The sequence below is a fragment of the Bidens hawaiensis genome, unplaced genomic scaffold (genome assembly GCF_021521415.1).
Source record: "Bidens hawaiensis isolate Kalapana, Puna unplaced genomic scaffold, B.hawaiensis_p1.1 tig00040077_1, whole genome shotgun sequence".
Taxonomy (NCBI): domain Eukaryota; kingdom Viridiplantae; phylum Streptophyta; class Magnoliopsida; order Asterales; family Asteraceae; genus Bidens; species Bidens hawaiensis.
In genome coordinates, this window is record NW_027505646.1 from 1 (window position 1) to 52,046 (window position 52,046).

Sequence of the window (52,046 nt, forward strand, 5' to 3'; positions counted from 1 at the left end):
AGTATGTATGAGTTCTATTAAATTAGAGATCCTATTGGTGCCTTTCTTATTGGCTTATGTCGTTTTGCCTTTAAGGCATTTGACATGCATTCCAAAATCGGTAAAATCGAGATGTGGTAAGATATAATTTTTCATGAGTCGGGTTAACCGGTTTCGCGAGATGTGTCCTAAACGTTGATGCCATAACATAGATGGAGTCTCTAAGTCTCATTTATCTTTAATATTTGTGAGTGGGTCCTTAAGATTATATGACAACAAAAATTTATAAAAATTATCATCTAGTTCCGATCTATAAAGACCACCATCCAAAAAACCATAACCGAACACTTGAGACTTAAAAAAATAGTAAGTTTTCCATGACCATGAGAAATATCAAAACCGTCCATGTCTAAATTTGGTCCTAATACAAGATTTCGAGTAATCTCAGGAATATATAAGGTGTCGTAAAGTTTAATGCAAAAACCAGTTTTCATTATTAATTGTAAAGTTCCCACAACCTTAGCTTCAAGTTCTTTATAATTCCCAGTTTTAGTGTTCTCTGGTTTCTTTCTAGCTTCCGGATTGAAAGAAATCCCTGAGTAGAATTGGTCACATAAACCACAGAACTAGAACAAAACCACCATGTATTAGCTAGAATAGTTAAACTATAGGACTCAAGTATCATAAAGAGATCATTACATTTCTTAGCCAAACACTCCTTAAAGTCTGGGCAACCTTTCTGTTTATGAATGTACTTCTTACAGAACTTGCAAAAAAGCTTTCTAGTGGAGTTCTGAGAGCTAGATGAAGCACTGTATTAGTCTTCTGAACTTTAGCAACCTCCATTCTTGGAATTGGTGGAAATGTAAGTAACTTCAGGTTTCTCCAACTTCATACACTCTTCCTCTTGCATGCACATAGCAATTAGCTCACTCATAGTCCATTTCTCTTTCTGAGTGTTGTAATTAATCTTGAAAGCTTTATATGCAACTGGAAGAGAAGTCATGATGACGTGCACCAGAAATCCATCACTGATCTCCATGTCTAATCCCTTCAGCTTATGGGCCATGTCGTTCATCATCATAGTGTTCCCACGAATGCGAATTCTTCCATCATACTAAGTGTTCACCAAATTAGGAATAAGAGTACTAGCATGTGCCTTAGACAATCTTTTGCAATGATATACCATAGAAACCATATAGGTTTTAGCATTTTCACAGTCTGGAATGGATCCTCTTATTGGCATGCTAATGGATTTTTTTCATAGGCATTAGATACATACTGTTACACCTCTTCCATTTTTTGAACAATTAGTGCTGAGAATGAGTGCTTTCATCGGTCAGTGCTGGAGGCTCAGCCTCGGTTAGAGCATAGCCGAAATCCTGGAAGATGAGATTAAGCATAAGAGGTCCTTCCAAGTAGTAAAGTTATCTCCAGTTAATGGTGTGATACCTCCATTCGGAGCTATTAATGGAAATTAGATGAGAAAATTAAGATGGTAAACTAGAAGAAACTTAGAGTGGTCTAAGGACAAATTAAACTAAGGTAGGCATAGATAAGGACCATTTTATAATTATCAAGTTGTGATAATAAATGTATAGTATTGACATCAAACTAATAGGCTACATTAATTTAAAGTTCTACATAAAGAAAAAATAAATCACCTTTGGGCAGAATTAAAATTTATTTGAGTATATGTGCAAAACAATTGTAACACATCACCTTTATACAGATATGAGACAACCATTTTAACTATGCACGAGTTAGTTTTGATTGATATAAATGTAACACATAAAATTTGGGTAGAAGTGAGACATTTAAACTATGTTAGGATAAAATAACAAAATTTATTTTAGACTTAAATGATATGGTAGATGTAACACATCACCTTTAGGCAGAAGTGATACACTTAAATGATAAAGTTTATTTTTTATGTTGTGTAAGAGTTTATAAGTTGTAAGTGTTTACAAAACATTTAATTAGTTAATAGCAAACGAATTGTTAGCGTGGATCGAACTTGGTTTTTAGAAAATGTTACTTCTCGGTACTTTTAGTGTTTTCGGGAATTTTAAGTTCTCGGAAAAATATGATTTCTCGGGAACTTGTTCCCAAGACTTGTGCTCGAAAATAATGTTAGTTTCTAGGAATAAGGGTTTTGGGTTTTATGTTTTTTCGGGGACTTAGTATTTCAGGGAACTACGTGTTTTCAGGAACTTAGTGTTTCCGAAAACTCCTTGGAACTCGCAAACTGTTTTAACTTGTAAACACATAGACCCATAAATCTGTAAGCAGATACATGAAAAGGTTTGGTCCAAATTCTTAGGGATTATTTGTTTACCCAAGATGTGTTTACTTTTGATTAGTATTTCAGGGAACCAGGTGTTTCCAGGAACTTAGTGTTTCCGAAAACTCCTTGGAACTCGCAAACTGCTTTAACTTGTAAACACATAGACCCATAAATCTGTAAGCAAATACATGATAAGGTTTGGTCCAAATTCTTAGGGATTATTTGTTTACCCAAGATGTGTTTACTTTTGAAAATAAATACTCTTAAGTCCAATTCTTCCAAATTAGAACATGATTTTATGAAAAACGTAAAGAACTGATTAATCAACATCGCCCTGATACCACATGTGGATCAGTTATTCACATTAGTAACGGAAAAAACATGTATGATATAACTAACCTATTACTATATGTGTACCTGTTACAACATAGCGAGTAGTCACCACTGCGGAGTATGATCCAAACGACATGATTGTCAGCAAGGTCGAGTTCCCCTTTAGGATTTATGTTAATGATGAGGATTAGGGTTCTTGAGGGGACCGAATTTGGGATAGAAAAGAGGCACACGAATTTTGTATTTGTGGTTAGAGTTATGTTATGATGTTAATTATTCTCTCATATATTTATATACACCTAAGAGAAAACCCTTTTATTAGCAAGTAAAGGTAATATAGTTCATTAATAATTACAAACTAATATAATAATAAGGTATAATTTAATTATTTTGGTATATTCTAACAAAAATGATAATGATGGACATATATGAATATATATAATTATTCTTACACTAACCACCACCTACTTCCTTCGTTAACCATTATACTTCATTTTTATCCAACCCGACTTCATTTCTCTTCGTTAAACGTTGTACATGGTTGGTAGAAAGAAAAAAGTCACAAAAAAACATCTAGATCTGGTTCGATCATCTACATTGCATGCCAGATCTATGATTGGATTTGGACCTAACGCAGTTGATTCAGGTAAACATGTGGTTATTTATCAATCTGAAACAAAACCTATTACAACTAATTGTCAGTTGAACAAACCGGCAAAACGGCGCCAGTTATTTCTTCATTTGCGTCTGGTTCAATGAGTGGGAGGATTGCATATTGTATTTTATTGATTTCTAGCAATTTTGATGGTTCTCCTTATGTTCAATATTCCTACCTGAGATATTTTCCGACACCTTTTATGCTGATTCCAACACTACCTGGTCATGTTTCTTTTTCATATTCAAGAATGGGTAATAGCCTATGTTGTGGATGATGAACAAGGGTTTGGAGACAACCGGGTTTTCAGAGGTCAATTCACACTTGACGACTGGAGTTGGGGTTTTGTCTGATCAGCAAAATTTATTTGTTAGATCAAATCTTTGTCAGAACAATTTGGTGGTGGTGGTTGCAAGTGGTAGATTAGCAGTTGTGGTGGGTGATGGGCAATGCTGAATGATAATAGGTGATGATTAATGATGATTGATGATGATTAGATGGTGGTGTGGGATCCATTTTTCATTATTATTCATTGAAAAATGTCACGTCAGCAAGAGCAATATAACAGAGTTAGTGTTTCGTTACTTAGGCCATTCTTTGTGGGGTGGCATAAGGGCGGTAAGTGTGGTGTACACCGCCGAGGGGCGGTATAGGGACGGTTTCATGAAGATGGACAACATAGGGGAGGTGTGGTGGGCCATGTGCCTTTTTCTCTCTATCTCTCTCACACAAACACATACACATACAAATACATGCATGCACGCGCGCGCGTACACACACACCTATATATATAAAATGAGGTGGTAATGAGGCATTAAACCGAAGTGGGGCTTTATGAAAAGAGACTTCGAAGCCTGTTTTTCTACGTAGCGATGACGTGGAGGGGCTACGAATCCCCCCTCCACAAAGAATGGTCTTAGGGAGTGACAGAAAAAAAAATAAGGTGATAGTTGAAAGTGGTGGATAACATTTATTTAGTTGAAAGTGTTCCCAGCCAAAAAATGAAAGTTGAAAGTATTTAAATTTGTAATAGAGTGCATAAAAAATAAATCCATTCAACAATATCTTTGTAGATCGATATCATCCAAGTTGCCAGCCTCCTTCAAAGCCTTGCCTCCACTACAAAACAATCTATCTAAAGGCCTTCTCACTTTCTTCCCATGTGACGTACTATTCCTACTTTCATGCAGTATAATAAGGAGGCCAAGGGTTGTTTTTTTTTTTTTCCTGCAATGCGGTCTTTGAAAGTTAATGTTGGTGTGCTATGTTTATTAAAATTGGATAGCATCTCGTATCGCTTTTAGTTTAATTGTGACGTAGAGGTTTGTGAGTTGGGAGTATGTTTGCATTTTGCCCCTTTCCTTAGTTAATGATGTTTCTATATAACTTTGATCCTAATGCCATGAGATATACTCTAATTCATTCTAACTTCACATAAGCTTCACATCACTCATTTTTTCTTTTTCACTCCATGTCATCCAAAGGAAATGGTTTAACTCATTTAACTTCATCTCTCTTCTATTAATATTTAATTTAAAATCAAACATTTAGTTTAATTACCAAAATAAATAATAACAAAACAATTAGTAATTAATACATATTTAATGCATATTGTTCATTTTAACCCGTTAGAAGCATAATATATGGGTCATGTTAACACACTTAACACAAGTGGGGAGTGGTTTAATCCATCTTTAAAGTGTCATGTCATGTTAACCCATGTAGGGGTTAGAGTATACCCCATGGCCTAAGTGATCCTAGTTGCTGACCATCTCCATTGTTGATCCTAATTGAAGTTAATTCTCTCTGGTGAACCCAATTTATTTTTTATATGTAACCACGAGACAAATATTGACCCTACTGAAACTAACGCCATGGGGTATGCTGTATACATTCACGCTCTTTAACTCCACGTAGGCACAACATTATCTACTTTACCCCATTTCTCTTCACATAACCCTAAGGAAATTGTTTAACCCTCGTTGGCCTCTCTATATATAATGTAAAATTGATTCTTAAATCATTGTGTGTAGAGAATTTTAAGGCTTGTTAACATTTTAACTCACATTGCATTTAACGTCCCCTAACCTATGAAGGGAATGATATGTCACTCGTTAACCCTTGCCAACTCATCTTTAATGTCCTGAGCGTTAAAGTATACCCATAAACCTAAGTGGCCTTGATTTCCCCTAATTGACCAACATTGAATCTTACTAACCATCCTTGGCCAATATTGAAACCAACTGCTCGCTATCAATCCTAAAGGTGATTATCCATAATTGGCCAATATTAACCATCCATATAAGTATAAAACCAATATTAACACTAGTTGCCCTAAGTAATCCCAGTTGTTTATCTTGACTAATATTAATTACCGAAGTTTCCCCTATTTGATCAATACATATTAACCCTCACTTACCAATATTGACCTTAACACGCCTCTTATCGATCTTGTAAGATGACCGGCCACTAACTAATATTGACCCTAATAGAAACTAGATGACCCTAACTGAATACTTTTACTATTTCTCGATTGATTTACAACAATATTTTGCTTCTTGAATAATTAATTTTGTATCGTTTTTAATCTTTTTGTTTCCTGTTACCCTTTTAATGATATCCTTTGGTGGTTGATTTTACGACACATTTTATCTTTTATTGATTTTTGATTTTTTGTGACTAAGTGTTTTTGGACCGCTTTTGCGAAAGTCGAAAGACTTTACGACAGTTGTGTTAACTAAATCAAATTCAGTAGCTAGATTGTGACCATTTTATTGCAGTCACTAATGTGGTCGCCTTGTTTGTGACAAAATTTTGTTGCAACTAATTTTGTCTTGGTTGTTGATTTGTTGGTAATCTAGTGATTGTTTCCTGACGAATTTAGCTTTTATTTTTTAACCACTATCGACAGTATATGCTACTAAAATTATTCTGGTCGCTATGTTTACTAACCTTTCTTTTTTTGTTAATAATTTAAAGTGTATCTTGCTTTGTTAGTTTATTAAATGAATTAGCTTTAGAACCTGTATGATGCACAAGATATTTAAAAGAAATTTAATTAAGCTACATAAATTAAATGATTAAATTTAATAAAAAAATCTATATTTTATCAAACTAAATGGTTTTATAAGTTCAAATTAAATTTTCTAATGAATATGAATATGTGATGTATTTCCACACAATTTTCTTATAATCACGAAAAATATGCACATAGTGATATTATAAGTTGTATTTATATATATAATGGAATATTGAATAATAATAAAATATGATAAGATTTTTCATTATAAATAACATAAAAAAAGATGGATGAAAATTTTATGGATTCATAAAAGTTGAATTAATATATGAAAATAAAATTGTTATTCATTCATAAATTCTTCGTATTTACCATCTTAGAGCTATAAATATCATTCAATAAATTGATTTAATAAAAACAGTAGAATTGATTTCATTAAAGATATAAATATGTTGATTGTATTGACATAAATAGCCCCATATTTTTAATACTTATAATTTAGGTATTTATTTATTTGATTAAATGATATATTGATATGTTTTAATTACGCTAACATACATATGTTCATTAAAAATAGAAAATATTTTGAGCGAGAAATTTATGCTATGATATCTAAGTGACACATGTCTGAGTTATTTTTTTTTTATTAAAATAGGTAGATGATTGCATCTACAACCAGAACAATTTCAAAAATAATATTTATGACTGGTTTACGGCATGAAAAACTTAGTTACTAATTTTGTGACCGATTTTATTTTGTTCTCTAATTTTGCGACCGTTTTCGTCATCCCAAATTTCATTCATTTTTAACCGAATTTTGTAGTATTCACTAGTGGACTAGTGTATTGATCGTATTGTTGTATTTGCCAAGTACATTCGCTCACGCAAGTGATTACGTAATTTACAATAACCTTGATTTGAAAAGTTGAGTCACTTTTTTCTCTCTCTATATTCGTGTATTCCACACTAGTCCACAAATAAACACATGCAAGTCAAACACAACTCTATATTTGCATGCCTACATGCCTATATATATGACCTCAATTCCTACACTTTCTTCATTGTCTTGTGAGATAACTAAAAACATATACTTAGTTTCTTTGAAATAATTCTCCCACAAGAAACACTCAATATCTTCTAGATTTCACACACAGCCAGAAAACACAATGGTGTCCTTGAGAGAAAACAAAACCCTTTTGTCAAAGATTGCAACAAGTGAGCAACATGGTGAGAATTCACCTTACTTTGATGGATGGAAAGCTTATGATCAAGATCCATTTCATCTTACAGAAAACCCTAATGGTGTTATTCAAATGGGATTGGCAGAAAACCAGGTTTGTTTCCGTTCAAAGTTATAATATTATTATTCATGTATACCATGAAGAATTACATGTTACTTAATTAGTTTAATTATTCTTTCAGCTTTCACTCGATTTGATTGAAAAATGGGTTGCAAAGAATCCGAAATCATCGATTTGTACCAAGGATGGAGTTAGCCAATTTAAGGATATTGTAAATTTTCAAGATTATCATGGCTTATATGAATTCCGAAAGGTGAGTAATACGAAATGTGTATGAGATCGATAACAAGGTTCAGCAATAAAAATAATACAGTACATAAAACTATAAATATAATATACTTAAACATACACATATGAAGTTGATTGTTAATTATATACAAAACATTTTTGGGCTTGAAAGTCGTTTTCATTCATCTAAGATAGTGTTTACATCGAAATAGAAGGCAGGGCCTTTTTTAAATAGTAAAATTAAGTTGTTTAAAAATAACATTAACAGATCATGGGTTCATAACATTACTATACATAATTTGTTTGTGTTTCAGGCGGTTGCAAACTTTATGGCGAAAGCAAGAGGAAATAGAGTTACGTTTGATCCCGATCGCATTGTGATGGGCGGTGGTGCCACTGGAGCAAGTGAATCCTTAATGTTTTGCTTGGCAGACCCTGGTGATGGATTTCTTGTGCCGACTCCATATTATCCTGCGTAAGTATATACATATCTTAACTCCATTTATCTTTCTTTATTAGAGTTTGTTGTGTGTGTATATAATATGAACACTTGTAAACAAATTATTTGTATTAAGCATGCCGTTTTTAATCATGTCACCCATTAAAGAAAAAAATTTGAATAATTGTAAAAGATCAAGCACTATGTTTCTTTTTTATGAATAAACTTTTTTCTTTTGAACTAAAGCCAGAATTTTATATCTTTTTATATTTAAAAATATAGTCACTAAATGGTGGTTTGAGCATTTTTGCATATTTTTAAAATTTATGTGCTTTAAAAATGCCAATGCTTTTTGTAAAAATATACTATTGTATATGTATAATATATTTTAATACATATATGAGGAGATAAAAACATAATTCTTTTAAGAGTTTTAAGGCAATTACAGTTTTTAAGACACATGATACAATACTTTAAAGCTAAATCTTCTTAACATATGCAAATTCTCCTAATCCTTTTTAAACGTCAATAATTTTTTTATACGATTTTTTTTAGAAAAATTAATAATTACGTTTCATTTTTAATATATCTATGTTGTTGCTACATAGAAGTTTGAAAATAATTAAGTTTTAACTAGGTTTTAGTTAATCAGGTAGTGCCTTTTTTTCAAAGAAAATATTATCACCAATCTAAGTGTTATGTGTGTACGTGCACGTCATAAAACATCCAAGTCATGTCCCAAGATATGGATAAAACAATCCTACTCAAATCAAAATCGTATCAAAAAGGTAGTAATCAGTTTGGTTAACCATTTTGGATTAGACCATCTACACATGCTTAGCTAGCTGCCAGTTGGCTTGGTCAACTCAATTTATTGAATTCTAAATAGACTATTCAAATATTGATTTTGACATGATGAGTCAATTGCTAGTTTTATTAGGAAAGAGAAAAACTTTCCAAATGTTCCCATTGACCTACAATATCAAAGGAAGATAAACAACCCTCAAAAACCTGTATTCATAATCAATTCTGTTGATATATAGTTGGTGAGTCAAAGTCAAAACCATTTGATACTTTTTCATACACACACCTTAATAAAAGTTATGATATACAATCCGGATGTTTCAATTAAAATGGCACAATTAATGAAATAAATATACAATGTAAAAGTTTTGTTTAACATTAATAACACTACTCCAAAACTACTGTCGTTTTTTTTATCTAAACTACCGTCATACCTAAGGTTTGAACCGAAAACCACCCACCAGGCATAAGTCTCTTTTATACATTATTTTCATAAATATTGAACATTTTTTTCATTCTTTAGACTCAAACTCGATCTAAAACTAAAGTTTTCATATAGATGATACGTCTCTTCTTTTTTTCTTTCTTTATCTCTAATATTATGTTGCATGCCAACACCGGTTCATATTTGGTTCTCATGGTTGCATCAATTTATTGTGTTGATATTGGTTATTGAACTATTTAATTTCTTTTCCAGATTTGATAGAGACCTAAGATGGAGAACTGGAGTGCAACTAGTCCCAATAATCTGTGACAGTTCAAATGATTTCAAGATTACTGAAGAAGCACTTAAATCAGCTTATGAAAATGCAATTGCATCCAACATAAAAGTCAAAGGCTTGATCCTTGCAAATCCTTCAAATCCTCTAGGCACAACTATGGATAAAGATACCCTAAAAACCCTAATGAGATTCATCAATGACAAAAACATTCATCTTGTATGTGATGAAATTTATGCGGCTACTATCTTTAACACGCCTGAATTTGTCTCGATTTCTGAGGTCCTACAAGAAATGGAACAAGAACCAATGAACCAAGTAAACCGCAAGCTCGTACACATTATTTATAGCTTGTCGAAAGATATGGGGCTCCCGGGGTTTCGTGTTGGTATTTTGTATTCATACAATGACCATTTTGTGAATACCGCAAGAAAAATGTCGAGTTTTGGATTGATCTCTTCGCAAACTCAACTTTTTCTAGCTTCAATCCTTTCGGATGAAGAATTCGTTGAGGGTTTTCTAAGGGAAAGTTCGAAGAGGTTGGCCAAACGGCACAATTTTTTCACTCAAGGGCTTGAAAAAGATGGGATTACTTGCTTAGCAAGTAACGCGGGACTCTTTGTTTGGATGGATTTGCGTAGGCTTTTAAAGAAGCCTACGTTTGATGAGGAAATGGAGCTATGGAGATTGATTATCACCGATGTTAAACTCAATGTCTCCCCTGGTTCTTCGTTCCAGTGCTCTGAGCCCGGGTGGTTTAGGGTTTGCTTTGCGAATATGGATGATGAAACGGTCGAGATTGCATTGAAAAGGATACATGCTTTTGTTAAGAAGGGAAGAAAGAATGAGAGAACAACAATGAACAATAAGAGAAGCAAGCCATTTCAAAAGAATCTTCGACTTAGTTTTACTTCACGCTTATATGATGAAGGTACTATAATGTCACCTCGTATTATGTCTCCTCATTCACCCTTTGCTCGATCGCCACTAATTCAAGCAAGGACTTAATTGATATGCTAACAGCTTATTAACACGTACGAACAGAATAAACTGGAAGATTGATTTCTACTGGTCTTTGGTATAAGGAAATCTAGTGTGAATTATTGTTAGTAATCTTATGTAGTTGCGTGTATGAATTCTAAGTATGATATGATTGTTATTCAATTGTATGTAACAGTTGATGAAGTTTTTTCAGCATATATACTTTGTATGTTGATAATATTTGGCTATCATGTAACCGATCTGTTTTTTAATATGATAATATTTTTAAAGTTATATGTTTAATTGTCCATTTGCCTTTTGCTTCTATTAGACTATAACTTGTATAACAATACTTGACTTAATGGTTTAGTGATATAATGTCTACCTTTACAAAATGACATGGTGGTTTAAATCCTTGCAAATGCAAAGTTGGGAGTGTTTTGGTGGAAATAAATTTGTTGCTAAAAAAATACAAAATAATAATAATAATAATAATAATAATATATATCATGTATTAACAGCTAGCAGCATCATTTCAAGTTTTCAACTAACAAAACTAGCAAGTCATTTATATTGAAATCATTCATGTTTAAGGCTCATCTTACCCACATTATTAGAAGTTTGGGCAATTGTGGCCAAATGACAATTTGATACGGAAGACCATATCTTTCAAATGTTCTCAAAACATAAATCTTTAAGGCTTTCAAATCTAAGGGGCACTCAAAGTTAGGTGTTAACTAGGCGGTAATTCTTGACATGACACGAAAAAGGACCGAACACGACATGAGGAAAAAGGGTTTAGGTCGACTAACACGACGATCGGGTATGCGGGTATGCGTTAACTCGTTTAAGTAATTAATTAAAAAAGCTTTTATAATTATATTGTTATTTTTTTTATCGTTTTCAATTTTTCTAAAGATAAGTTTACAAATTTGAATCTATTTTCAAAATTTTAATATTTTTCAAAAAAAAAAAGAACTATTCATAATAATTACTCATTTACTGAACCGTCTCTAAATTATATCATTAGTGTTTTTAAAAAAATATTTTAATTTGTTCTAAACAAAGACCCTTGCTGATAACCCGCTTATAACTCTTCAACACATGACTCTAGGGCTGTAAACGAATCGGGCGCTCACGGATGTCCGTTCGGCGAGAAGTTTTTTATGCTCGTCCGTTTAGTAAACGAACCGGACATGAACAAAAATATTTCATTCGGTAATGTTAACGGACGAACACGGACATAGGCCACGGTCGTTCAATAGTGTTCGCTAACGTCTGGTAATGATTATACTTTTTGAAATCATTATGTAATCGGTTCATTTGTTCATTAGAGTTGTTTATGTATGCTTGTCCATTAATGTTCATTAGTGTGTATTAGTATTCGTTTGTCCATTAATATCTATTAGTCTTTGTGTGTTCATTTGTCCATTGGTGTTCTTTTGTCCATAAGAGTCCATTTACAATATTAACGAACGGACATGGACAAACTCAATTCCTTAACGGATTGACACGTAAATGAATTTTTGTCTGGTAGAGTTTTCGTGAACCATCTATTTGTCCGTAAAAAGCTTGACGGACGAACACGGACAAGGTCTCGTCCGGTTCGGTTCTGTTCGTTTACAACCCTACATAATTCATTTTAAAAACTGGTTAAATGGATTGTGTTCATCTTGACCCGAATTTATGTGTGTGTGGGTTACGATTAAAATTTTGACAAGAATAACAAAATGGGTCTGGATTGGATAGCACATCTTATTCCGCAGTCCAACACGATTAACACCTCTAATAAATACCTCCCATGACAGCCAGTGGACTTTATGGGCATGCCATATGAATTGTTCATTTGAGGATGGAGTCTTATAGTAAACTCATTATAATTAAGTTGATAGAGCCGATTTGAGATGCTAATCTCTCAATTGATAGAGGCTTTTTGAGCGGGTTAAACTATGAAGAAATATAGAAAACAAGACATAGTAATTTACTTCAATTCTTTGCGAGTATTAATGCAGGGGCGGTTCGGAGGGTGTGCGAGCCACACCATCGGCCGGGGCACAAACTTTTATATACATATTAAATATATATATTTTTTGGTGTGAAAAATAAGGTTATATGCAATGTTTTATAAGATAATTACATGTTTATAATGGTTTATGCTTATAATAAATCGGTCGATAAAAGTTTTATCCATGTACATTAGCGAATAAAAAATTTTTGTTAAGGCCTACGGGCCTTTTTATTTTGGTTCGGCCGATGTATTTAAATTCTCAGGAACAGGCCTGTATTGATGAATTTTCTTTGAGCGGGTTAATATAATGCGCATACCCACTAACATAATTAACTAACCACTAACATGATTAAAAACAAAACAAATAGAATAAATTGATTAAAAACAAACAATTAATGAAATCTCTCTCTTTCTACCCACATCTCCTTGTCATATTACTTGGCTATTAGGCTTGTTTTACAACACGTTATCAGCACGAGTTACTTTTGAAGACTGGTTGCATAATAATAAGGTTGATCGGAGTTTGTGAAACTAAAATTACTGTACAAGTAAGTTTTATTTCAATCATGATAATAATATAGCATAGTATATATCTCATACATGTGTGTATATGCTAGTATCTTGTTTGTTTTTGGCTTTACAATAGGAATCTGTAAACAAAACTGGATGCATAAGAACTGGTAATTTAATTCCCTATGTTATATTAATTTCTTAAGAAAAGAAAATAGGAACTTGATGGTTTTGTTACAGATTATAGTTACGAAGATACTTATTACTTCTAAAATTTAATTAATGTTTTATTTATAAATATCAAAATACTTATAGAACGAGATTTCTTTACAAATTAAATAGATTTATAGTGATTTTTTTCTATAAGCCCTTCTAATTCCTAAAAGGGAAATCAAATTTATTTTAAAATCTTCTAAACAAACTATTTCATAATAAACAAGGGCATTGATTAAATATGATTCTCTCTCGTCACTTAAATATTTCATAATAAACAAGGGCATTGATTAAATATGATTATCTCTCGTCACTTAAATTAAGGGCATTATGTTTTGAGTGAGGTTTTCAATTGGTTACAATTTGTTTGGATATATGTTTATTTGCATTTAAAGTGTGGTTAAAAATTTTTTATGCTTTGGCATATAATTTAACCATATTTATTAAAAGCTGACGAAATTTATTTGATTATTTTGATCATTCACCTGTAAATAAATGAATTATACGGTATATATGGTTATAACTTTTGAGTAATATTTTTTATAATAAATATATGAGATGTATAAAATTTAATAACATGATTGTCTGTATCATCATATCAAATAAGTACATTAGATTCTTATTCTGGTACAACTTAAATGAAACAAAAGTTCTAATATACATCTCTAAGTCAGTTATCCTTTTGTCTTTCAAACTGAATTATATTGAGATATATTTCAAAGTTATCTTTTAAGGTTTTATCACTCCATATTCTATTTGTTGCTTATTAACCCATATAATATGTTTTAAGTATTCTTTATATAAATATTTAAAGAACTATAGTTTGTGTTACTGTTGTCATGATTTGGATATATATATATATATTCGATCATAATTTTGTGTAGATAAATTATAATTTTAAGTTTATCTTCTTGATTCTTGAAAAGTAAATTTGAAAATGCCACTATAGTTTTACATGAATTTGATATATGCCTTTTGTAATGGCATTATATTAATTTGAGTAATCATATTCCTAGCTAGACGAGATACCATGAAGTTGTGGAATGTATAAATAAATCATTTATGGTTCAATGGCATTAACATATTTCGTATTGAACAAGTTTATGTTAATAAAAACATGATAACTATGGTTTTAATATTAATAATATAATGTTATCATTATTAGTTTGTACTTTTCTAATTTATAATCGGCAGTAGAGTGAATAGTTTTACATGAACTTGCTACTATATTTATCGTTTGAATAAGTTATTTTATAACTGGTTTGACTTTATTTGATAATTGGTTGACTTTATATGTACATTGAATTCTACACGCTATTATTTGTTTGTATAGATAGTATTGAAGTGAATACATGAGCAAAATTGTATTTTATTATCTCTCTAGTGATAAAGTATAAATATGCTTAGATATGACACCTGAAATGTCATATTCCATAAATCTCATTATTGTTTACAAAGGGTCGTAAGATTTAAGACCCACATGATTTACATGACTGGTCATGCCATTATTTCTCAATTCATATTATGTGAAGAGAAGATTATATAAAAGGAAAATCAGATAAAACATAGCTCCTGAAAGGTCAATACCAGTGAAAGAGTTTGAAGTGATTTATATCCGTATGTCTACTAATTTATTGGGAGACTATGAAAGTTGTATCTTTCAACTCCATTCCGTGAAGTGAATGTGACTAAATATTGATCGTTGCGATTATGGACATAATTAAAAAGTTGTAATGATGATTATATTAATAATGAGATGGACCATCAAAATTATAATTATAATAACGATGCTAATGCTAATATGAAATCGATCATCACAAGTGGCAAATGGATTGATCATATATGAGAACAAAATGTGAAATTGCAAAAGTGAAATCACATGATCACTTGAAACGATAATACAATGTTCTCTCATATTTATAGTCTTGCATTAAAGAAGCATAATACATATATGATCATAAAGCTGAAGTTTACAGATCATGATTATCTAATGGCATGACCGGTTAGACCACACCGAGTCAATGATGTGAAATTTATTGAGGAACCAAAAGATTCTTCATAATAATTATACATGTAATATCAAGGGAAACCGTTTATTTACCAACTGAAGGAGGGTGTGAATCCCTAGATGTTATGGAATTGAGAAAAGTATACACATATCCTAACATAATATCATTTAGTGTTTTCAAAATCGATGCATCGTCTAAATGATTATCAAGATCGTAACTTCATGTTTGCATGATCTATGGCTTAGCTAATAAGATAGCAAGCATATTATTCCAACTTGGTATACTTACATTTGGTTATAATAATGAATTTGATTCCCAAGTTAATAATGATCATTAGAATAAGTATTGAACTTTATAACTTAAAGACGATTACTCAACATTTGTAATTGGTTGCAAAGGCAATTATCACGAGAGCAAAGTTTCATGTTTGTATTTGAGTACATATGATTTTGCATGTCTTTAAACCAATTCACATCAAGCCAACAAGTTATGATACTTCCTTCCCATTGCAATTGGTCTTTTGTCAGTAACCAAATATTTCTCATCTAATACTTCGTATGTGTTATATATTTAAATTAATCCACCACAAGACACATAGATGAGATCACAAAGGAATTTGGGAATTTATGTCGGTATTAAATATCATATATGATTAAATACTTAAAGCCATTAATGAGATATTTGTTTATGGCTCATTGGTCTTCACTTTAGTGAATCGATGTTCCCAACATTATGGGGAGATATAAGGCAGTTGGAATGAATTATCATTGATCCTCAAACTAAATTATATGAACTAAAAGTTCAAAGGATAATTCATGTATTAAGATTAGCGAATCAATTACCGGACGATTCACTGACCAAAATAGAGTGTCTATCTAAGACACATATACCAACTGCTAATGCTCCAATTAAAGTTGTCTAGAAAGGACAAACACATATTGATAATGAGTCTAATACACGCGTGTAACATGGTACACCAATCGATTTCAAAGGTAAAATTTCCTCGAAAATTGGAGCAAGTAATAAAGATGGTCAAGTCGAGATATAATAAAAAGGTCTCTTGAAAGACGTTAGACATGATGGTTATTGAAGAACCTCAGGTACCTGAAAATAAAGAGCTCTCAGTAAATTATATTTTATCATGTCTACAAGATATATGGAATCGAAATAAAATCGACGTTATTATAATATTGTATATAATATAGCGCTTGAAAATGATGAGGATCAAGATATAAGATCTGCTTATGAAAATGATTGGCCAAAGAGGAGGAGACGCAAATAGGGCAGAGTTGAATTAAATGACGGGAAGTTTTTTGGGCCAATAGTCCGTATAACTAAAGTTGTAAAATATGTTAGATATAAACAGGTCTTTTATGTGAGTTATGAAAATTCAATAAAGTGATATAATGTAAAATTGGTAGCACAAGGATTTTTCAAAGACCCATGATTAATTATGAGGAGACACATTCTCCAATGGTGGAAGCATTGACTTTCCGATGTCTAAATAGTCTGGTAATAAAAAGAGAGAATTGATATGCGTCTAACAAATATTATGATTCAGTTGATATTGAAAATTTACAAGAAAGTCTTCGAAGGATTTGAATTATCAAATCATGTAAATTAAATTCTCTAGAACACTATGACTCATGTTGTATGCAGATTCATATTTGAATATGTTACGATTATTGAATATGTTGAACATAAATGTAACTCTTTAAGAGTTTCCTAAGATAGTTGAATGCCTGAAAGGTTAACTAATACATCTTAATGATGGAATTCTTGTGCATCAGTAAGCATACACATAGAAGAGAATCTATATGATGAGTACAATATCTCAATAAACAAAAAATGGTACAATATGGATTTTTGATATGTGATACAAAATTGATGTGTTAAATGAGTAAGTTTATGCAACAAAAATCCTAGAAAAGTGAATACACATGCATAATTTGTCAAGTTGGAAAGAAGTTCATGATAGATTGGAACATGCATAGAGTTATGCTTATTGTGTAAGGAATAATATAGTCGGATTGAGCATGGTATAATCAATAATTATTTTGGTAAGGAGGGAGATAAGTTGGATGTCATTAGTCATACTTTTATCAAAATTTTACTCTTAAAGGTTCATATAATCACAATTTACAGTGATGATGTACATATCATCGAGAGAAACTGCAGAACTTTTAGAAGGAGAATTTTTCTAATACATTGACACAATGTGATTATTGCTCGACCTGCGGTTTGACTATATGTGTAGTTATATGTTTATCAATCTATCAAAATACATCAGAAAATGTTGAGACAATTTACCAAAGACAAGATTCATTCTTTGAGTACGTTAAAAGATGTCCAACAACGCACTCTATATCATTTCCTATCACATTATGAAATATTATGGGTTCAAAAGTATCATAATTAAATGCGTATACACATTAATATTTATTGCTAATTATACAGGATTTCTATATATTTTATTTATATTTACCAGCATGTGTATAGCTAGGTGACATCAAAATGGATTAAAATATATATTTCAGGTATGAAAGATATGTACTTATATTTTACTAACCCATCAAAACAAGTTTGACTAGTATTGTCGATGCAGAAAAACACAACAGGGTTATCAATATAGTGGTATATGTTTACGAGATGATGCAATAGAAGTTTTCAAATAAAGATCATGAATTTTTTTTCAACCTAAGGATTCGCAAGTCAATGGCTGAAGATGCAAATGATTGACCACAAAAGTTTTGGACAACTTTCACAGAAGATCAATATTTACTATTTTAACGGATATATAAATCAGGGGGGGATAATACGCGTTGCACTCCTTTTCCCTTAGCTATGGTTTTGTCCTACTGGGTTTTCCTAGCAAGGTTTTTAATGAGGCAACATCTTCAAGCGTATTATGTTGATAACCAAGGGGGAGTGTTATAAATATATAATATTGTGCTTATCAATACCTAATATAGATTAGTTTTCTCCCCAAGTTTTCCTACCTTATATATACATCTCATATACCTCTTTGTAATACACACACAATTAATGAAATCTCTCTCTTTTTCCCCACATCTCCTTGTCATATTACTTGGCTATTAGGCTTGTTTTACAACATGTGGCTGATTCTCTAGTTGTTTATGATGGCTAACATAGACACGTATCACAATTTTTTGTTTGAATTGATGAGTTTTCTTGTGTGTGTGAGAGATTCGTTTCTACTTAAGGAAATAAAGGTAAGCATTGAAATGGGCAGAAGCTATAAAAGTAAAGATCAGTCTCGGGGATACATGTTTAACCCTAAATTGGACATTGCCTAACCATTTTGCATTCAAGTCAACTTTGTTCCAAACATAGAATTGCATCAATTTCAACCTTATTATTATAGATGAATTATTAATTTCACGAGTAGACGTGTTTGGATAGAGAAACACAGGAAATGAGGAAAATTTTGCATGTGGTATTATAAATGTACTTAATATATGTATATAAAACGGAATTGTTAGGCCGTTTCAAACACATGTTATGAATTTTGATCAAATTAGCTCAAGTGAAACCGAGCTTTTCAAACAAGTATACATTTGGTTCATGTCATAACGGATTTTGTCCAAAATGGACTCGAATTAAAATAAGTCGTTTTTGTAAGTTATAGTTTTACACATATTTAATTTATACCATTTTAAACACTCAAATTTTTGTCATATAAAATTAGTTGTTTTTGTAATTTGTATTTTAGACATTTAATTTATACCATTTTAAACACTCAATCTTTGGTCTTATATAATGCATATATCTCATTATTTTGTTAACCACTTGTTTTGTAAGACGAAGTCTACTTTGAGATGTTATTGAATTTTTTTTAGGTTTGGAGTGACTAGGGGTTACAACAATAAAGTTTGGAAAGAATAAAAATTAGGATAATAGTCATGAATCGTGAATAAGAGTCAAAGTTAAAAAAAAATTATGGATCATGATTTCTACTCAAAAGTGAATTAACAAGAAAGATCTAAAGAAACATTTATTTCCTTTCGGGACTTTTACGTACAACCAAAAAAATCAACACATTAATTGGGCCATGGATTATTTGTGATTTTGGGCTTCAAGTATATAGCTTGGGCTAGGACATCAAATAATTACGTGGGCAATAAAAAAGGGTAGCGACTCGCGATGAGTGATGACGGCAACAGGGATCAATAAAATTGGAGTTTTTTTTAGTTATGATTTTTGACAAAAATAAAATTCTTTTGGTTTGTAAGTTTTTAATATTTACTTTTGTTTTATTTCATTTTTGTCTCGATTGATTTAGCCATCATATCCAACTAGATTAATTTTAGTTTTAACAATTAGGTTTGCTTCTTGATTTTGATTCAACACTTATGGAAAACGATTATGTGATCTGTTTGTTCAAAGAGTTTGCTTGTGTGATTCTTGATCTTAAATCTAGGCCTACTCCGGTATATATTAAATTACGAAAAATTGGATTTAAATAATCTTAACTATGAAGTGTTGACAAATGACTGTCTCAACTAAAAAGTTAGCTGTTGACAATCACATCTTTTAACATATTGAATCCCACCGTTTCACGACTAACAGAAGCTTAACTCTGTTAGTGTGATGATGACGTGTAATACATACTTGTCAAAAAACGTGCTTATGTGACAAAATGTGGCAAAATCGGGCTTATGTAGCAAATTACACAGAAGCTTAACTGTGGTAGTGTGATGATGACGTGTTATACATACTTGTCCAAAAACGTGCTTGTGTGACAAAATGTGGCAATTTCGGGCTTATGTGGCAAATTACACCATCACTGCTACCATGGCAGCCACCACCATCACCATGACAGTCGCCACCATCACCATCACCTCCTCTTCCTCTAAATCACCTTTTCCATCTCTGTTAAACGTATCGGCCCTACCCTTCCTTCTAATTCCCTCCCATGTTCCTTCCTCTAAGTCGCCGTCATAACTAACCAACTAATTAATCTTGTTAAACAACTAAGAACTAGAGGAAGTATAACCTAGATTTTATGACAAATGTGTGGAATTGAAAGGAAACTAGGGTAATAAATAACGTAAGAAGTTGGGGGACTTGAAGTATTTAAGGGTGTACTTTACTAGCCACCCGTTCTAACATTTTTAAAGCCTCGCGGATTAAATATTTAGTGTTTTTGGTATTAAAGATATGATGCATGTGTCCTCCTTCACCTCAAGACCTACGTGTCTTTCATATGAAAAAACTGAGTTGCTTAACTTACGTTTAAAAAGCAAGCATGTCTATCTTATATAACCTCGAGTCCTCTATAACTCGGTGGTGGAGTCATAAATATTTCCTGTTATTTTAGTATTTCTAGATGGTTGCATTTATTACTATTTAACGTTAAAATTTCAATTTCTCATCTACATGATACTCGAGATCCTCCTATATTACCTTTATTTTATTGCAATAGGTGGGATTAGAAGGAGAGTAGTTATTGTCAATTCTCATGTTACTACAGAAAACAAAGTATACATCATGTTTAGTATTGTAAGGCCCTGTACTCGAACACCTTATGATAGCTGGATTACACATCAACACAGTCTCAAATCAGAGTAAACACGTTCACTTCAACGGAAATTAAAACCTAAACATTCAAATTCTTCACTAGGATGCCAATTGTCGTTATGGATACATTACATGTATACATACTAAGCGCACCACATTCATTTACATTACATGCATACATACTAAAAGTCAACTATACGCCGAATGTGTATGCATGAAGCCCCAAATGTTAAAGGAAAAGAGGTCTAGAATCTCATCTGATTCGCTTAAACGATCTGACTTGCCCGACAGATATCCTGCCTTGACAATAGACTTGATTATCTATTAACCAGTAATTATTAAGGTGAATTAACTAACTGACTAACCAACCAAGACTAACCAAACCTTATCTCGCATTACTTGGCTTAGTTTTCCCCTTCCTGGACCGACCTTTGTATGTTTTCGCCTTGTTGAACCGACCTTTCTAAAAGACATGGTCCATGATCTTACCAGTGTAGACCATCACACAAAGGTTCAAGTCCTTTTCATCTAATCACGCCAATGGGCTTATGCCTATCGGGTCAATCGAGCTAAACAAGAAGTTTGAGAACTAAGGGGTCATGAATTATTATACTTCTCTCAGTTTTGGGTTCACACAATTCTAGCATGGTTTGCGATATCTAACACCACGGGACTATTGGGCTATGCGACTTCTGCGCCACGACTAGACTATGTTTTTGAGTTCTAATTTCTGGTCTAAGGCCATTTTGCGAGTTCTAAAGGTCTAAGGTCTCTAATGCGATTTCGGTAACGAAGCCTCCGGTTCATTTCCTGATTTCTATTTTGAACTAGATTAATTTATCAAGTTTTCCACTTTCTCAACATTCAAGACCCGATCTATAACTCTATAAAATTTTAACTCAAGCCATGAAGTTCTACACCACCTTTTAGCCTTTTTCTAAGCCATAAATGCGAGATCCAGATTCGATGGTTAAATCAAGGCCAAGGTTCATACTTTATGAATCCTTGTGACCCGATCAAAATTTCATACAAGTTTTCTAACAATTCCAAGCTTGTTTGTTGCACCTTTTTATATAAACGTGTCACACTTAACTTCATGGGTCTCGGCGTGCAACCAATATTGGTAAATGTTTTGTTAATATATTAGAGATTAATGTTGTAAAGCAGAAGTCTTTGATTAAAATATTATTATATTCCAAAAGTCGGGAATTAAACACCCGATATGGTTGCAAAAGATTTTAACTTGTAAAACTATAATTTACATTATTTACATTATAAAATTTCATCTGAGCCATAAGATCGTATAATGCCTATCCATCATCTCCAATCACCTGATCCTGATTGCTTGTAAAACATTTTATAAAATATATCACCAACACATGTTGTTGAACATGTTTACTTTAAAACATTTATGAAAAACCTTTAGTTCGTATTTGAAACAATTAACGACCCTTTAGACCGAAGTACCAACTATATCACATTAGTCAAGCTCACACAACCCTATAGACTGGCTCAATGAAACAGGGACTTGTACCACACGTGGTGGGGTATGCTTACCCTCTGTCCACATATCTAAGGATCCAGAAACGTATAACTAGCATGAATGTTAGCAGACATTTTGGGATATAATATCCCATGTAAACTTTGGTTTCGAGGTAATTGGCTCGATTAAAGAATTTTATAGATATGAGCGTATTCATCTTTGTTTTGATCAGCGTTGTTATTGATTTATGCTTTGAGTTACCTCGGACTTATAGTAGAGAATAACATTGTATAAATATCTAGATCAAAAGATCTAGCTTCATACCTTTAGTTTGTTTTGCATAACCTTTACCTTGATAAATCATTTATTTGTATAAAATATTTAGGCCTTTAGTCGCATTTGTTTATTTACCATTTATATGTTGAAGAAGAAATGTACATACTAGATTTTTTTTTCAAGAAGAAACGTTAATTTGACTATACCCTTTGTATGTAAAAGTTTATGTTTTTTAATTATAAAGAAACATTACTTTGATAATAACCTTGACTTATAAAAAGCTATGTTTAACTTATGTTAGATCAATGTATAAGTTACCCCCCCCCCCCCCCCGACTAGGCCCCTTCTAAGATATTGAGGATGATACCAAGTTAGGGATTTATCAATAGGTAATGTTGCACCAATACCCAACCAAAGGGACACTGCAGTACCAATCAAAAATACAATTATTGCTACCTGGACAACGAAATTGATTTTGAAATTTATTAACATTCTCTAAAAAGGATACTTTTAATAATCTCGCGGGTACTGATACCATTAACTGAACACCCTATAATTTATTGGATACCGTACAAAGTATTTGAAATACAAGAAAGAAAACCATTCGGGTAATATTTCCAAAGGAGTAGCAAACGGATCTGCCGGTCATCAATCATTGATGGTTCTAGAACCGCTAATCCTACGTTACATGCAATAGTACATAGAATTACTACCCGAAAAAATATGTAAAATACTGTTGGCCCATGCGGGCTCCCCGTAATAATTATGACCCATGCCTTTGGCCAATTTAACTCTTAATACGGGATCATTCAAGTCAGGTTTTTTTTATTATTGGCATAGGTGAATTCTTATAGATCCATCCCCCGGAGGAACCGGACATGATAATTTTTCATCATCCGGCTCAAGTAAGAATAAAAAGAACTAACTGAATCCATATAAATGTTATCTAGACACCCCCCGTATATACGATATATTGATGCTTTTATGTAAGTAAAATAAAAATTTTACTGGATCTTTTCTCTGGAGTTGAAACTACCAAGTGTAAAGAATTAAGTTCTTACAAATAAATATTCAATACCCAAGTAGGCTTATAAATTAGATCATGATATGATCAATTGCTTTTGGGGTCGTCTCAGACCTTAGGATTGTGTTTAACCCCAAAAGTTTTAGAGACCTTTTATAAACACACAAAGGATTTACTTGTTACTAATACAACCCAGACTTTGTTCTTCTTTAGACCTTTTTTTTTACTCTGATAGTATTATAGATTGCGCCAATGCAGAGGAAATGAATGTATTTTATACTATACTATTAAATAATCTGAAGTTAAGTGAACTATATCTTACGGAGGCTGCTCATGTATGACATGATTCGTATCTGATCATAGAAAAGATTTTTTTAAGCGAACCAGCCTATCCTCCGTATGGGCTTACGTGATGGTTAGAACAAAGACACATTTGGTTGTAAATTCAAATGTGGCAGGTAAATAAGTAGAAAAAAGGCACATATTTGCATAATCCATTTTATCTTCGGAAAAATCACTTCAACTATTGATGCCAAATAAAAAATATTGCAGAGTTCAAGGGAAATATCCATATACATGTCTTATTATTTTCAATAATCCATACTTATAGCAGTAAAATACTATAGTTCCTACCCCAAGTGATAAATGACGAATTCAAAATATCTATACTATATCTTCTCTATATCTATAAAGAACCAGAAATACCTTGTTTACGTATCATTAGGAAGTGCATTAACATAAATACGGCAGTAACAAGTGGCAATATAAAAGTATATAAACTATAAAAATGAGTCAAAGTGGATTGTCCCACACTAGCATTTCCGCGCAATAATTTTACCAAAGGTGATCCTATTGCAGGGATAATGTCGAGTACACCCATTACAATTTTCACGACCCAATAACTAATTTGGTCCCAAGGTAAGGAATAACCAATTACGCCAAAATATGCAGTTAATACAGCCAGAACCACACCTGTAACCCAAGTTAATTCGAGTGGTTTTTTTAATTCCACCGGTGAGATATACACGAAATACATGTAGGATTATCATTAGGACCAACATACTTGCCGACCATCGATTAACTGATTGGATTAACCAATCAAAATTAGCTTCAATCATTATGTATTGAACATAAGCAAAAGCATCAATAACGGTCGGACGGTAATAAAAGGTCATAGCAAATCCCGTAGCTACTCGTTCTCTAAAAACAAGTAAGCGTAATCCCCCTAGACAATAAAATATTTTTACATGGGGAGGAACATATTTACTCGTTATATCATCTGCAATCTCCTGAATCTCGAGACGCTCTTCAAACCAATTATGAACTTTATTGAGATAGGTGTGATCCCTGCTTCAAGAAATGTATATGTGACTTTCATCTTGTACAGCTCAAGAAAAAACACCCAAATTGTAACATCCCCAAAATTTCAATTCAAATTTGACAACTTAGTAAAGTCGAATGATCAAATATATTCTCAAAATAAGTAAATGGGAAAGTTAGATAAGGAAATAAAAACTATCCTATAGGGAATTTCATCCCACATAGAAATAAGGAAGAAAATAAAAGCATTTCACATGGGTATAAATAGAAAAGAGAATTTCATTCTATTTTTTTCTTTTTATTTGATTTGTTTTTTTCTATAGTTTTTATTATATTTGGTTTTATTTATTATTTATAGGAATATTCTTGTTAAGACCCAATGAATCGATTCAAGCCCAGATTCATACTAGAAACTCGATAATTCAATAAAAATACTAAGTTAAGCCCAAAGATTCCCTGAGTAAGAACCATCAGATCTCGCTTATTCCACGAATAGTTAATAACCAAAAATTCGAAGAAAGATTTATCTTTAGGTAAAAATCAGTATAAAAATTTGAAATTGAAAGAAGAAACAATTTGATTTATATTTCTAAATTCTAATTCTTGGAAATTGTTTTGGAGTCTGGCCGCAAGGTTTAAATATTAAGTATGAATCATAGTTCAAAGATTTCTTAATCTATTTCATATATACCGTGTTTCATATACTAGAATAAATACCCGACGAAGAAAAACCATCTCTATCAAGTTGACAGACCCATTCTCTGTACTATCAATAGGATAAATTATAACAAGTCACACACTCATATTCCAGAAATACAGAAACAAAGAAATTCCACGATCGAACTACCAAAATCGAATGAGCTAGAAATCCGAGGTCTAAAGGATTCATTTTTTATTTATAATCTAGGACTTAGGGGCTTCTTATAGATCTAATTCTTTGAAATTCCATCAAATAAACCGGAAGAATTATAAATCTATAGAATAATAGATAGAGATACCACAAATAGAGCCCCTGCGACGGCCATCAAAGGGGTCGTTCTCCGCCCAGGAGCTACTTTACCATATTCAGAATTCAAGAGTTTTAATAAACCCTTACAGTAGTTCGTTATGGACCAGATTTAGAATCTTTCTCGACAATTTGTGTAGCTATAAATCCTATTTTATTCATTGAAATCTGTTGAATTTGTATACCATCCCATTGTAAATAAACGATATTATCATAGATCCATTGTGGTCTTGAAATTATATAATAATGACAACAACCCTAGTCTCCATCTTTATATCCGGTTTACTTGTAAGTTTTACTGGTACACCTTATATACCGCTTTGGGGCAACTTTCTCAACAACTAAGAGATCCTCTTGCTGCAACTGTTTTTATATTTCTACAAACTCTTTCTATCAGCCGCAGACTTATCGACTGCAAATATACATCAGCGACATGTACGAATGCTGAGTTTACAATAATGCCCTTGCAAATACTCCTGAATAACCAGTAACAACAACTGTTTCAAACTCAGCACGATATAAACTTAAATTCCCCTACAATAACTCATCACGTACTCGAGACCTTATATGTTCATTAATTAACTAAATAATCTGCTCGACACCACTATCATGTGAGAAAATTCAGCAGCAAAATCAATTCTGAAACACTTTGGATCAGCAGCAAAATACCGAAATACCTTGCAGCTCCAGGAACTTGTGAACAGATCGTATCAACAAACATCAGTTTACATTTCAACAACTTTCTCATATCAGTAGCAATTGCAGCTTGTATCTATTCATATCAGCAGCTACCTGAAATCAATATGCTCCTATGTGTTCGTGACATACTAGCTGCAACATTACACTGCTGCCCCTTCAATTTATTTGCATCAGATCTTATACACATAGCAGCAATAAATCGTGAATGAACGAATTAGAACTATTTGATCTAGTCACATTTGTTGGAAATCAAATATGCAGTAACAGTAACTGTTCATTCAGAAAATTATCAACTTTTGAAGAACATAGGTACCCGTGAATCCTTATGTTGCACCAACAATAGTTCAAATCTGCCACTAAATACTCAAAACACAGATTCTGAAGTTACTAAACTGCCCCTTTAACCAATTATCATCTTGCCCATTAGTATTGCAGCAACAGCCATTAGTGTTTGTGAACAAGCAGACCAGCAACTCAGACGTACGTAAAGACCAACAAGAAATAACTTTGAACACATATAACTGCAATTTTTACCAAAATCCCCATCTGCTTTTATCATATTAGCGTAGCTCATGTAGTGTTTGTGTTATATCAATATGAATCACTGATCTTTACCTAGTTGTGAATTAAATAATATCAGATGCAACTCTGCGTGATCAGGACTGAAAAACTCATTAACTGTTCGAGAATTAATAACAACTACTCGAGAGAGATCCAAATCAGCACCAAACACACATCTGCACGTCAACTATTCGAGCATAAATAACATCTTGGGGCGCATATCAACAGCAACAATCATATCATATTAGCAGTAGCTGCAACAAATTCATATCAGCATCTTCATTGTTGAAACTCTGCTCGGTAACAATCTGTAACTTCAGCACCTTATGTCAATGGGCAACAGCTTTAATAAACTCAGTCCAAATTCAAAATCAACACTTAGTACACTCTGGTTGTTTCTAGGTTGTTCAGACTCAGAACTGCAACTTGTAAATAAGCTAGGTGTTCGAGCCCGTTTTCCCCAAAATTTCAGCATATGAACCCTAGCTTTTCATAAATGAAATTGAACACTTCATACATTAAATTAATCATTAAAAGCTCATCAAATCATCATGAAATCAATATTCTATCACCAACATATCATCAATTTCATCAAATACTCAGATCTAGAACATCAAACAAAAACGAGTTTGAACAAAAACGAACCGAAATCAATAGATCTGGATGAAACTGAATACATAAACATGAAATTGATGTTAAATATCCGAACTAATCATCGACCCAAGCATCAATCCACACCTATAATCCTTAAATCATCAAAGTTCATCCAAATCCATGCAAAAACCCATAAAAACTTCAACAAACTTCATTGTTTAACGTCCATGGCGGATTCAAGAGCGAATTGAATCAAATTCAGCGGTTAGTCTGAACGATTCGGTAACCTCGCTCCGATACCAATTGTGAGAACCGAGCCCCGGTGCGGAAGCGTGAATAATCGGTATTAACGGTGAAGCTCGGATCCGGGTTAGGATCGAATCGCACTCGTATTCACTCTTGAACGATAATAATGGATGGATGTGGAGAGTTCGATTTGATTAACAATCAATAATATGTAGAAGTAGAAGTATGATTTCATTAACCGAATGATTTTCATCAAGAACCCTCATACATACATTCATACATACATAATCATAAAAGAACGGCCACCCGGGGAGAGCTCTTCCCCGGGGGCAAACTCTCAATACAATGAACATCTCACAATGCACACATGACATAAACAAATGACCTAAATCATCTATTTATACTAGTCTTGTGCCTTGGTCTTCACTCCACCATCACTTGGATAAGACCAAAGGAATAAAATATAATATAATATTTCACCCGTCAAGTGCTTCAATTACTCGTTATAATATCTTGTTGTCTTTCTTTAGTTTTTTATTATAAACGTGTAACGATTCGATGCGTCGGTCTAAAATATAATACCCAACAATCTCCCCCTTAGACCGATGCCATCGAATCAATTTCACAATCACCTCATAACCCGATGCCTTTCATAGAAATTCTCCCCCTCACAATAAGTGTCTTCCATTTTTCATTTCAAATCATCTTCTCTTTATATATTTCGGATATAGTTGTATAGACATAAGATCGAGGATTCAAACTTCAATGATCAACTACGAGTTAATACGAAACCGCAAAAGGAAATAAACTCAAAATTTTCTTTGAAGTGAGTCTTTCACTTGATTCGACCAAAATTTGCAATGAAATTCCATATAATTTTTCTCCCCCAATTTCGTTGCAATGTCATAAACGAATGTGTCTTTAAATAAAGTGCGGGTGAACATCTTCAATTCAAACAATCTTGATCATCCCTATCAAAAATTGTTGATAAATATTCAAAATAAACGAATTAAAAGATACCTTTTGTGGTTGAAAGTTGACATTTGAAATGATCAATTCTTGAAATGAGCCGAATAAATCAACCATCTTGTTCTTCTAAGCACCTTGTTGAAGTTGTGAAATTTTCATAATTTTTGCCCAATTTTTGCTCAAAAAGTCTTCAAAAATGACCAACATACCCCTCATTGACCCGACATAGTCAACGGCTAAGTTGACCAGAAAAATCACTTCCAAACGGTCACTCGTACTTGGGAAAACAATTTTCATTTAGAACACACAGTCAAAAAGTCAACGGATAAGCGAGTATACATTCATTTCTTCATCTTGGCCCGTTTGACTTTGAAAGTCAACTGCATCAATATCCAAAAATTTCTTCCAAAAACTTGAAATATTTCACAAACATAAACTTTCTGTTCACGAGCACACAGTGTGCTTGAGAGTAAAAAGATGCAGTGATTTCATGAAAGTTTTCTTTACGAGCACAAAGCATGCTCGTGAGCAAAAAGTGTGCTCGAGCCTCCATACTTAGAAGATTTTCCATCAAAACTCATGATATGCTCGTGCACACAAGATGTGCTCGAGATCATTTGTACTCGAGATGAATATTGATATGGTCAATAAAACACGATGTGCTCGAGACTTAAAACATCACATGCTCGAACAAATACTTATGTACTCGAAACAAAAATTAAGTATGCGAGATCCTTGACATAATTATTTGATGGTTTAGAACCATTATCTACAAAAACAATACAAAAATAAGAGATAATGAAGAACAAACACATAAAACGTTATCAATAACAAAGAAAATATGAAGAACATAAATTAATACATTACTTGTTGGAATGTTTTAGGGAGAGAAGAAGAGATAAATGAGCAAAGAAAATAAGATGAAAATGAAGGGTATTTGTAGTTGTGATTAGAAGGAGGTTAAATAGGTAAGTCTTTGAGAGAAATTTGTGTTTAAAATATGCTAGAAAGATGCTTTTATATTAATAAAATATGCCAAGTAAAATACATAGGATAAAATTTAATTTAAGGTGACCATAATTATGTATGTTACATGTTAAAATATTTATCTAGACATACCCGGTTCAACGTTTTAAATTAACGATTACACATGTAAACAATGAAATGAATGTAGATTCAAGTATTTACACATACATATGAAAATAATGTTAATAACTTGAAATGAATAATTTATGATTCAGTAGTAATAATAATAATAATAACAACAACAACAACAACAACAATAATAATATAGATGATGAATGAGAACTTTATTAAATTTTATCTTGTGTGTAAGGCCCCGATCCCGATGCCCTACATTGGCGTTGGATTTACTCATAAACACAGTTCTATAAATCATAGTTAATTAAAATTTTCGCGGAATATTAAAACTTCAATCATTATTAAAAAACATTCAACTTGTCTTTTAAGCATCTCATAAAATAGTTTATTAAAACATCATGACAAATCTTCTTTGGATGCCAGTTCCTTTAGATCCTGCCATGTGCCTCCCTTAAGTTGGCTGCTTTAATCTATTTACCTGCGTGCATACTAAATGTCAGCTACGTTGAGAGAGTTCTTATTAATCAGATAGCATACTTACATACACATATACGTGCCCGAATGTACGTATTACATACTTAACCTGTTTATTGTAACATCGTGTAATTTACCCACATAGGATTTAGCCAAAAATACTAACTTTTATATGTTTAGGGACTAAACTTGAATATTCTGAAAACTTCACCCATCGCGATACGCGACGGGGCAAACATAAGCCCATCGACTAGCGCGATGGCCTTGCACAAAAACCCAAATTTGGGCGGTGTAGCGATACGCTACGGCTTGATCAATAAGGTCATCGCGTATCGCGATGACCATGCTGAGTCATTGGACACGTGCCCAACCACGTGTCAACACGTGGCACTATATGATAGGAAATGCGTCACGAGCTGGTAAGGCGACGACATATTACAGCGTCGCGATACGCGACGGGATTGAGAGGAACCCATCGCGTATTGCGATGGGGTGCGGATTTTGCCTATAAAAGGGGGTGACGGGTATTGAGCTATTCTCATCCCATCACACCTCTATTTTCTCACACATAGCATAGAAAGGTGTGCCCTATTGCCGTAATAAGCCGACGTGCCATTTTCTCGAAGTTCGTGCAAGTTTTGAAGTCATAATCAAGTAACAATCACATAAGAGAGTAGAACAAGATCTTGCCTTCTTTTATTATCATTCTAAGTATCGGTACAAAGGTAGGAGTTACGTTTAAGTTATTCAAATAATAGCTTATATATCAATCGAGGCTATGGCCTTTAACCCTGAAAGTATTTTGTAAATATTCACATTCACAAACGAGTTTTCATAAACGTTACTTTATAGCAAAGTAATGTTAACCAAAGATATATTTTGACGGGCATGTAGTAAACTGTAAGGGTGATATCACTAGTAGTAAGTTTCTTGTCTAAGAAAAAGTAATTCGTACAAATCGCAATCAAACGAGGGACCCGTTTACTTACCTGGAGAAACTTACCAACGTGTTATAACCTATTAAGTCAAAGCATGCTATATCAAACGTCACAATAAAAACAAAGTGTTTTCATTCACAATCAAAGATAAACGATTTCAAGGTTAAGCTTAAGAGTTATAGCTTAATCAAAACACCATTCAAATATTTATACAAACCTAATTATGTATAGGTTAAATATCATTCTCATTCACAGTCAAGGTTTCCAACACCGACGGTACAGGTGAATACGTTAACCTTTATAACATTCAAAACATATTTATACTCGATAAGATGAACGGGTGTTTGTCTTAACGAGTCAGTCAACATTTATATGAGATTACGTGATCTCTAAAACATTATAATACAAAGTAGAGAATAAAATCAACTCAGGCCGAATACACATGTTTCTGGATCCAAACATAACTGTTCAGCCTAAACAGTCAAATGCTATGTGATCGCGGGCTAACGGTCATAACTAGTTCTCCATTAAGGGCGACGTGGCTCGGAGAAACAATTGTGTGTGTAGGGAAGTGGTACATATACTGGAAGTATAAATGCTTTCGTTGAGCTTGTCAAGAAAACTATATTTGTATTGTAATTGTCATTCAAATGTTTTATAGAGTCATACGTGTTCACCAGCATATAGCTGACGTGTTTTTCCAACCCATTGCATGTAATTAAGCATAAGTAGCAATAGCAAGGATTGGAGTCTTAATGAAGATAGAAGCGTGTTACGAGATGGCTCCGTTTCTGATAAACTAAAATACTTGTAATATGAAACATATATTTTGTAAACTAATACGTGGGTATTTAATTCCCAAGTAAAATTTTCAATGTAAATTAATATTATATTCAAACTTAAAAGTCTTCCGCTAAAATTAACCCATAAACTCTGATATATTTACAAAACATGTACCAACTTGTGGTCACACGCCTAGGCCCTAAGTCGGGATGTGACAGGTTGGTATCAGAGCCATTGGTTTCAGCGAATTAGGTATTCAAACATTAGTACCTAAGTTTTAACCTTAAAAGTTATTATTATTATTATTATTATTATTGTTATTATTTGTAGGGATAAGATAGAATTGGTAAACTTCCTATCCCTAAAAGTTAACTAAATGTAGATGTCTTACGTTAACTATCTTGGTCATAGACGTCGAGCTGCCACTCGATCAAAACCGACATTCATCTACGAACTATTTGATGTGAAGAGTAGCAATAGTTATTATACTAGCTTTTTCAATCAAAGCAACTGATCATTCCAATGTTACCATATGGGAGCCAACCCATGTATCTCCCAGGAAGTCAGCAATGCCCAATAGAAATCTCTAACAACACTGCCGACAACATTCCCCAGTATTATCCATCTGAAATTCCCACTTATCATCCTTCCGAGGAGTAGGAAGTGCAGAGCAAGATCAAGCAAGAAACTGATTCATCAAGTTGGGTGGACTGTCATTCTGACCAAAGCAAATGGCATTTTGGATCGCCACCACCGGATTACCCATATCAAGATCCCCAAACTGTTGCTGAACCAAGCCGTAAACCAAGGATGAGGGTTATCTTACCCTATAAAAAGAGATTAGTTCAATCACTGGTTAAAAATCCGTATGAATCGGAGAAGGATCCCGAGGAAGAAGAGGATCCTGAGGAAGAAGATGAGAACGAGAATCCTTATTTTCCTCCATATGTTGGACCAAGACCATCAATTTTCTAACAAGTTAACGAGATCCGCGAGGAGGCAAACCTTATCAAGGAATTCTATACTACCAATATTCTCGATGAGGAAATACATGCATACGCTGCAAACCCGCATATCTATCCAAGGGAAAATGTTTATCTCTTCCCAGCTGCATCCGCACCAACGAGATATCCTAACCCGCCTAACTCAGTGATGGACGAGCTGCGGAACGAGAAAGTGGATAAGAAAAGAATAAAAAAGAAAATAGTTAAGAAATGTGACAAGATGAAAAATCTTGTTAAAAAGTGGATTAAGGATTAGGAATCGTTATTATGTATCATTGTGACCGTTATGTACTCTTTCTTGTAAATAAATAATGTATTATAAAGAAAGTTTGTCTTTTCTCTGAATCTTGTCTTATTCTTGTAACAACACGTCAGGACAAGATAAAGTTAACAGTAATCTCGATATGCAAATAAACAACAATAAAGAAAAGACTGTTGAAGAGAACATTCAAGCGATACCAAAGTATTATGTACTCGGTATTCGCAATCTGATAAAGGAAGCCGTAACCCCACTCTATGAATTAATAAAAAATGATCCTAGCCGAAACGCCCCTCATTCTAATAAAAGGGCGAGTCAAAGCAAAAGTGAAACCGTGATATCAAAAAGAGAATCTAGAAAAGAAACAGAAAAGAAAGAAAGCCATAAAAAGGAAAGCGAGAAAAAGAAAGAAGAAAGTGATCAAAGCTCCACGGCTGAGGATCACTTGCATGAGAAAACAAAGAAATTTAAAATACATGAAGGTTGTGATTTCAAGATATTCAAAGTTTATAATCCCAAAGAGTTCCATGGACACAAAGAAGCGATTGTTACCCTAAGATGGTTGGAGGAAATGGAGTCGATCGTATTGATTAGCAAGTGTACGGAAAGGGAGAAAGTTCAATATACCTCTCTGATGTTCAAGGGGGAAGCCCTGGAATGGTGAAATACCCTAATTGGAGTTAAGGGTAGAGAAAACCTATACAATTTGGACTGGGAAACGTTTAAAGCAATGATATTAAAGAAGTTTTGCCCGCTTAATGATATGGATCAAATACAAACCAAGCTGTGGAAACATAAGGTTGTGGAAACAAACCTCAAGGAATATAACACCAAGTTCCTTGAATACTGCAGAATTGTCCCTCACTTGGTCACTCCTGAAATTAACAAAGTGACACGATACATTTACGGGTTACCAATCGAAATCTGTGATTTAGGTCGTTCAAAAATGTCGTCAACGACAGAATCTGCTATGGGGTTGGTCGGGTATTTAATGGATGAGATGATTAGAAATCGGTATGAGAAGAAGATGGATGATGGCAAGACGCCAGTTGGAGGCAAAATGAAGAAGGTTGAGAAGAAGAAGGAAGGGACGTTTGTGTATAGTCGCCCTGTTTGCAAATCTTGCGGTAGGAGACATTTCGGTAGATGTCTTCGACCAACCAACAATATTACGTGTAATTTTTGCAAGGGACCGGGACATGTGGAAGCCGACTGTAAGAGAAAGGCAGAAGTATGCTTTAATTGTGGTGAGAAGGGACATTTTAGAAATGAATGTCCGAAGAGGAAGCCGGTGACTGTGACGGCTGGTGCAAGTGGCAGCGGTATCAAGGACGGTGCCAAGAAAGGAAATGCGCATGTCTTTATGCTCAACACCCATAAGGCAAATGACATACAGGACGTGATCACCGTTACGTGTCCTATTAATAATGTTTATGCTAAAGTTTAATTTGACTCGGGTGCAAACCAAAGTTTTATAGATTATAAATTTTATAGTCTATTAAATGAACCCTTAGTTAAACTAGATAAACATTAAGAAGTCGAAAATGCTAATGGAAATGAGAGTAAAATAACAGAGTCCTTAGATAATGCGACCATTTCGTTAGCCGATCACGTCATACCTGTACGATTGTTACCTATTGTGTTACCCGATAAAATAAAAAGTATTATTATATTCCATAACGAGATTAAGACATGTTTAGGTTGGATTAAGTGACGATTAAGATCCATAAGTTAAAAATATTATTTTAAGCTAAGAATGAAGGGGATATATGTATTGTAAAACACGTGAGAAGTTAGGGGTAAATAAATAAAGTTTGGTGGTAAGTTAAGAAGAAACGAACGTTTTTTATTAAAGGTGTGAATATTCAACCTGACATTAGAGAAAATGTACATTTTTGAATTCATTTGAATATTGAGAGAACTGAAAAGAGAGAACGCTGCAAAATCGTGACTCAATTCTGAGTTATAACGAAACGGGAAAATGCAAATTAGCATTTTCGAACACGGTCGTTAAAGCACCTGTATCAATAAGCTTGTAAAATTTGATATTATCTTCGTATTTGAGGTTTACTATTTAGAAAAAATAAATCAAATAGACACCATAAGTTTGGATGAGTTGTTTTTGAGAAAAACAACTACACTAGTTTTATTAAGTTCAGAGTAACAAGGAACCGACACCGGGTAACGATCGTCAACAATTCATTTACGAAAATAATAAGCTAACGAGAGACATTAAGTCAGGAACAAAATAAATATTTTGAAGAAATATATTTGGAAAATATAACGCCATTTGTAGTAGCGGGTTCGTTAAGCGAGTAACGGACGCGCGATCGTAAAACTCGTTTCAAACCGCACCTATATAAGGTGGGCCACCCCACTTTTCAATCATTAAACAACATATTTTATAAAATCTAGAGAGAGCGAGAGTAGAGAGTAAGGCAGAGAATTCCGGTGGTGGTGCGCGGTGTTCCAGCGGTGGCCGGTGGTGGTCCGGCGCAGTGATTCGGTGGCGGCCGAAACCCGTCTTCTACCCGGAACCATTTTTCGAAGTCCCGAACATGATGGTAAGCTCTTTTTGTCCTAAATCTGAGCTTAAGTTTGTTAAAAACTCGTTTTAAAATCTGGACAGATTGTGTTAGTTTTGCATGTCCGCAAAAATCGGTTTATAACGATTCGATCGTCTTGATTTTTCTACAGAGGGTTCATAACCCACATATAATAATTTTTAGCGGTGGATATGAAGATCGGAGTTGCTTAAGTTGGGTTTCTCAACCCGTTTTCGTATTCAGTTCGCTGGGCGAATTTTGAAAACACAGCTATAATGAAATGCAGATTTCCGAATATCTGACCATCGGATCGAGCTGAAAGTTTCAGTGAACCTTCCTAACATATAGATCTTTGATTCCACCGAAGGAATCATTGATCAGCTATCTGGATGGTGAGTTATAGGCTTCGTAAGTTATTGGTCAGATTTTAGAACGAAAACAATTTCTTAAAACGAGTTGCATGTAGGTTTTGAGGTATCGTGCGAACGATCTGAGACCGGAGAAACATTAGTGCCGCGAAAATGAACGCGTTGGTATATCTGGATCTCATTACATGCGGGTTTTGGTCAGATTTATAGACTCGAACCATGCGCGAGGAGGTATATCCTTAAGTGTTGAAAAAGATAGATAACAAGATATTAGTAAAAATATTGTTATCGGAAATAACTTGGACAAAATGTTGTTAATAATTATTTCGAAAACCGCTAGATAATATCGAGTGATAAAAATGGTACAATCGAGACTTGGACGAATTCGTGTTAGTATATATACACGATATTTTGACTTAAATAGTTTATCCGGATAGTGACCACTATTAATATTAAAAATAAATATATTTTTAGAAAATGTAAAATTTTATATAAAATATGAAAAGAAAGTTTTTATATTAAGAATATTAATATTACACGTTTCGATATAAATAATAATAACGATTATATTATGTTTTGTTAAAAAGAAGTGGTATATAACATATTTGTCAGAATTCAAACACGCATTTATTAATACAAGAATATTATATTATAAAATAAATATATATACTTTTTATTAAATAATGCCCAAGTTTAGTTTCGAAAACATATATTAGTTTTACAACGATTATTTGAAACTATGTTGTTCTAATATATTTATAAGATACTTTAAAACGTTCGATTCAGTTGCGATTTTTCCTAAACAATGAAAGTTTGTAATTTAGTTATTAGAATTATAATAAATAAGACACGTGAGGATAAATAAATTAAGTTAGGATAAAATTCCATTTGTATCTATGTTTATGTGTTAATATACTTGTTGGGTCTAGTTTTATGGTTTGAGCTTATTTTATACTTAGTTGGGCTTGGGTTTTGGGTGCATGTGTAAACCGAGAACACTTATGTGTTCTCGGTGGGCTTTTTGGTGTTTGGGTCGGCTTAGTGCTTGCTTTGCCTATATATAGTCTAGATCATGTATAGGAAAAGGTTGTTGACTTCCAGTTTATGTTCGTTTGTATTGTAAGTGCTTAAGCACCCGACGTATTCAATAATATACGTGTGTTTTGAAGCAATTCCGTGTTATTTTACTTGTTACTATTCGAGTTCTTGAATCACCGAGTGTTGGTATTCCGCACCAATACTCGTTTGGTTGATATCATATTGTAGTGATCCAGATTCGGGACTTACAATTGGTATCAGAGCCTTAGACCTTTTCAGCTCGTTATTGTGATATCAACGATTCGAGAACAGCCTTTATGGTGGTTATTTTGTGTTTTCCGGCAAGAGTCTGATCGAAGAAGAATATTGATATATCTTAGGTAAAGATTGGACTTAATTTGGAAATTAAATAAAATCCCATTTTATTTGGAAGTTTGTTACAGTCTGGCTGACCATTAGGTGTGAAAACATTAGTTCTCGGCTGAGCAGTGTGTTTGGTGATTACCTGTTCTCGGCAACTCGTAGTTCTCGGCCAAGAGTAGTTCTCGGCTGGGATTATTACCTTTTCTCGGCTCAGAAGTGTGTTTGGTGATTACCTATTCTCGGCAACTCGTAGTTCTCGGCCAAGAGTAGTTCTCGGCTAGGATTATTATCTGTTCTCTGTCAATCCTTGGTCAATTCTTGAGTTTTGTTTTGGTCAACATTTGTGTTCTCGGCAAAAGATTTGGTCAACAAATCTGAGTATTCGGTCAACATAAGTGTTCTCGGTTTAGTCTACTGTTTTGGGCCTGCTCCTCTTGAACTTACTGGGCTTAAATTTTAATTGGACTTACAATATCCAATCAGTAACCATTTTGAAATGGCACAATTAACTAATGGCAGCAATTCAACCAACTCGTCACTTCACCAAGAACTTGACTCCATCATGGGCACTGCTACTCGTATACCCCGTTTGTTATCCCACGAGGGTTTCAGTGGGTGGGAATTCCATTTCGAACATTATGCTAAAATGAAAGACTCAAAGATTTGGAAAAGTATCGTGAGGGGACCTCAAAGGATCACCTATAAAAGGGATGGTTCAACTGAGGTTCTTGTAAAACCAGTTGCTCAATACGATGACGATGATTTTGCAAAAGTTGAAGAAGATGAGAAAGCCTTATCAACTCTAACCATGGCACTCTCACCCGAGATTTCCCTTCAGTTTAGAGAGCTCCAATCAGCTAAGGAGTTGTGGGCCGCACTGATAGAAGTTTATGAGGGTAATGAGGATATGAAGAGAAGTCGTCAGGATTTGCTGCGACAAAAGTTTAATATGTTTAATCACGTTCTGGGAGAGACACTCGAATCCCAGCTTCAAAGGTGTATATCCCTCGTGACTGAAATGAGAACCGCTGGAATCTTTCTACAAACCTCGGAGATTAACAAGTTGGTGAACTCTCTGCCAAAGAATTAGGACATGCATGTTGCAGTCATTAAAAAGACCAAAGACCTTAACAGAATGAGCATGACTGGAATGATTGCAACCATTAAGGCCTGCGATATGGATGATAAGCAGCGGGCAATAAATCATGCTAGCTCTTATAGCGCTGCTGGATATAACGTTGCCTCTAACAGTGCCCTCATGTCTCAAAATAGCTTCTCACTATTCAAGCCCTCTCAACTACCACCACAGGGAAACTTTCAAATGTTCTCGTCCACCCTCGGTCAATCATCATCATCAAATTCACCTAATCCAGCTCCAGTATTTTTTTCAAAATCTGGTCAGTCTGCCAGTGATTCTGGCAAAACCACTCCTAGTGTAAACTCCAGCCAGATTCCCACTATACCTAAAGAAACTCAAGAAAATATTTCTCTAATGGCGGGATTTATGAATTGATATCATGCATTTTTGGCCGGAGACTTGGTTCAACCAGTGGTTACTGCTGAACTTGATCAGATTCATCCCGATGATGTTGAAGAAATGGATATCTCGTGGCAAATTGCCATGGTAGTTTCCGTGCAAAGAAGTTTACTAAGAGGATGGGTAAAAATAACTGGAACATGCCTAATAACCAAAAGGTGGGTTTTAACAAAGAGACACTCAGATGTTACAACTGTCATGAGCCGGGTCATTTTGCTCGTGAATGTACTAATCCAGCTAAGGAGGAAATACTGAAAGGGACTTGGTTCCAGTTGGAAGTGCTCGGGGTGAAGCTGGAGGTAGTTCTGGAAATGGTGAGAGAGGTGTGGTTGCTCAAACGTTCTCATGGGAAGGCCAGATGGTTGCGCTGAACATTGGAAATCAAACTGCTAATTTCGCAACAGTTGAGGAATCTGAAGAGGAGAACACTGCTGAGGAGAAGGTAAAGGAGCTCCAGTTTGCATACATGGCGTTCAGTTCTCCGGATTCATCTGAGGTACGTTTTCAACCATGTTCTTTAAATTGTGGTGAGAAGATAGAAATGTATCAACTTCATAATGATAGTCTAATCAGAGATATGGAAAGAATAAAATCTGAAAACTTCAAACTTAAAAAAAATGAAAAGGTTTTTCTAGACAAAATAGAATCTCTTAACAAAGACATTAAAAACTTAAGTTTGATTTTAGCATAACAAGCTGTCATTATCTTGATGCTAAACAAGAAATCGCTGAGTTGACTGCTAAACTGGAACCCGCCAAATCTAAAATTTTAAATTTCACTAGCAAGTTTGAAAAGGCTGAACTTGATTTTAAGAAATTTGATAGGTCGAGTAAAGTTGTCAACTCAATGATTGAGAATCAGTTGTGGTGGAAGGAAAATGAAGGTGAGGGGATAGGATTCAGTCAAGTTCCCCCACCATACAACCACAACTATGTTCCTACTCCTGTTACCAAAGAACAGGAAGAAAAGATAAAGGATTTGAAGTACAGTAAACAAGATAAAGGTGAGGGGACTGGTTTTACTAATTCCGGTTCATCTACTTCAAATATGGATGATTCTAACGTGTCTACCTCATGTGCAGAAAAATTAATTGTGAAGGAGTGGACTGATGAGGATGACGACCCTTGTTTTGATTTTGATAATAATTTTATTTCTAATGTTTCTTTAGAACTTCCTGTTTTGAATTCTGTTATTCTGACTGTTTGTGTGGGCTCTGTTTTAAAGAGCAAGGATACTTATGTGATTGATTCAGTTGAAACTTTAAATTCTAATAATGTGATTTCTAATAAAAACAAAATTTCAAAAAATTCAAAAACATCAAAAAAATATGTTGCGCCTAAGTTTGTCAAGGAGGGATGCTCTAATGACAAACAAGGTGATAAGTTCAAAAAGGAAAATGTGAATTCTCGAAAATCTAAACAGACTGGTCCAAACAACCAGTCCAGACAAGAAGCTGACCAGAGTAAATTTTTTATAAAACGTCAGACATGTTTTAACTGTGGCACTCCTGGTCATATTGCCAGAAACTGTCCACATCGTCCGTACATTCCATACTATGGATATTATCAAAGGAATATGCCATATGTGCCACATAATGCATATAGGCAAAGGTTTAGACATTATTCGGCTAGTTCCTTTGACGATGATTGGAATCGAAAGAAATCTGGCAGGTTTAGTCCTCATCAGACCAAACCCAACATGATCAAAATAAGGGTTAGTAAGGGTGTTTCAACTTCAAAATCTCATATAAACACTAACGCTAGACCTAAACAGGAGAAGAAGACGGTTTCATCTAATTATTCTACATCTAAAACACCGGAGATCATGACAACCATTCGTACTTATAATTCCATATCTTACATACATAAATGGTTGCCTAGGTCTCCGGAAAAAGCATCAAATCACTCTATTTTTGATGATCAAAAGGATATGTCATGGCAGTCAGTGTCGACCATAGATGAGTCAGGGTCACCCAGTGTAAGCATGGATTGGGTACCAAAATCTAATTAATCACGCGCTTCGTGCAGAGACAGCTATGGAAGAATATCATCAGACCTTGGTATGTTGATAGTGGCTGTTCCAGGCACATGACAGGGGACATCACTCAGCTACAAGAAATTCATACTTTTAATGGTGGGTATGTGTCCTTTACGGGAGGAGAGAAAAGAAAAATCACTCAAAAGGGTACTGTAAGTAATGGTGTGTTGAAGTTTGAAAATGTAAATTTTGTTCCAGAATTGAAGCACAGTCTTTTAATCGTGTCACAAATCTGTGACAAAGATTTTTCAACTCATTTTACTAAAAAGGAGTGCTTAATTCTGAAACCTAGTATAATTATACCAGAAGAATGGATTCTTGTTCGATCACAACGAAAAGATAATGCTTATGTGATCGACATGAACCAAAATGTTCCTGACGAAATAACATGCTTGTTTTCAAAAGTGTCAGAACATAATGTGATGCTTTGGAATCATCGGCTTGGTCATGCTAATATTAAAAATCTAAATCGTCTTGCTAAAAACAATTTAGTGCGTGGTTTACCAATCAAAGATTTTGTGACTGTTGAAAAATGCGTGGCTTGCGCTTTGGGAAAACATCATCGAAAATCTCATAATCCTAAGTTAATTAATACCATCTCGTCAGTCTTTCAGTTACTTCATATGGACCTCTTTGGGCCAGTTCATGTTTTAAGCTTGTCTCGTAGTTCTTATTGTCTTGTTATTACTGATGATTACTCACGTTTCACATGGGTGTTTTTCTTGTCAAATAAGAGTGAAACTGCAGATCTAATCAAGAAGTTTGTGGTATTAATGGAGAATCAACTGAATCTAAAGCTGAAAGGAATCAGGTGTGACAATGGAACGGAATTCAAGAATGCAGTTCTAAATCATTTTTGCTCAGAAAAGGGGGTGCTTCGTCAGTACAACGCTCCAAGGACACCGCAACAAAATGGTGTCGCTGAAAGAAGAAACAGAACCTTGATCGAGGCAGCGAGAACGATGTTATGTGACTCCAAACTGCCATTGTTTTTCTAGGCGAAAGCAATCAATACGGCCTGTTATGTTCAGAACCGGGTGATAATCAATAAGTCCAAGATGAAGACTCCGTATGAGATCGTTTATGGTCATCAACCTACTGTCGCACATTTCAGAGCCTTCGGGTGTCCGTGCACGTTGCTAAATCTAGAAACCACTCCAAAGTTTGGAGCTGCAGCAGATGAGTTTTACTTCGTTGGATATGTGGGAAATACAGCTTACAGGGTCTACAACAAGTCCACTAAACAGATTATAGAATCTCATGAAGTTCGTTGGCTAGAAGAAAATGAGACTGATGCTCGTGTTGGTCCTGATTGGTTATTCGACTACAATGAATTCTTCAAGCCTTTTAATGTGTTTTTAGTCATCATCACAGACTCTCAAGGTGGTTCCACAGTGGAGATTACTCAAGACAGTTCTCAATCACTGTCTCAGGTTTCTCCGTCACTGGATGATGAGGTTATTGAGATTACTAGTGCTCCGACCACAACCGATAATCAGCCTATCCAATCTTCAGAGACCGATCATTCACAACCAATCTCGTCAAAGAATACTGCCAATGTTGAGGGGGAGAGTTCTGTTCGTCAGATATTCGGGAGCACATTATTTCCCGACACCATTCCAAATGAATATGTTGCCGGCACCTCGTACTCTCACAGCACGGCAACGTCTGGATGGACAAACCCACTCACTGATTCTAGGGAGAACGTATCAAATCTTCAACCTAACAGTGATGTTTCTGATCAGCTAATTCAGTCAAGAATCCAAAAGAATCATCCGATTGAAAACATCATAGGTCCTATTGAAGCAGGGGTGTCCACCAGAAGTCAGACTGGACATATAAACAGTTGTATGTTTTCCTATTTCATATCACAAATCGAGCCAAAGAATGTTGAAATTGCGCTTCAAGAACCTAGTTGGGTTGACGCCATGCATGAAGAACTGAATCAATTTGATAAGTTGAAAGTATGGAGATTGGTTAAACTGCCAGAAGGGAAGAAAGCTCTTGATACAAGATGGGTATTTAGAAACAAGCAAGATGACACCGGGGTTATTGTTTGTAACAAGGCTCGACTAGTATTTCGCGGGTTTCTCCAGGTAGAAGGGTTAGATTACATAGAAGTTTATGCTCCAGTGGCTAGACTTGAGGCAATTAGAATTTTTCTGGCATACGCGTCGTATATGGGCTTCACAGTATATCAGATGGATGTTAAAACCGCGTTTTTGTACGGGGAGGTCAAAGAAGAAATTTATGTTGATCAGCCACCGGGTTTCGTTGACTCTAAGAAGCCAAATCATGTTTACAAGTTAGACAAGGCTCTGTAAGGGTTACATCAGGCTCCACGGGCGTGGTGTGCTACACTGACCGCGCACCTACTTAACCACGGCTACAAGCGGGGAACAATTGATCAAACCTTGTTCCGAAAAACAGTCGGAAAGGATTTGATTCTGGTCCATATTTATGTTGATGACATCATCTTCGGTTCCACCAGTGCTGACTTGTGCAAAGAATTTGAAGGCGTTATGAAGAAAAGATTTTAGATGAGCTCGTTGGGTGAAATGACAACATTTCTGGGGTTACAGGTTCGGCAAAGTCCAATGGGAATTCTGTTACATCATAGAAAGTATGTTGAAGATATGCTGGCTAAGTTTGAACTTCAAGATTCAAAGAGTGCTAATACTCCAATGGCAGAAAGACCACTATTGTCGTCTGATCCTGAAGGGAGTCCCGTAGATCAAACATACTATCGATCGATGATCGGGTCTCTGATGTATCTCACAGCCAGCCGTCCCGACATAATGTTCGCTGTCTGCCAATGTGCTCGCTTCCAGGCTAATCCTAAACTCTCTCATTTAATTGCTGTTAAACGTATTTTTAGATATCTGAAAGGACAACCGAAGTTAGGTCTTTGGTATCCCAAACAATCAGAATTTGATCTTTATGCTTTTGCTGATAGCAATTATGGGGGAGATGACATTGACAGGAAATCCACGTCAGCTGGCTGCCAGTTTCTCGGAGATCGGCTCATTTCATGGCAGTGTAAGAAACAATAAACAGTGTCTACTTCAACAGCCGAAGCAGAGTATGTTGTTGCGTCCGCTTGCTGCTCTCAGGTTATCTGGATGCAAAATCAGTTGCTGGATTACGGTTTGGAATTTCTTGACACTCCTATTTTCTGTGATAATGATGCAACCATTGCTATTATGAAAAACCCAGTCCAACATTCTAAAACCAAGCACATCGATATTAAAATTCATTTTATTCGTGACTGTTTCGATTGAAAATTGATTCATCTTGAACAGGTCCACACAGATAATAACGTGGCGGACCTATTTACAAAACCGGTCGGAACAGCAAAATTTAACGTGCTTTTGAGTTTTCTTAAAATGCTACGGTTCGAGGATTGAGTCTTTTTGGGAATAAATTTATACATTTTTTGTTAGTTTTTGCACAAATTTAGGGGGAGAAAATCAAAAAGACAAAAATTGTGTGTGTGCGTTGAAAAATCGTTGAAAAATCAATATATCAAAAATAGTGTGTGTGCGTTGTCTTCATTTATAAAAAAAATTATTTGTGTTTTTCAAGATTCATTTTCGCTTAAAATTATGCCGGTTGCTCAAGTTTGAAGGACATATACTTGTATATGGTTGGTCCGGTGTTCTACTTGTGGCTTCACAGGATAGCCATTTACCTAATGAGTGAAAGCACCCGGGGCGATTATGATATGTTTTTGTGTTTCTTGTTCTTTCACTTAAAATTATGTCGGTAACTCTGAGTTTGAAGGACATGTGTTTTCATGCATGTTTGGTCTGGTTAACCACTTGTGGTTACAATGGATAGCCATTAACCTGAAAGCTTAAAGTGACCGGGGTGACTGAATGCTTAACACGTGTGTTTTACTTAACTCTCCGGGAAGTGATATTACTATTCAGTTAATAGCTTTTTAGAATCTTTAAAAAATTTTCAAATGGAAATTGATCCAACCTTTTGAAAAGTGATAGATAAATTGTTTCTGTATGCCTAACGGGTGAAGTTATTAAGCTTAAAAGGCTCTAGAACAGTCATTGATGTGTATGGTACTCTCCAGATACATCTCTCCGAATGATAGGCAGAAAAGCAATTACCCAGTCATACACAAGCCCGTTAGTGTCTTGATCACCAAAAATATTGTATAGTCAAGCTATTGCTACTATTATTATTATTAAAAAAATTAATAATAATAAAATTTTTGATTGAAGTTATCTATGTTTATTAAAGCTATCTCTTTATCAAGGCTTAAAGGGTCAAACTAGAACTACAGAGATGGGGGCACACAAGTAAGTCATGTCATGTCTCGAATGAAAGGCTTGTCAGTTTACTTGCACTAAGTCCAACGTTCAACCTTAAAACTAAGCCTGCTTTGTATAAAATTATTTTGATCAAGCACTAGGGAGTTGGAGTCAAATTGGGGTGATCTGGGAAAGCCAAATACGCTTTGAGAATAGATAGGAGGCATCACATGTCCATGAGTGATGTCCATCTAAGCTCTATGCCTAATTGAACCTTAATTATATCACTGATGCGATGAAAGATCATGCTAAGTATGGGATACACGCTATCAATCTGTCTCTTAATGTCATAATAACGCTGAACATGAATACTTGTGACAGCCTCTTAAACGATATGATCCATGTTCAGATCTTTTCATAAAAGGGCGGCAGCTTTACAAAGAACTGAAATTTGATCCCGACGTTAAATAAAGGGAGTTGTTTGTGTGTGAAAATTTATTTCTGTTTTGATTTTATTTTATTTTATTTTATCCTGTCTTGGGTAATTTTATCTTTCTTCGAAATTACTCTCCTCGAAACGTTTGTGTAAATGGTGCTTCTCTTAAACTTGGTTTTCAAAGATCTGGTAACGGGTCATGAGTCCAGTTGGGCTGGTGTTTTGTGTTCGGCTTACTTTGAGCCCACAAAGAGTTTTCGGCCCACAAAGAGTTTTCGGTCTACTGAGTTTGATATAAATTTCCAAAGGGTTTCTCTTTCTCATTTTGATTATTTTACCCATCACAAACCCCTCTCAGCCGAGATCCTCCTCTATAATACTCCTTGCCGAGATCAAAAATCTTCTTCACTAATCAAAGTTTCAAGATTATTTTTGTGATTCGCAGGTACTGGATATGGTTATATGAGGTTTACATATCACTAAGACCTACTTTTGTGGTCTCACAAACTGCTCTTACGGATGATTTGTTGAACTGACCATTGGTGTTATGAGTAATTGGGCTGTTGATGGATATATTAGCTTTGATTTGGGGTTTTCGGTTGATCTTAACCAGTTTGTTGCAGGTTTAATGGTGGTTTTAGGGATCTCGGTGGGATTGAAGGAGATTACCCGTTTCCCGAGGTGGAATCCAAAAGGGTTTTCTGTCCACAGCTGTGATGGAGTTCTCGGTTGACTTTCGTTGACCGAGAACTCCCTATCATGACAGAAAATTTCGTTCTCGGCCAAATCTTGACCGAGAACCTTTGTTCTCGGTTAAATACTGATCGAGAACCCCCTATCATGACAGAAAACTTCGTTTTTGGCCAAATCGTGACCGAGAACCCCTGTTCTCGTTTAAATGCTGACCGAGAACCTCAGTTCTTGGCAAACTCTTATTAACTTTTGTTGACCGATAACTAAATTGTTGACCGAGAACCCAACTGTTTGACCGAGATCCCTCTTGCTGGGCCTAATTCTTATTGATTGGGCCCAAACCTTCACAATGGTGTGAATTTGGACTTGTCTAATGTATTTTGGGCTACCTGACGAGTTTTTATTCAAGATTCTCTTAGTCTAATAACTAAAGATTTTTACCATTTATGAACAAATTGTTGATCTATGTCAAGATAATTTAATTATTATCTAACTTGTTAAGTTTGGTGCAGATATGGCTGATCAAAATCCGTTAAAGTTTGTAGATACTCATAATATAGCTGGTCACCTGTATGACCCGCCACTGGCTCACAAGGAGTTCAAGTCGATGATTGTTGGACTCAATACTTGCACGATCTCTCATGCTCTTCGTGAGAATCCTGTCATTTGCAAGAAGATGGTTACTGATTTATGGAAGAATGCAAAGATCAATTCTGAAGGGGCAAATGGGGTGATTTCAATCGACTCCAAGATACAGATGAAGCTTGTTACCGTTACTGAAGCCATTATCAGAGAAGTACTTCTGTTTGGGGATCAACCCGACTACACAACAGAGTATTCTACAACTGAGGTTACTGAAGTAATTACTAGAATGGGGTATGAAGGCACTTATCCACTGGCAATCAAGAAGCTGTTTCACCCCTACTGGAGATACCTATTGCACACGTTCTTCACATGCATTTCCGGAAGAAAGGGGGGTTCAGATGAGATCAGTCACACTCAAATGTCTGCCATTGTTGCTCTGATCATGGGGTGGAATTACAACTACTCCAAGTTCGTTTTCAATGAAATGATGAGCAATCTAAGGGCAAAGAAGAAGGAAATGTTTTTGATGTACCCAAGGTTTTTATAGATGATTTTTGACTCTCAATACACCGATTTGGTTAAAACTGTTGAGACTTTGGATATGAAGACAATGGGACCCAATTCCTTTGGGTTAATGAAGCAGTCAAGAAAAGGAGCCAAAGTGGTTTACAGGGGATTGAGACCCCTGGAAAAATTCGGTCATTTTGCTGAGACCGAAGCTGAGCCTGTCGTAGCTCAGGTTGCTGACGAACATGTGGTACCCGCTCAACCACGTGCTGCTACATTTGAGATCTCTGATAATGAAGATGATGAAGAAGAGCTCCGTCAGCCAAGTACTCTTACAGATGATGAAAGATTAAAAGCCCTCGAAGCTGCTAAAGTTCTATTTCAGTCAACTGCTCTGAAGCCTCCTCTAACAGTTACTGAAGATGCTGAGGAAGATTATGTTGAAGAACCAACTGCTGATCTCATCCATCGTAAACGAAAAAAGGATGATTCGAGATCAAGCGAGTTGGCCAGTGAAGTCGAAACAACCAAAGCTACATCAACACCAACAATCACACCAGCACCAGAATCAACCTCCAGCCCTCAACAAATCACCGATCAACTAGAATCACATGTCCTAGAATCACAAACTGAACCAGTTGCATCTACTACTGAGCCAACATTTATGGAGTTGTTGTCTAGTGATTTCGGTGATGATTTTGATTTTGAAGTAGAGATTCCACAAACTGATACTGAAGATATTCCCTCTGGTTCAGCCGGCCAATTTGATCAAGGTCAGTCAAGTTCTGGTGTTTCTGAAAAGGTTGCTCAAATTCTTGCTATGCAGGAAAACTATCTTCGGAACAAGGGAAAAGGAGTGGTTCTCGAGAATACTCCTGTGGATGTCCAGGCTCTACAACGACGAGTTTTTGAACTCGAGGTTGATTCGGTAATCAAGGATGTTCGTATTCAGGAGCTTGAGGCCAAAAATTCAAATAAAGACTCCAAGATTAAAGAATTGCAGTCCTGAATGGGAGGTCTAATAGCTATGTATCTCAATCTCCAACAAAAGCTATTTCAGAAGTTTGGAGATGAGTTCAAAAGTAATGAAGACACGGTGTATCAAACTCCCACTACTGATCAAGACAAAGATTCTAATGCTCATGCAGATGATAACATTGGTGTCAGTCGACAAGAAGAATCAGATTCTCTGAAACGTTACTTGGATGCACCATCTGTTACAAAAGAAAAGTCTGACAGAATTAAGAAGAAACTACTTGAGAAGGGAAAGAAGAAGCTGCTGGTAATGAAGAACTCAGATCAAAATGTTGTGTCTTCAGATCACCCAGAGAGATATGTTGTTACACTTCAAAAGGGGTTCTCTGACAAATACAGTGATCGATCTGGAGTTCTATCCTGGGGTTTTGATGCAGATAAGAACATGTGGTGGGTCAAAAGAAAGTCAGGGATATTGGAATACTATAAAAAGATGAAGGACTTTGGTTCTTGGACTAAAGTTGATTTGAGTGACCTAATAAATGCTCCCGTTTTCAAATCCATCACACGACAAACGGGGCATAGATTTCTAGAACTTTCTCAAGCATCAAGTTGATAGAGGCTTTCCAAATATGCCAACTGTTGAATCTTTCCTGAAGAAATCCAAAGGAGTCTTGGATCCACGAACTGGGAAAACTATGGTGAATGTGATATGGCCTCCCACAAAGAAAGCTACTAACATTCCCGTACCAGGTGCCATTCCCGATGGTACATTGGATAACATGAGATTCTGGTTCTTTGATCCCTTTACTGCCACAGCTGTTGTCAAGCTACAAAAAGGGAAAGGTCAATATCGCTTTGTTGATCCTAAGGATCTGTTGAAATTTCATGAGAAGGACATCAAGACACTCAGCACGCATCAGATTGTTGCTGATGGTATTTTTGAAGCAGCCGTCAAAGAATACACGAGCATGGTGGCATCTATCATAAATAACAAGTTTTGGCAAGGAGGATTGAAGGATGCGGATATTGATTACATGGAGGAAGAGTAAAGACAAAGCTACAAACCAAGGGGGAGATTGTTGGGCCTAGTTTTATGGTTTGAGCTTATTTTATACTTAGTTGGGTTTGGGTTTTGGGTGCACGTGTAAACCGAGAACACTTATGTGTTCTCGGTGGGCTTTTTGGTGTTTGGGCTGGCTTAGTGCTTCCTTTGCCTATATATAGTCTAGATCATGTATAGGAAAAGGTTGTTGACTTCCAATTTATGTTCGTTTATATTGTAAGTGCTTAAGCACCCGACGTATTCAATAATATACGTGTGTTTTGAAGCAATTCCGTGTTATTTTACTTGTTACTATTCGAGTTCTTGAATCACCGAGTGTTGGTATTCCGCACCAATACTCGTTTGGTTGATATCATATTGTAGTGATCCAGATTTGGGACTTACAATACTTAGTATTAAACATCGGAATCCAGTTATCATTTGGGTGAACGTTAATAAGATCTTGACCTTGACTGGCATATTATCACAATTGAATGTTATTTGAGCTGACGCAAAGGTGAGTTTTCTCGTAAATTCCCACTTTTAAATGTTTTAGATTTGTAAATGTTTTTAGGGAAAAGTATGTAAAGAAAGGGTTATATATTTTACAAATTGTGTTAAATGGGATGAGTCATTATGAAAGGAAAAACCGTTAACCAAGAGAGAAAGGGCCTAAAAATATTGGTAGATCTATCGGGGCGACGCCCCCCACTTTTCTTGTCGCTCTGGTTGAAAAGGTGGGAATATTTTGATATTGGTATGTATCAGGTTTATCATATTGATAGGCATACATGTGTTGTACTCTTTGCTCGTTTACAACTAACATGTTTTGTTTAGGAAATATATAACTATGTTTGGAAAAGTGGAAATTAAATTCCCATTGAAAAGAATGGTGAATAATGAAAATTATCATTGATAAGAATGATGAATAAACGGGTGTAAAGTAGAGAATTGTTACATTCAGATTTTTAATTGAGAAACTAACCAACATTCGTGTTGACAAAATTATTATTAACATACTTTTCAGGTAAATGAAGAAAATGGATGCTTCGTGAAGGACTCGGGAAAATGGTGTTCTGCGTGTGAATGAATGATAGTTGGACTTGTAATTTAAAATAGAACCGTGCATGTTTGACACGTGTAAATCTCTGATATTTAATAAAGTCCAACTTATGGTTCATAATTAATGAATATGATTGGCTGAACAGCGTCTGTCACCGCGCAAATGTACAAAATTAAGTCTTCTGTTGCCAAGTTAACGATTTTAGGGTGTGACACATATGACATTGGCAGGTTTTGATGTAGTTCTAGGTATGGACTGGTTATCCTCTAATCAAGCTCGTATCTATTGTAAGGATAGAGCCATTGACATTCGAACGTCTAACAATAAAACCATTCGTATCACCAGAGACAAAGAAGCAGGAAAGGTAGGAATAATATCTAAGATAAAAGCAAGTAATTGCTAAGGTAAGGGATTCCTTGCATTCATGGCCTATGTAACTAAAGAACCAGAACCCAAAAAATGGAAGAAGTGCCAATCGTATCCGAATTTTCAAGATGTGTTTCCTGAAGAGTTACCATGAGCCCTACCAGATAGAGGTGTAGATTTTAGGATCGATCTCATGCCAGGAACTTCGCCAGTAGCTAAGTCTCCTTATAGACTAGCACCCACGGAAATGACATAACTAAAGAAGCAATTAGATGAGCTTTTAGAAAAAGGATTCATAAGACCGAGTTCGTCACCATGGGGAGCTCCAATCTTGTTTGTAAAGAAGAAGGACGGATCGACGAGAACGTGTATAGATTATAGAGAACTTGATAAGGTTACAATCAAGAAGAGGTATCCATTACCAAGAATCGACGATCTGTTTGACCAGCTCCAAGG

At 34.8% G+C, this 52,046-nt stretch overlaps 1 protein-coding gene across 1 annotated transcript; it reads left to right on the forward strand.

The window, feature by feature from the left end:
• Window positions 1–7,167: 7,167 nt before the first annotated feature.
• Window positions 7,168–10,981, forward strand: LOC143614487 (1-aminocyclopropane-1-carboxylate synthase-like). The gene is made up of 4 exons (XM_077087912.1): window positions 7,168–7,607; window positions 7,696–7,827; window positions 8,117–8,277; window positions 9,743–10,981. Exons 1-4 carry the CDS (start codon window positions 7,440–7,442, stop codon window positions 10,770–10,772), a joined length of 1,491 nt encoding a protein of 496 aa, XP_076944027.1. The 5' UTR covers window positions 7,168–7,439; the 3' UTR covers window positions 10,773–10,981.
• Window positions 10,982–52,046: the final 41,065 nt, after the last annotated feature.

Coding starts and splice junctions, on each gene's coding strand:
- LOC143614487 (XM_077087912.1), top strand. CDS start 7,440: ATGGTGTCCTTGAGAGAAAACAAAACCCTTTTGTCAAAGATTGCAACA. Junction 7,828..8,116: donor GCTTATATGAATTCCGAAAG/GTGAGTAATACG, acceptor TTTGTGTTTCAG/GCGGTTGCAAACTTTATGGC. Junction 8,278..9,742: donor CCGACTCCATATTATCCTGC/GTAAGTATATAC, acceptor TTTCTTTTCCAG/ATTTGATAGAGACCTAAGAT.